At 46.1% G+C, this 56,936-nt stretch overlaps 1 protein-coding gene across 2 annotated transcripts; it reads left to right on the top strand.

The window, feature by feature from the left end:
• The first annotated feature begins 10,309 nt into the window (after nt 1-10,309).
• On the top strand, nt 10,310-53,928 carry Srpk1 (SRSF protein kinase 1). Of its 2 annotated transcripts, XM_041634707.1 has the most exons (16): nt 10,310-10,416; nt 10,782-10,842; nt 28,721-28,839; nt 30,387-30,495; nt 31,138-31,225; nt 32,023-32,110; nt 37,593-37,699; nt 38,755-38,920; nt 40,925-40,950; nt 41,347-41,560; nt 41,931-42,347; nt 42,772-42,872; nt 45,440-45,547; nt 47,179-47,248; nt 50,309-50,401; nt 51,687-53,928. In XM_041634707.1, exons 1-16 carry the CDS (start codon nt 10,404-10,406, stop codon nt 51,869-51,871), a joined length of 1,965 nt encoding a protein of 654 aa, XP_041490641.1. In that variant the 5' UTR covers nt 10,310-10,403; the 3' UTR covers nt 51,872-53,928. The 2 variants fall into 2 exon arrangements, with proteins under 2 accessions (XP_041490641.1, XP_041490640.1); XM_041634706.1 differs by lacking the exons at nt 10,310-10,416; nt 10,782-10,842 and adding an exon at nt 10,857-11,107.
• The last annotated feature ends 3,008 nt before the right edge of the window (nt 53,929-56,936 follow it).

The following is a 56,936-nucleotide window of genomic DNA, read 5'->3' as shown; positions in this document are numbered from 1 at the left end:
TTTCTTGTGGAGATTAAGAAAAGCCACCTGGACCAGGCATTGGTGGCGCGCGCCTTTAATCCCAGCCCAAGGGAGGCAGAGGGACGTGGAGCTCTGTGAATTCAAGGTCAGCCTGCTTTACAAAGTGAGTTCCAGGACAGCCAGAGCTGCACAGTGAAACCCTGTTTCAAACCTGTTTCAAAAAAAATCAAAAGAGAAGAAAGGAAGGAGGGAGGGAGGGAGGGAGGGAGGGAGGGAGGGAGGAGAGAGAGAGAGAGAGAAAGAAAGAAAGAAAGAAAGAAAGAAAGAAAGAAAGTCAAGTCACCTGGGACACGTTCTGGCCCTGCTACACCCACCCCAAGCCCCCTCTGCAGTTCCCAGGTCTGCATGTTTTTCCCACAGTCCTTTCTTCATTAGTGGACTTGAACTACCAGGGATCAGCAGAAACTGTGGCCATCCTCCCCTCACCCTCTCCAGCTTCCTAGGACTCCCCAGTGTACGTCTGCCTTCCTGGCCCAGGGAGGCTGTTCTTGATCAAGCTGTGGTATCAGCCTTGGCCTCCAGACATCTTCACTCAAGGGGTGAGCCAGCGCTTCCGTGTACTGAGCCTTACACTTTCCTGGGAGGTCCCGGGATTAGCCCTTTCTCTGGAGGAGATCCTGATCTGGGGGAGGGGCAGCACACCACACAAGACTAGACTGTGGGATGCCCTGACAAGAATGTTTGACAAGCATCATAGAGAATGGGAGTGAGGGCCAGGGAGGTAGGACAGGACTCTGTCACACCCTCTGCTGGAGAAGTCTCGGATAAAGGACTTACAGGAAATGTGGTTGGAGGACAGATACCTGTGAGGTCCTTAAAGGTTTCATCCACTGAGACGCACCCACTGGTTTTCATTCTTTCTTAGTGGCTGGTCTCTGTGACATCCTCACGCCTCTGCCATAAGGATGCACACTAGTTTACCCTGTGTCCTTCTCCCCCAAGGAACATAATGCCTTCCATAGTGACTTCCAGCAGGCCAAAACAATGAGCCTTATTTGCTGGCCCTTTGCCACATGCCAGCTCTGGTCAAAACACTTTGTAAAACTGAGCACAATGTGCACAAAATTCCCAAGAGTTAGGGTGGCTATTCCCCAGTCTTCCTTCTAAGGAGCAAATAGCCCGGGCTTCTACTGAAGAAGGCCTCTCAGCTCTGCCGTTTGACCCATTGTTTAGTGTTCGCCACAGCGGAGGTCCAAGGTGAGTCCAATATGCAAATTTCTGGTCAGGTAAAAGGGAAGGGTTGTGTTACCAAAGGGGGAGGGTGAAGGGTTGGCACTAGAGACACATCCTGTTTGCATAGGATGGCATAGACTGTACAAACGCTGTGTATGCTCATTGCCCACTGCCTGTCACTGAGATGGGCTGACTGTCCCTTTATCCAGAGGAAGAGTCTCAGACAGGATTGTGCCCACTGTCTCATAGAATCCGTACCCAGCTTGGACTCCAGTTATCAGAGCGTCACTCTTGGTGACCGCTCCCTTTGGTAGTAAAAGATGCCTTTGACAGCTCTGGACACAGTTGGCTGCCACCTTATTTGTTTGAGATGACCTTTGCACTGGCCTGGAACTCATCAAGTAGGTGAGGCTGGTTGACCAGTGAGCCCCAGGAACTGGGATTACAAGTATCCATCCCTTCCAGCCTTTTCTTCCTCCTCCTTCCCTTCTCTCCCTCCCTCCCTTTTTTTTCCTTCTTCTTATGCATATGGGTTTTTTGACTGCATGTATGTCTATGCACCACATGTGTGCCTGGTACCCAGGGAAGTCAGAAGAAGGCATTGGATTCCCTAGAACTGGAGTTACTGATGGTTGTGAGCAGAGGTATGGGTACTCCAGGTCTCCTGGAAGAGCAGACACACACTTATATATTTTCTTTTTATCAAGACAGGCTTTCTCTGTTTAGCTTTGGAGCCTTTCCTGGAACTTACTCTGTAGATCAGACTGGCCTTGAACTCACAGAGATCCACCTGCCTCAGCTTCCCGAGTACTGGCCTCAAAGGCCTGCACTACCACCAGCGGGGGAAAAACCCATTTATGATAATTGGCTTGAATGTGGCTTGGAGCCAGCTAAGGAAATATAGTGCAGAGTCTACCTGTTGTCTGTGGCCTACTCTGAGAGGGATTGTGATTCTGGGACTTGAGTGGAGTCAACCCATCGTTCATGCCATGCTCATGGCACAGTCTAGAACTTCCGAGAGCTGAGGGAACGGGCCATCGGAGTTGCATTCTGCCTGCCTATTAGTACGATTTGCCATCTGCAGCCGGTTTCCGTGGTGCAGCAGTGAAGCTGTTACAGAAGCAAATCCTCCCTGTGGCTAGTCTCCCCTTGGCTATTCTCTGCTCTCCTCCACCCTGCTGGGCCTGGAAGGTTGCCCTGGAGGACTTCAAACTCTAACTTCAGGTGGGTTAGCAGTGGGAGCCACTGTCTGAGAGAATGCAAGGCGAAAGACACTGGGCGTTTATTTTCCAGCTGTGCGGATCAAAGGGCACAGCTGTTATTGTTACTGGAGTTGTCAGAGCAGAGCCTGGGTGCTGGCAGCCCCAGCGAGACAGTCTCAGCCTTCCCATCTCAATAGGCAACCCAAGAATTAAATCAGTGAGCTGCAGAGAAAGATTTCCTCCTGGTGGCCACACTGAGATGAGAAAGAGGCCCCAGGACCCTCCAGTCCACCTTTGGGGTCCTGATGTGAGCTCACGAGGTTTGCACAGATAAGCAGACCTGGTCAAAGTGTCGCCCTGCCCACCACTGACCCGATGCTGTCTGAGCACCAGTTTATCTTCCTGCAAGGTGGCCTGAGAGTTGTCAGAACCGTGAGAAAATGTCTTCCCGGGAGACAGATCCCCCTAGCTGGTGCCAGGCTTCTTCAGCCTTTTATTTCTCTCAGAATTAGATTGCTGGGGGAAATTCCAGTTCCTTAGGGACCATTGTTTCAGTAATGTGATGGCCCAAGGGAGGGGCACAGAGTTCCCCTACCCACCCCCATCTCCACATACACCCACAGCCACTCACAGGATTTCAGGCAGCCCAAGTTGACCTCAAATATGCCGTGTAGCTGATAAGAACCTTAAACTTCTGGTCCTCCCACCTCTACTACCTCCAAGTGCCAGAATTGCTGGCATGCGCCACCACACCAGGTTTGTGGGGATCAAACCCAGGGCTTTGTGCAGACTGGGAAAGTACCGGGCTTCATTCCCACAAGGGTGCATCCCTCCTGGGGCTGCTTTGTTATCAGGGGCCCTTTCTTACTACAACTTTGTTTTAGATTGAGACACGAGGAGAAAATAGTCCCCTATAAGGGAAGGAAAGAGGCAGAGAGAGTCCCCTTCCTAGCACTCAGGAGGAACCAACCTGCACCCCAAGCCTCGAACTTGCAGAATTTCTGCTGCTGATACCATGACAGTGGCTTGTTCTGGTGACTCCAGCAGCTAACACAAACTCTCTCTGGCTCTGGAGATGCGTCCTTCCCTGTCTGGGTCTGGAGTGGAAACTCAGGTTGCTGCTGGGCCTTCGTTACCTCGGCATCTCTTTGGCTCCCCTTAACCCTAGCCACACTTCTATCCCTCCATTAATTTATCCTCTGTTATCCTTGTTCACAAAGATGGGGGCTGGAGAGATGGCTCAGTGGTTAAGACTGCTCTTCCAGAGAGGATCCGAGTTCAATTCCCAGCACCCATGTGGCTGCTCACAAAGGTCTGTAACTCCAGGATCTGACACCCTCACACAGACATGCATGCAGGCAAAACACCAATGCACATAAAATTAAATAAATAAATTAAACATACGCATACAAATACCATCACAAGGGCAAGTAAAGCTTCCTTTAGGGCTGTCTACACAAACAGCAGGACTTTTCTGTCAGCAGAAAGCATCTGGTACAGCTTCGGTTTCTGTTGTTTGTGCTATCCAGTAGGATTAAGGGATGCCAATAGGGGACTTGCCACTTTTGATGTAGCTTGGATAGTGTAATATTTTGTCACCCTCAAGATAAAAGAATGTCTGAGTTCCAGGACAGCCAGGACTACATAGAGAAACCCTGTAACAAACAAAACAAAACAAAAAGATAAAAGAATTTAAGTTGGACGTGGTGGCTCTCACTTTTAATCTCAGCGTTCGGTAGGCAGAAACAGGCAGAGCTCTCCGAGTTCAAGGTCAACCACAGTCACTTATTAAAACCCTGTGTCAAAACAAAATAAAGAGAATGTAGCTGGGTGTGCTGGCACACACTTATAATCTCAAGAAGCAGAGGCAGAAGGATTGCCTGGAATTTAAGGACAGCCTGGATGTCATGGCAGGACCCCATCTCAAAGGACCCATGACAATGACAAGGACAGAGAACTCTGCGCTTGAGGACACCTCAAGTATTCAGGCTTAGGTGATCGGATTTAGATACTGCCTCAGAGGTGTTGGGGGAGATCGCAAGAACAGCCTTTGCAAGTATGTTACTTGGAGAGGAATAGGATGGTTTTCAGAAATTAAATTTTGACACCGCCCATGAGCAGCCAAAAATATGATGGCTTTTACTGTCTGAATAATTCTACTTTAAAAAGACTTGCATAAAAACAGCTGGGGGAGGAGGCATGTGCATCTAAGAGGCGATGCAAGCCAAAAACCAGCCTCTTCTCTTTAGGACAGGGCCTCATATCACACAGACTAGCCTTGAATTGACTTTATGACCAAGGATACTTTGAATGGCTGATCTTCTCACCCCTATCTCCCCAGGGCTGGACATGTACCACCTCAGTTTTATGCAATGCTGGGAATTGAACCCAGGGCATCCTGCTTACAGGTAAACACTTTATCTACTGAGACACAGCCCCAGCCCATAGCTACCCCTATAGAATGATTTCCAGAAGGGCAAAGTCCAGGCAACCTTCCTCAGCTGGTGCTGGGGAGTACAGGAAGGTATGGGGGGCTATGTATATTAAGTAAGAAGCAGAAAGCAGGAGGTGGTGGTGCAACCTTCAATCCCAGCACTCGGGATGTGGGGCAGAGGTGGATGGATCTGTGAGTTCGTTTGAGGCCAGCCTGGTCTACAGAGTGAGTTCCAGGACGGCCACGGCAACACAGAGAGACCCTGCCTGGAAAGATGAGAGAGAGAGACAGAGACAGAGAGAGAGAGACAGAGACAGAGAGAGAGAGAGAGAGAGAGAGAGAGCCTTAGGATTGAAGGTGAAGGTACAAACATATGAACATGCGTAGAGATCTTAGATCTTAGAAATATTGTGGAGAACCGAATTATGCTGAGAAACTAGGGAAATACATGAGGAAAAACACCCCAAAAAAGTGGGGGGTGAGCAGGTGACAAATCTTGGAAAATCAGTCCAGTGAGTTTTTTTTTAAAACATTCTTTTTTTTATTCATTTATTATGTATACAATATCCTGTCTGTGTGTATGCCTGCAGGCCAGAAGAGGGCACCAGACCCCATTACAGATGATTGTGAGCCATCATGTGGTTGCTGGGAATTGAACTCAGGACCTTTAGAAGAGCAGGCAATGCTCTTACCCTCTGAGCCATCTCTCCAGCCCCTCCAGTGAGTTTTTATATGGGCACTAGATGAGATTCTCAATGGAGTTGTTGAACAAGTGTTATCAAGTCATCAAATTCTTAGAAGTGACGGACAGCAGAGGCGACTGAGTCACTGCAAGCTTGCTGATGGATCTGCCATAAACAGTGTTTGTGTTCCTGAGGAGGCCAGAAGGTGTCAGAACTCCTGGACCTGGTTTTGTGAGCTGCTAAGAGCTGCAGCTCTACAGGGTAATAGGAACCAAACTGGTCCTCCGCAACAGCAGCCAGTGCCCTTAACCTCTGAGCCGTTTCTCCAGCCCCTGGTCATCATTTCCCTAAACCACTCTAGGAGTTTGCATGGTCCGGGAAGCACGACCTGGGTGATGTGGGAATGAAGAAATGAAAGACACATAAGGAAAACTGGGAGCAGGTGGGCTGTGCTCACTGCCTCGCTCCAGCAAACTGGAGTGATCGTTTTTGTACTGCACAAGGACTGGGCAGCTAGTCTCATGGGAGGTCTCTGCAGGGGAGCAGTCTCAGGCTATAAACAGCAGGGAAGAGGAAGCTGTGGTTCAAGGTGATACTATCTGTGGCTTTCTGTTGGTGCAGACACGGTCAATCCTTAGTAAACACTGTCCTTGGACCGGGAAGGTTGAGTAATAGCAAGTCCACTGTCAGTAAACACTGGGGGAGTGTGTGTGTGTGTGTGTGTGTGTGTGTGTGTGTTGCCTTTGCCATCCCTATGAGCCCCACCTGGGTTGAAGGCACTGCCATTTCCTCGGAGATGAGGCATCTTCTGTGACTGTGCCCCTGTCAACAACACGGGTTTCCTGCTAGCGCAGTCCTCAGACTCCGAGACCTCAGGTACTTTCTGGCCCTGCTATCTATCCTTTGAGTCTCAGGTTTAATATAGAAAGCAGTTTTCATTGGCCAACAGGTGCCGGCCTCTTTCACAATAAACCCAGAAATGCCATCATTCAGGTTCTGCACAGCCGACATAAGGGATCTGAATTTCCAATTTGGCAAACACAGCTTTCTAGCCCTGCCTATCTCATACCTGCAGTCATCCTCAGCCCCAGGCTCCACCCACAAGTTTCCAGCCTGGGCCTTTTTGCTCAATTGATTCTTCTCATTCAGGAATGCCTGACATCTTCTTCCCCACCTATGAAAATGCTACACCTCTCTCAACACCCACATCAAAAGTTGCCTCCTCCCTGCCTGGACTAATTTACCTGCTTGGCTCAGTGGGTTGTGCCTGGGCCCCCGGGCGTAACCTGTGCTTCTTTGGGCGCTCATCCTCTTTTTCTAACCAGTTGATTACTTGTCTGTTTTTCCTCCTTCCCTCCTCCTTCTGCTTCCCCCTCCTCTCCCTTCTTTATGCATGTAGATGTGTGTGTGTAGATGTGTGTGTGTAGATGTGTGTGTGTAGATGTGTGTGTAGATGTGTGTGTGGATGTGTGTGTAGTTGTGTGTGTGTAGATGTGTGTGTAGATGTGTGTGTAGATGTGTGTGTGTGGATGTGTGTGTAGATGTGCGTGTAGATGTGCGTGTAGATGTGCGTGTAGATGTGCGTGTAGATGTGTGTGTGTAGATGTGTGTGTGTAGATGTGTGTGGATGTGTGTGTGGATGTGTGTGTAGATGTGCGTGTGTAGATGTGCGTGTGTAGATGTGCGTGTGGATGTGCGTGTGGATGTGCATGTGGATGTGCGTGTGGATGTGTGTGTAGATGTGTGTGTGTAGATGTGTGTGTAGATGTGTGTGTAGATATGTGTGTGTAGATGTGTGTGTGTAGATGTGTGTGTGGATGTGTGTGTGGATGTGTGTGTAGATGTGTGTGTAGATGTGCGTGTGTAGATGTGCGTGTGGATGTGCGTGTGGATGTGCGTGTGGATGTGCGTGTGGATGTGCGTGTAGATGTGCGTGTAGATGTGTGTGTGTAGATGTGTGTGTAGATGTGTGTGTAGATGTGTGTGTAGATGTGTGTGTGTAGATGTGTGTGTGTAGATGTGCGTGTAGATGTGCGTGTAGATGTGCGTGTAGATGTGCGTGTAGATGTGTGTGTGTGGATGTGTGTGTAGATGTGTGTGTAGATGTCTGTGTGTAGATGTGCGTGTAGATGTGCGTGTAAATGTGCGTGTGTAGATGTGCGTGTAGATGTGCGTGTAGATGTGCGTGTAGATGTGCGTGTAGATGTGCGTGTAGATGTGCGTGTAGATGTGTGTGTGTAGATGTGCGTGTAGATGTGTGTGTAGATGTGTGTGTGTAGATGTGTGTGTAGATGTGTGTGTGTAGATGTGTGTGTAGATGTGTGTGTGTAGATGTGTGTGTGTAGATGTGTGTGTAGATGTGTGTGTAGATGTGTGTGTAGTTGTGTGTGTAGATGTGTGTGTGTAGATGTGTGTGTGTAGATGTGCGTGTAGATGTGTGTGTAGATGTGTGTGTGTAGATGTGTGTGTAGATGTGTGTGTCTAGATGTGCGTGTAGATGTGTGCGTGTAGATGTGTGTGTAGATTGTGTGTGTAGATGTGTGTGTAGATGTCTGTGTGTAGATGTGTGTGTAGATGTGTGTGTAGATGTGTGTGTGTAGATGTGTGTGTAGATGTGTACGTGTAGATGTGTGTGTAGATGTGTGTGTAGGCATCCATGCATATGTGCTCCCACGTGTGAGCGCAGCTGTGTGTGTTGCACGTGTACGTTGCCTGTGCATTGCATTCAGAGGCCTGAGGTTTTGCTTTCAGTGTCTCCCTCAGTTCTCTGCTTTATTCTCTCGTTGAAGCCAGAGAGTGCCAGCTCATCTAGCTAGACAGCTTGCTCCAAGAGCCTTGTCTCCCACAGGCCACCATACCTACACAGCAGTTACATGAGCCATTTCCCCAGTCTGAGTCCCACTTACCCCTACCCTGTCCAGCTGGAGGACAGACTTATGCCCCAATGGAAAGGCTTCAGTCAACAGTAGAGTTCACAGAGGACGGTAACCCCAAAGGTTATGCTACCTTGTGGCTTCTTGTTGTTTAAGCGTTTGGGGTTCTTTGGTTTTGCTTCCCGAGACAGGGTCTCTCTCTGCAGCCCTGGCTGTCCTGGAACTCACTCCGTTGACCAGGCAGGCCTCGAACTCACAGAGTTCCACCTGCCCCTGCTTCCCAAGTGCTAGGATTGAAGGCATTTGCCACCATGGCCTGCTAGGTGTTTTTTGTTTGTTTCTGTTTTTTTTTTTTGAAGATTTATTTATTTACTTAATATGTATATAGTATTCTGTCTGCAGGCTGGAAGAGAACACCAGATCACATTACAGATGGTTGTGAGCCACCCTGTGGTTGCTGGGAATTGAACTCAAGACTTTTCAAAGAACAATCAGTGCTCTTAACCTCTAAGCCATCTTTCCAGCCCCCCTTCCTTTTTTAATGTGCGTGCATTTGTGGATTTGTGCACCTGAGTGCAGTCACCTGGATAAGCCAGGTGTCAGATACCCTTGCTGGAGTTACAGGTAAGGCACTGGATATGGGTGCTGAGGACCCAACTACAGCCCATCTTTAAAATATGCATGGCTTTACAACAGAGGTTGGAAAGGTAAGGCCTGAGCAAGATTGAAAAACCATGCTCTAAAAAAGAGATCAAAAGGAGACTTTTGGTACATAGAGAAAGTATGTAAAATTCAAATTTCAGTGCCTATAAGTAAATCTTTATAGGAACACACACATCCTATGTTTTAGAATATGGGGTCCAGAGAGCTTCACGACCCGCTCTCCCACCCACTTCAGAAATAACTGCTAATCCTATTTGACCCTAAGGGTTGCAATGACTCAATCACTGGGTTGAGACACCAAGATTCTGAGTATACATTCTTCATGTTTGTGTAATGCAGATAATAACCACCTTGGCCTGAGGTTGACATCCACATCAAATAAGAGCATGCATGCACTTAGCAAAGTATGAAAACATTCCATAAACCCTACCATGTATTGGAAAGGAGAAAATGGCGTTTTCATCTCACCCCTTCCTTTAAAGCTTTCTCCTGAACTTCGAACTTCTTGGGAAAATTTACTTCTTAAGTTTTTGCTTTTATTTCTAAAAGCTATTACTTTCATTTATTTATGGGGGAAGAGGGTTGTTGCTTGTGCCATGGCTCCTGTGTGCAGGCCGGAGGACGACCTGTGGGACTTGGTCCTCTCCTTCCACCCTGAGGGTTCTGGGTTTGAACTCAGGTCGTCAAGCTTGAAGGTAGGCACCTTTATCTGCTGAGCCATCTTGCCCAGTTATATTGATTTGAAACAGGGTCTTATTATACAGCCCTGGCTAGCCTGAAACATGGCTATCTAGATCCAGTGGGGCCTCGAACTCACAAGAGATCCACCTGGGCTGCGGGCCCAGGTTTTCTTAAACCATGATAGCTGCCACACGTTTCCACCCTCCAGACTTTATTCTGTGTGAATCCACGTACAAAGATATTATCCCATTTTCTTTAGTGTCTTAATTGGCCCTTACAAATAGCTCAGGAAGGAACTGGACACGTTTGGTTAATCCTTTCTTGCAGGCTGGGAAGCTGAGGTTATTCCCGACTGACTGCGGGGCTCCGACCTTCCTCAGGAGGCAAGAACTTCTCAACGCCCCGCGCTTTCCAGCCCGGCCACTAAAACCAGACCCATGCACACGAGGTTTCGGCTTAGGACGCCCTCCTCGATCCTCTCTACTCCTCTGCAGCCCTCCCTGGAGCAGGTGGTAGGCTACGTGCCCACTGCGCACGCGCGCGGGGCGTGGCCGGACGGGCCCGGAGGCGGGGCCTGCGCGCGCCAGGAGGAAGAGCTGGGATTTGGGCCGCGGCGGGAGCCCGAGTCGCCGTCACTCGAGTGCGCAGGCGCCTGGCGGTTACCGGTCTCGCCATGGAGCGGAAAGGTGAGCTGCGGAGCGGCCTCCGCCACGAGGAATGACTGCGGCCCCCGAGTGGGCGCCGGGCGCCTCTCCTCGCTGCTTGTCGCGGCCCTCAGAAGCCGCTTCTCCCTAGCCGCTCTCCCCTTGGCCGCGGCGTCCCCGGGCGTCCGCCCGTCCCCGCCCCTCGCTCCGCAGCCCCCAGGCCGGGGTGGCGAGGCCTCATGGCCGGCCCGAGCCCCTGCGGGCGCACCGAGCCGCGCAGTCGCCGTGCACCGCGGGCAGCCGGCCCCGCGCTCGGTCCGCAGCCGCAGGCCCTTCCGCCCCGCGTTCTCGCGCCATCCCCCTCCTCCCTCTTCCATCGGCCCTTCACCCATCCTTCTCTCCCGCAGTGCTCGCGCTCCAGGCCCGAAAGAAAAGGACCAAGGCCAAGAAGGACAAAGCCCAAAGAAAGTGAGTCTGGTACCCCAACATCCCGCCCTTAGCGTCTCCTCGGGGACCTCCTCCCGGTTCGCGCGCCTCGGACGTACACGGTGTCCGGGCGGCTCCCCCAGTTCCATCCCGCCACATGGCTTTTGGGCTGCTGGGTGAATCGCTCTCCGGGAACCATGTGGAAGGGAGCTGGGGCGCCGGGCCTGCTGGAAAGGACCGGAGCCTGCCCGGAACCGCTCCCCAACTCCACCGAGGAAGCCCAAGTGTGGGCCGGCGGCCGAAGCTGGTAATCATTACCTGCTGTTTATGAACTCTGTTCGCACTCCCTTCCTGGATCCGCAGCGTCTTGACTTGCCTCCTGTGTCTGTCTGCACGCTAGGCCGTAGGAAAATTGTTGAATGAATTTTCCCTGTTTACTCTTGGTCCTGCCAACCGCATGCATTCTTGGGTAGAGGAGGGCGGCGGGAAACACCCCCCCTCCCCCGTTTAGTCTTCCTCCTAAGTCTGCTGCATCGCTGTCCTCAGCCTGCAGCGTGTGGGGGATAACCACGTTGTGCACTGTTGGCGGGCGAGTATCAGGTCCTCAATCGAATGGAGTTAGCACAGCAATGTTGGAGTCTAATTACAGCTGCCGTTTGGGTGATTCTGGCTTGGTGGACCGAGTGCCACGCTTGTCCTATCTGATGCGTGATAGTGGTTTAGTGATGGTGCAAAAAAGAGGGCACGCCTGATAGAAACCCGCCGGGTGGAAGGTTTCAGCAAATCTTGGTTTAGCATTGGCTGGCCTGGAACTTAGAGACCTGTCTGGCTCTTCTTCGAGAGGGCTGGGATTAAATGTTTGCAACACCAAGCCAGGCGAGCGAGTTTAGAGTTCAACATTAAGAACGCTCTTGTAACCCGGCGGTGGTGGCACAAGACTTTAATCCCAGCACTCAGGAGTCAGAGGCAGGTGGATCTCTGTGAGTTCGAGGCTATCCCAGTCTACAGAACTAGTTCCAGGACAGCTAGAGCTGTTGCATAACAAGCCGTGTATTGAAAAAGCCCCAAACAAAAACACTCTTGTGCTAACATTTAGTTGCAAAAGCTCCTCGAGGTCGTTTTACAAAGTTCTCTGCCCAGCTCTTGATTTCAGGCACATTATTTTCTGTGGCTTTTCCCTTAATCTGAAGTTTTGTGTCGGGCACCATCCACCATCCAGTTGGGGTTGGGCTGGTGTAACAGAATTAGAGTTCTCTAGGTCACCTTGCTGAATGACAGTTCCAGATTTGGGTGGGTTGGGTGTGTTGTTTTTGGGAATGCAGTGCAATGACTTCTTTGAGTAGGGCCAGAGTAGTGAGTGACTATCACCTCTTGCTCCATTTTCTGTTGTGTGTCTTAGGAAATGTTTTTGTTTTGTAAGCACTTGACCAAGGTGTGGGCAGATGGGAGAGTCCTTAGGTTCTTGTGTTATGATTATGTGTAGGGATTGTCCAGAACTATGTTTCTTTTTTGTTGTTGTTTAAGTTTTGTTTTTTTTGTTTTGTTTTGTTTATTTTTTTTTAGTTTTTTTCATGACAGGATTTCTCAGTGTAACAGTCCTAGCTGTCTTGGATCTCGATTTGTAGACCAGGCTGGCCTCGAATTTACAAAGATCTGCCTGTTCCGTGTCTGTTGGGGAATCTGTGTGAACGTGTTTTATAATGTGTTTTCAGATAGAAGAAGGAAATGATTTTTTTTCTTTTTCCAAAACAGACATTCTTTTCTGTTTTTGTTTTTTTGAGACAGGGTTTCTCTGTGTTGCTTTGGAGCCTGTCCTGGAACTCTCACTCCGTAGACCAGACTGGCCTTGAACTCACAGGGATCCTCCTGCCTCTGCCTCGCTAGTGCTGGGATTAAAGGCGTGCGGCCACGTGCTTGGTTGAAAAGGATCTTGAATCAAGAGTTTCACTATGTAGGCTAAGCTGGTCTTGAACTTGTAGTGATCCTCCTGCCTCAGTCTCCAGAATCATAGGATTACTGATCTTGTGCCATCATACTCTGTTGCCTAATCACCCATTTGGTTTGTTCTTAGAAGTTTTATCTTCCAGGCCACCTGTCCTGTGTAAGACATGGAATTTTGACATTAGGGTGGATCAAACTGTCATTTGGTAGGTGAATGTGTGGATGGTCACATACTTAGATTGTCTAGGTTGGGCATGCAGTGTATGTATATAGACATTTACTTAGTGTCCGTGTGCTGAAGTGTGAATGTGTAGCCCAGAGGCCAACTTTTAGAAGTTGATCCTCCCTTCCCCAGGGGTTGATCTTGGGTCATTAGGCCTGGTGTACCCACTGAGCCATCTCACCTGCCCTGTATGTACCTGCTTTCAAAAGCAGGCATACCGCCGGGCGGTGGTGGCGCACGCCTTTAATCCCAGCACTCGGGAGGCAGAGGCAGGCGGATCTCTGTGAGTTCCAGGCCAGCCTGGTCTACAAGAGCTAGTTCCAGGACAGGAACCAAAAGCTACGGAGAAACCCTGTCTCGAAAAATCAAAAAAAAAAAAAAAAAAAAAAAAAAAAGCAGGCATACCTGCTTTGTACTAAAAAAATATGCTCACTACTGCAGGTGACTTGGAGTTGTCTGTATTCTTACTTATCTCTTTGCAGCCCTTCTGTAGCATCGCAGAATAAAGATCTAGCAGTTATTTTACTGGTGTAACCCGAGAAGTTGAAATGTCTGATTAACTTGTTTAGAGTCCTGTGTCAGAAGCCCGGCCTGGCCCAGGTAACTGGACCCTGTTTCTGACTGCATTCCTGACACCTTGGCTGATCTGTAACAGTAAGCTGTTGGGAAGGCCTGCCATAGTCTGGTCTTCTGAGTAAGACAGATCTGATTTTGAGTTCTGATTGCAGGCTGACCTTGGACAAAGTTAGTCTTAAAAATACCTTTATGACCAGTAGCTCAACCATAGTGAAAGGTGGTCAGGACTGACCAGTACAAAAAGCAAGCATTCACGGGAACAGTCTTAGAATATTCTCAAGTGCACCCTATATATAATAGGGACATGATGTGGTACCGAAGGAATGGATTGTCCAGATGCTATGTGGGTCCTGTGAAACTCAGGCATTTGAAGGAGTACACCATGGCCATGGAGCGTGGCTAGGGCAGGGCTCCTGCCTCCAGAGCACAGTCCCTGCAGATCCTTCGGGTCTTTGTGCGGAAGGGTTATGGGAATAAACTTGTCTTATTGGGACAGTCGCTTCTCCACCTTGCTTCTTTGAACTTTCTTTTTTCTTTTTGTTTAAAGCTTATTTATTTATTATGTATGCAGCCTGCATGTATGCTTTCACGCCAGAAGAGGACACTAGATCTCATGATAGATGGTTGTGAGCCACCATGTGGTTGATGGGAATTGAAGTCAGGACCCTGGAAGAGCAGCCAGTGCTCTTAACCTCTGAGCCATCTCTCCAGCCCTGGACTTTCTTTCGTTCTTTTGTTCTCTCTCTCTTTTTCTCCCCTCCCTTTTCCTTTTTTTTTAAATTCCCTAAGTAGGGTCTGTCAGGGTCTCGGTCTATCTATGTCTCTGTCCTGTCTCTCACGCTCGTTCTCTCGCCCTGGCCGTCTTAGAATTCACTGTATAGATGAGCTCATATAGATTGGCCTGCTTTGTGCTGGGACTAAGGTCATGTGCCACATGCCAGGCTAGACATTCTCTATTTATTGGCATTAACTAGTTGGGTGGTGATGAGTTTTGCTTTGTAGGTGGTTTGCAGATTTACCTCTTTAGAGGTCTGGAGATTTAGGACTGGGTCTGGCATGCTCTGTAGCCAGTGCCTTAGTGTGTTGGGGACAAATAAGGTAGAGCCTGAGGGGAAAAGCTTGTCAGTAAACCTGGAGGGGTTACTCTGAGAAGCATGATGTGCCTTTTCCCTGTATTCCGGTGTGTGCAGCAGGGCTTGTGTGTGTGTGCACACGCGTGCGCCTGTGTGCGTTTGCAGGGCTTGCTCTCACACCTTTCTTTGTTTGCCATAAGCTTTTAGGCCCAGTAGTAGTTCATTGCTTTTCAATGGTTTGGAGCCCAGGAGCGAGAGTGGGTTTCACACCTGTGTCATTACTTGGCTTGGGAGGTGGAGTGGTGACAGTTTTTCCTGTGCTTGCAGTTGAATAGCCTTCTAGGTGTGGTGTGATTGAGCTGGGGAAATGCTTCTGCTCATTCTACTACTCTAAGTTGGGAAGGAGATACTGTTATCTGTTTTCCATAAATGTAAATTGTTACAGTGAAAATTATAAGGGAGACTGTAAGCAGAACCAGTCTGTGTGACCCTTGGAACTTAGTTCTCTGTCACTTCATGCAGTGTGCATGCTCCCATCTGGTATTTTTTAAGGTTGGCTTTCTTCACCACGTTTCCATATTGATACACAAGGAGCAGCCTCTCTGAGTGTTTCAGTAAGTGGGCTACCCTAGTTTACTGCCTGTTAACAGACATACATGGTATTTATTTATTTATTTACTTATTTGTGGTTTTTCTGAGACAAGGTTTCTCTATGTAGTCCTGACTGTCCTGGACTCTGTAGACCATGCTGGCCTCAAACTCAGATCTGCCTGCCTCTGCCTTTCAAGTACTGAGATTAAAGGCGTGTGCCACTACCACCCAGCAACAAACAAAAACTTGTTTGTTTACTTATTATGTATACAATATTCTTTCTGCATGTATGCCTGAAGGCCAGAAGAGGGCACCAGACCTCTTTACAGATGGTTGTGAGCCACCATGTGGTTGCTGGGAATTGAACTCAGGACCTTTGGAAGAGCAGGCAATGCTCTTAACCGCTGAGCCATCTCTCCAGCCCCAACAAACAAAAACTTTTATAAGACCCCCAAATGGACTCTTTGGTCATACTTTACCCCAGTTAATGTCCTGAGTAGTTTTTGTAGCATTAATTGGCCCTTTGTTGGCTCATTTTAGTTTCTGGCTGAACTTGCAGGTTAGGTAAATAAATGATTGGGATGGGTGTGTATCATTGCCATTATTATAGATAGTTCCTTCGGATCATCTTAGATTTTGATTCATATTATCCATGTGTTCTCTCTGCAAAGGTTTTGTTTAACCAGATTAGCTCATGTCACCCCTGGCCACTCCAGAGTCCTTGTTTGCCTCTCTTGGGCTACAGCACTGAAGGAGAATGAGGGCCTCAAGTGAAAGCCTCAGCAGTTAAAACACTGGCTCCTCTCCACCTAGATTCACGGCGCCATCCCCTGACCTCCTGGGATACCAGGCATGCATGTGATACACATACATACATCCAGGCAAAACACCCATACACATAAACAAAATGAAATTTGGAAACAGTAAGAAATTACTAAGTGTGAAAGTTCATAGTGTGCTAGGTGCTCAGGCAGGAAGATAAGGGTTGGGGGTGCAGATAGGAGGTGCGTTAATCGGGTGGTAGAGGTGCATTGAGACAATGGCCTGCAGAACAGCAGGGGACGGTGCTTCTGGAGTCCCAGGCTCAGGGACAGTAGTCCACAGGAGCAGTGCTTGGGTCTTTTCCAGACCTGGCAAGTCTGCAGGGCATCTTGTTTGGCTTTCCTTACCCTGTACTAAAGATTGAGCCCAGGGCTTCTGCATACTAGGCACGTGCTGTACTACTGATGATGGTTTTTTGAGTCAGGATTTCTCTTCAACTTTGGTGCCTGTCCTGGAACTATCTCTTATAGACCAGGCTGGCCTCGAACTCAGATCTGCCTGCCTCTGCCTCCTGAGTGCTGGGATTAAAAGCATGCACCACCACCACCCCACCTGCACTACTGATTTTTATACTGGATTATGGATCCTTTTGTTTTTAAAGATTTTTGTTTGTTTTTTGTTTTTTGAGACATTGTAGCCTTGGCTGTCAATGTGAGGCAGAAACTCAGAGATGGGCCTGCCTCAACCTCCCAATGCTGGGATTGAAGGTGTGTGCCACCATCATCTGGCCAGTTTTGCGTTAAGAGCTGTTTATAAACGGTATGTCCTTTTTTTTTTATTTATTTATTATGTATACAATATTCTGTCTGTATGCCTGAAGGCCAGAAGAGGGCGCCAGACCTCTTTACAGATGGTTGTGAGCCACCATGTGGTTGCTGGGAATTGAACTCAGGACCTTTGGAAGAGCAGGCAATGCTCTTAACCACTGAGCCATCTCTCCAGCCCCAAACGGTATGTCCTTTGTCATGTGGAATATTTGTATTTCTCACCTTCTTACAGGCTTTTTGGACTTGATGTGTTTTAACACAATTTTTTTCCATTTTCCACTTTTCCTAATTTTTTCCCCATTTTTCCACTAATTCTTCTGAAATTCTTAGTGTTAATGTTAAAATTTAAGTTTGTGCTTTTAAAATTGCATCTCTAAAGATTTTTGCCAGAAATATTTTCTCCCTTAGCAGGTTTATATGTTTATTTTGCTCGCACGGGTGTTTCTACAGTATGATTTGGGTTTGCCAACCCAGATTGTGCAAAAATCTAATCCCCAGATTTAGTTAAAATGTTAAAATAACTGTGGGGTGCTTGCAGATTCTCCTGTTAAAAACGAGGTAGAGGGAGGTGGATCTCTGAGTTTGAGGCCAATCTGGTCTACAGAAGAGAGTAATAGGACAGCTGGGGATACATAGAGAAACCCTATCTTAAAACAAACAGGGGAAGCAAAGAAAGGTGATGAGCTAGGATCTAGATTTTGTAGAGGAGCTGGCAGGTTACCACCCACCTGCTTCCGATGCTGTGTTAAATGTGGGTGCTCCTGTCTGTAGATCACAAGGTTCAGAAGATACCAGTGCATGCCGGGCCAGCACTGACCTCTTCTGGTCCTCTTCCTTTCTTTCACTTTTGACTTTTGTGACATTTCTTATTCTTGTTGTATCAAACTAATAGTCATGAATCCCTTTACCTCTGAATCACCTGGCCTGACAATCAGGTTGGTTGTGTTTTACTGTGTAACTCAAAAGGTTGTTCCTTTTGGTTTTATAATACAAGAGCCTCCGGTAAGAGTTTCTCCTTTTTTGCCATTTATTTTATGTGTATGCGTGTTTTGCCTGCATTGTATCTGTGTACCATGTGCAAACGATGCCCTTGGAGTTACAGATGGTTGTGAACAACCATGTGGGTACAGGAAATCAAAACCAGGTCTTCTGCAAAAGCAGCCGGTGTTCTAACCACTGACCCGTCTTTCCAGTTTCTAAGCTTGTAGCTTACTTTTTTTTGAAACTTGAGTGAAATCATTTCTTAACTTCAAAGCATAGCATCTCCAAATCAGCTCCCCTGTCTGAGTGTCAGTTTACTTAGTTTTGTGTTATTCAGGATAAAGTGCGGTGCTTCCTTACTTAAATGTCACGATGCTATTAGAACAGTGAAAGCATACTCCCTTCACCCCTCCGCTTCCTTCTGTAGCCCTTCTCAGCCTCCGTCCCCTGAGAACATGGGTTTCCTGGAGAGTAGGGCCTTGATGGGGCCCTGCAGTTTGCTGGTGGAACTTTTTGTTGCATTCATGGACGATATGTGCAGTGAAGACACTCTTCTCCGCTCCTGGCTGCATTTCCAGCGTCCAGTACATGCCTGGTACACCTGTACACACACACACACTCCCTTTCCTGTTTTCCTACACACATTGCTAGAGGTTGTGTTCGAAAACTGCCTGAGTATGAGAATCTTGTTTTCTCCGAAATTCAGTGAGAGGGGATCATTTCTGCTTGCTTTTGTTTTGTTTTTTTACAGGGGAGGCCACTGTGACAGAACTTTGTTTTAGTTTGTTTGTTGTATTTTGAAATGGCCTCATGTATCCCAGACTGGCCTTGAAAATTACATGTAACTGTCATGCTGTTTTTATGCAGTGTTGGGGATGAAACTCAGCCGGGACTATGAACATGCTAAGTAAGCATGTTAGTGACTGAGCTACATCCTCATCCCAACTAGAACTTCATAAAGTAGGACTTACCAAAGTCATGGAGTTGTGATACACCAGGACCTTATGCGGTGCTCCCCTCCTGCAGCTGCTCTGTAGCTGTGCATTTTAACAAACCCACTCTTTGTAGAGCCATTGTGACTGCTCAACTCCTTTCACACTCAGCCAGCTCTCCTTGGGAAACTGGTTGGGACAAAGGCCCAACGGATGAACTTGGATCAAAGAATGATGGGCCTTATACTTTGGAATGCAGAGGCAGGCAGGCTCTGAGTTTGAGATTATCCTGGTCTACATGGTGAGTTCCAGACCAGCGAGGTCTACCTAGTGAGACTCTGTTTTAATAAAAGTGGCAGAGCAGCTGAAGAGGAAAGAAAAGTGCCTTGGATACAGGATGAAAATGTGAATGCTTAGAAAACAAGACTTAACCCATGATTAAGATTCAAACAGCAGCCGGGCGATGGTGGCGCACGCCTTTAATCCCAGCACTCGGGAGGCAGAGGCAGGCGTATCTCTGTGAGTTCGAGGCCAGCCTGGTCTACAAGAGCTAGTTCCAGGACAGGAACCAAAAGCTACGGAGAAACCCTGTCTCGAAAAATCAAAAAAAAAAAAAAAAAAAAAGATTCAAACAGCATTCTCCATTTATTTAAGAGTTGACGCTCACCTGTATAACCACAATATAATTAAAATGGCAAGTATTAATACAGTATTAATTCGTCTAAATCTTAACATTGCCTCTTGTCTACAAGCCCATTACAGAAAACAATAATGTTGGGGCTGGGGAGATGAGTAACAGGTGGAGGTACTTGCTGTCTTGCCTGCTGGCCTGAGGTCAGTCCCCAGAGTTCACATGGTTGAAGGAAAGAACGTCTGAAAGTTGCCCTCTGACCTCCACACACCTGCCATGGATGTCCCCAATCACACTTGTGTATTGGCATACACAAAAAAAAAATGTTGCTCATTTTCTACATTCTGATATGTGAAAATAGCATTTCAGTACTTTACGTTTCTTTGATTGTAAGTGCCCATAATGTATCATATTCACTAGTTCTCGACATTTTGTTGTATTTGTGTCTATATATGTATGTATGTGGACTGTGCCAGCACATGCACCCTTGAAATTACCAGAAGTTTCCTCGGTCTGTGGAATCCACCTCCTTACCCTCGACTGTGACTGACATCAGGTTCTGTCAGTCCGCAGTGATGTTGGTAGCTTTTCTTGGTGGTTCCCTGTTTTGTATCTTCATGAGTAAAGCTGACTATGTGGTAACTTTTTTAAAGTAATAAAGGTCGTGACATAGCACCTAAGAGCTTGAGCACGAGCCTGAGAATGGCCTTATCCTTTAAGGACCACAATTCCCTAATCACTCTGCAAGAATGGACAAGATTGAGAGCAAAGGCTTGAGTATCTGAGCAGGCACAGCCCTTGAGCATACTCTCATACCCCTACAGCATTCTTGTTTGCATCCAGAATTCAGGCGTGATTCAAGCCTTAAATTTAGTCCTGTTTCTTTTTTCTTTTCTTTTTTTTTTTTTTTTTTTCGAGGCAGAGTATCTCTGTAGCTTTGGAGCATACTCCCTCTGTAGACCAGGCTGGTCTCGAACTCACAGAGATCTGCTAGCCTCTGCCTCCTGAGATTAAAGGCATGTGCCACCACCATCTGGCTAGTCTAGTGTTTAAACTCTGACTAGCTACCCAAGCTCACTGCATGCTTTTCCTGCTCCAAATGGTGATTCCCTGGATCGCCAAAGGACTGTCATTTCCATCAAGTTTCCATTGTCTCTCGGCCCTATCAGCAGACCTGGAGGACAGAGACCTATTGGGTATAGGCCCCATTGCTTTGAAACAGTATCTCTGTAGTATGTGGTATTTCCAATTCAGATTGTCTTTAGCTTCTCCCATTGAGCATTTGAAGGCTTCCTCCATCCTCTTAGTGGATCTTTTATTTATTCTGTTTCTCTCTATAGCACACAAGACAGTTTGAAGGTTAGACATCAGTACCAGCACCAGGTCTCCTGAGGCTTCTTGGTGTCTATAATCCTCAGGTTATAGTTTAAGTGTACAGTTGGAGTCCTATACCCAAGATTAATTCGACTAATACGTTCTTGACTTTTATTTTATCAACATATAGTTGGGCTTATTTTCCATATGCATTTAGTTTTAGGATTTACATTTTAATTTTATTTAGCAACTAAAACACGAACTTCTTTTTTTTTTTTTTTGAGTCTGCCCTGTACCTAGCTCTTGTAAACCAGGCTGGCTTGAACTCAGGTCCCCCTGCCTCTGCGTTTGCCTCCCAAGTGCTGTGATTAAAGGCGTGTACCACCAACGCCCAGCTCATAACTGGTATTTTTAGGAGATGCAGTCTCACAGCAAACTCGCTGTTCCTCTGGCTCTTACGTTTCCTCTTCCTCTTCTGCCGCAGTCCCTGATTCTTAGATATAGGAATTGTGTTGTAGTCTATCACCTGGGGCTGGTCACCGTGTAATCATTAGTTCTCTGCAGCTTAACCGTTTATGGGTTTCTGTAATGGTCCTCATCTGTTGCAAAGAGAAATTGCTTGGACAGAAGCTACATTTATTTGTTTTAGGTAACTATTTCGACTGTAGTTGGGAATTATGCTGGGTTACCAAGTCCTTGACTCTGCCTGTTCCTCCACTGCTGAAAGTCAGCTGCTGTATTCACTCTGGTTGTTGTTTTGAGGTAATAAAGTGGAGTGGATTTTTAAAAGAAAATATTTCATTGTGTGTGTGTGAACTGTGTGCCACAGCAGTTTATCTGTGGAGGGCCAAGAACTAGGCTTCCTTATCACTACTTAGAAAGGCAGGAGGGTCATGACTGAGACCTGTCCCAACAAGGAATGCCTTAAGCACTGTGTTGTTGCTTGTTGCAAGGAAGGGTGTATGTACCCAGATACTCTGTAGGAACAACTGACTTGTGATCCTTTTGGAGAAGAGAAGCTGAGGGCGGGGAAACTGCAGAGAACCCAGTTACAGTTTGTGTCATACAGCCATGCGTAACTCAGTTCCCAGCCCTCGTCTGACCTCCCTGGGTACTGGGCACACATAGTACATGTTGATACGTGCAGGCAAAATGGTCATACACAAATTACAATTTTAAAAATACATGTTTATTTGTTGTATTTTATGTGTGGCTGTATGAGCCTCGGTGTCCATGTGTGTACCAGATGTGTGCAGCAATAGCACAGGTCAGAAGAGAGCAGCAGACCCCTAGAAAGGAGCTGCAGGCAGTTGTGAGCCACCGTGTGGGTGCTGGGAACTGGGCCTGGACTCTGAACTGAAAGTGCTTAACTGCTGAGCCATCTCTGGCCCCGGCTTGACGACTTTGAAAGCTTAGCACTGCCAGTGTTTGCTGTTGACAATGTCAAGGTTTGTTAGGGCTTTTATTGATGTACTAAATTTTTATTATATGCTTTGGGTTCTTAAAGATGGAAGATACTGTTGATTTGAACATAAACATTGTAAACAGGTAAGAGTTTAAAAGTACAGTTTTTCAGCTTTCCTTCCTCGTTCTTGGAAAAGCTTTCTCCAGTGTCTAGTGATTCTGAGCTTGAAAGGTGTACTGTGTCCTCATCCCTGCCCCACGCGAGGAGGGCCTCTTCCACCAACTGTAACTGTCCAGCATAAAAGTCTCTTTGTGCCCATCAGACATCATTGGGTTCTCTAATTTTGAGATTTTATCATTTTATTATTTGTCATTTTATCTTTCTTTGAGGATCTAATGATCTTGAGACTCTACTACTAATTGTTTCCTCTGTTTCTCTTCCTGCTTTGGTTTTGTCTTTTTTTTAATTAATTTATTTCTATTTAAGTGCATTGGTGTTTTGCCATGGGTGTCAGGTTCCCTGGAACTGGACTTACAAACAGGTGCTGGAAATTGAACCTGGGTCCTCTGGAAGAGCAACAGTGCTCTTAACCACTGAGCCATCTCTCTAGCACCTTGGTTTTGTCTTTATAAGAAAAGCTTTTCATAATTGGGTAGTGTTCTTTGGCGTCGTGTGCAAGTATTATTAAAAATCCTGAGTGGTTTTAGAATATAGGGCAGAGCCAGAGTTCCTAGAAATGGAAACAAGAGGAGGCGGGCCATCATGGCAGCAGCGAAGGCGCCTGTGAGGTAGAGTGAGCAGAGCAGTGTGGGTCCCACGAAGCTAGAGAGTGGGATTGGAGCAGGCTGGAAAGCTGCCTGGAAAGACCAGTCTGGAAAGAACCACTACTAAGAGGACCAAATCCTCAACGTGAGCCATTTTCCCAAGCCTCTTAGCCTGTTAGTCAAGCATGATGCTAAAATAAGGATTTCAGACATGACTGAGGAGTGCGGGTGAAACGAGGGAGTGGAGGGGAGCAGACAGGCGTGTGCACGCTGACCCTGGGCAGGTTTAGCATGGAACTTGAAGGTTGACAATAGGAATTTTTTTCCTTATAAACGATCCACTCTGAACATGGAGGCCTTCAGAGTAAGATTCCGTCTCTTATGTGTGTGTGTGTGGGAGGGCAACTTGGACTTGACATTGCTGTGTGATTTTACATTGAGTCTTGAATCATTTCGTTTGTAAAAAATGATTTATTTTTATTTTACGTGAATTGCTGTTTTGCCTGTGTGAGGGTGTCAGATCCCCTGCAACTAGAGTTACAGATAGTTGTGAGCTGACATGTGGGTGCTGGGAATTGAACCTGAGTCCTCTGGGCTTACAGAGCCATCTTTCCAGCCCTGAGTCTTGAGTTCTTGATGGAGGAAGGTCATTGGCTAATAAAGGCACTGCCCTGGCCCATTTTATTGGTTAGAGGATAGGTGGGAGGAGAAAACAGGACAGGATACTGGGAGGAAGAGGAAGTGAGGTCAAGGACTCCACAGCTCTGCTCTCTCGGGAGCAGACGCCTCAGCAGAGACGCCATGCCCCGCTCCCGGCATGAAGCTCCGACCCAGGATGGACTAGGCTAGAATCTTCCCGGTAAGACCGGTTCTCACAGATTATTAGAGATGGGTTGATCGGGATGTGAGAATTAGCCTGTAAGAACTAGAGCTAAAGGGCCAAGCAGTGCTTAAAAGAATACAGTGTCTGTGTAATTATTTTGGGGCATAAGCTAGCTGAGCGGGCGGCTGGGGTGCTGGGGAAGTGGCCCCGCCACCCTTATTACTTCATATGGCGCCCACGTGGACAACTGCTTCCACATAAAGCCTGAGACAGCTTGGGAAGTAATTCTAGAACAAAATGAAAGCATTGTGCCTGGTTTCTTGGTAGCAACAATTTCTCGGTTCTACTCTGCTTGCTAGAGGCAAGCAAGCGCTTCATCTAAGAGAGGCTTCCTGACTCAGCTTTAGCTGCAAAGCCTGCAGCTCATTAAGAGGTCCTGCCACGAAACACTTAAACGGTGTTGATGAAAAGCTAAACGCATGATTTTCGGTTTTCAGCCGTAGCAGGAAAAAAGCTGCGCCGTTTAAAAATGCCGGCTTTCTGGGCTGTCCTGCCAGGACAAACTCTGACTCTTTTACGCAGGCGGTTTGTGCGGTTTGCAAGCAAAGGCTGCTGAAGCTCGCTTGCTGGCTACAGCCAGTACCTCAGTCATGAGGCTGGAAAGCTAAGGAATGGGCTGGATCCAGCCGGCAAAGCCACGCCTTTAATCCTACTGATATTGCTTGGTAAATTAAAGACTCGTGTGGTCAGAAAAAGAGAGATATACAGTAAAGAGAGATTCAAAGACAAAGAAAATTTCTAAATGGTTTGAAGTGTGTTAAAAATATATGCAGACTAAAATTTAAAGTTCTTAAAGTTAAAAAAAAAAGGAAGAGAGTTGTTGTGTGTGGTAGCACACGCCTTTAATCCCAGTGCCTAGAAGGCAGAGACAAACAGATCTCTGTGAGTTCAAGGTGTAGTAGCAAACACCTTTAATCCCACTGCCTGAGAGGCAGAGACAGGCGGATCTCTGAGAGTTCAAAGACAGCCTGGTCTACAGAGATATTCCAGGTCAAAGATATACGCTCAAAAAGCAAAAAGTTAACCTAGGAATGTCACAGCTTAGATTCTTAAGCGCCTAGTGATTTAAAGGCGCAAATCAAAAGTGCCCCTGGATAGTAAAAAATTGCAGATTCACAATAGGACAGATTCAGACCACTAAATGAGTCACACTGTGGATGAATGTACGTAGGCTTGGGAGAGAGAAGAAAAAGAATATAGAGAATAAAGTTAATAGTTTAAAAAAGTAAAAGTAAAGTCTTTAAAGAGACAGAGTACAGATAGTTAAGAGATTAAAAGAAATAAAGAAAAATAAGCCACATAAAAATGGAAAATTCACAGAGAGTCTGGATTATGTACATTGTGTTTTCTTTAAAATTTTTGACTGTGAAGGAGCTAAGTACAGAGAGACATTTCATTATATGGGCTGCCAAGTGGAACCAGAACGGATATCATGAGGGTATGATTTCAGAATTTGGATCTAAGGATATGATACTTTGGAAAAGAGATTCTTCTTTTGTTTTCACAGAGGATCAGACCTTGTGGATTGCATTTATCCCGATATGGTATGATAGACCACGCCCTCCTGAAGGGTTGGTGTGAACACCTTCAGAAAATTGCTTCGCTCAACTGCCAACTGAGATGAAACTAGCACACAGGTTATACTATGAAAGACCTAATTAACGACGCCCCCATTCAGCAGGAAGCAGTTTGGAGAGAAAAAACTGCGCCCATGTTCCCAAATATGGTTTATAAACGTCCTTTTACATTTAAAGGGGGATATGATATAGATATGAATAATTTACATTAGTATAGATTTTGCTTTATTGATAGAGATTTAAGGTCAATTTTGTTATATGTATAAGTGTTTCTGATTTTGATTAAGGTATTGTGATAGTGTAGTTCATTTAAATATGTACTGTATAATTAAGAAGTATAGGTTGTTGATGGATAATCATCGATAATAGTAAAGCTTGTAGTCATGTTAGTTAGATTTTCTAGACATATAGAGATATATTTCAGATAGGCATTCTTCATATCTCTCAAAGGCTGCAGAATATGGCATTTAAAATATTTTAATAACTTAGGACTTTTCATGACAATGAGACACTCTGCTCCTGGCAGCACCAATCTACTTCAAGAGGAAGATGGGCATCGAAGAGGATCCTTATGGAGTTTGATAGCCATTTGTGCAAGAAACTGTTCTTGCCTGGACTATTGCATAAACTGGAAACAGAGAACCCGCAGAGAGAGGACTACTGAACTTGCCTAAATGTGAGATGATCTTTCTGGGTTCCTGATTCATGAGAGAGTCTGCGAGACATTCTTCAGGACAAGCAGATAGTGACTGCCTTTGGAATTTCCTGCTTGATGGATATGTCTGCTGGATACTATGGGCCTGAAGGCTGAAGATGGATGCCCCAACGGTACAAAAGAACTTTGGGTGACTGTCCAGACAGTGAGATGTCTTTGTCATTTCTAGAGTTTGAAGTTTCTTAGTTCTTGTTTACTTAGGTAATATATCTTTCTGGAGTCTTTGATGGAGTTAAGAATAGTTAGTTATAGTTATAGTTTTCCTTAGTTATGATAAAGATTATTGTAACTTTTACTTGATAACTGTTTTGTTATATGTAATTTTGCTATGTTAAAGCCTTTTTTTTTGTTTAAACCGAAAAAGGGGAAATGATGGAGGAAGGTCATTGGCTAATAAAGGCACTGCCCTGGCCCATTTTATTGGTTAGAGGATAGGTGGGAGGAGAAAACAGGACAGGATACTGGGAGGAAGAGGAAGTGAGGTCAAGGACTCCACAGCTCTGCTCTCTCGGGAGCAGACGCCTCAGCAGAGACGCCATGCCCCGCTCCCGGCATGAAGCTCCGACCCAGGATGGACTAGGCTAGAATCTTCCCGGTAAGACCGGTTCTCACAGATTATTAGAGATGGGTTGATCGGGATGTGAGAATTAGCCTGTAAGAACTAGAGCTAAAGGGCCAAGCAGTGCTTAAAAGAATACAGTGTCTGTGTAATTATTTTGGGGCATAAGCTAGCTGAGCGGGCGGCTGGGGTGCTGGGGAAGTGGCCCCGCCACCCTTATTACTTCAAGTTCTTTAACCGACAGTAGAACTTTGCTTAATTTTGTAAGTCAAAGCCTTCCGTGGGAGATGTTTTGATCATTTGGAAATAATTTTGGTCATTTCCATGGTACTTGTAGGACTCAACATTCTACTCTTTTTAGGTCTGCTTTTCTGAACTGATCTTTCACTAATTTTTAAAAATTACAATTTTAGTTACTGTTATCTGAGTTGTAGGAGGTAGCAATGTGTGGTATCCACTTTATTCTGGATTCTTGTGTGCGAAACCACAGACAGCCCTGGAACTCAGTCTGTAGACCAGGCTGGCCCCAAACTCAGAGATCTACCTGCCTCTTCCTCCGAGTACTGAGATTAAAGGTGTGCGCAGCCACCACCCAGCATTTAAATCTTTTTTTTTTTTTTTGAGATTTATTTATTATGCATGTAGTGTTCTATCTTGTGTGAATGTCTGCCCGCCAGAAGAGGATGCCAGATCTCATGGATGGTTGTGAGCCACCATGTTACTGTTGGGAATTGAACTCAGGACCTCTGGAGGAGCAGCCAGTGCTCTTAACCTCTGAGCCATCTCTCCCGCCCCTATAAGTTATTACAGTTTACTTCTTCCAGTTATGCCAGCAAGTTTAGAGTTGCTTGTCGTCTAGCCTGACCTGAGTTTAATCCCTGCATCCGTATGCCTACTGCTGCATGTTGTCTTTTGACACACATAGGCATGTGTGTGCATGCCTGAGCCCTTCTGTACAAAGTAAATGTAAAATTTAAAAAGTGAGTCAGTTCGTTACTTGAAAGACATTTTTCACTAACAATGAACATTGATGAGTTTTATATCTATGTGCCCTGGAGGACAGAAACATACCAGGAAGTATGTTTGGACTGACCATCAGAACCTGAATTACTAGTGATGCCCACCAGGGCATTTGTGTCTCAATACCATGTGGGTGGTTTTGTAGTAAATTTTATTTCCTGTTAGCATCTTTTAAGGGGGAAAAAAAGAAACCCCAGTGTAATCAAAACAGTTTATTGAGCAGCAAGCAAGTAAATATTTTTTAAAAGATAATTAACTTTTTTCCTGCAGCTATTAAAAGTAATGCTAAGTTGGTATAGTATTTTAATATAGTTGTTACAGGCGCTCAGGATACTGGCACAGGAAGATGGCTTGATCCCAGAAGTTTGAAGCCAGCCTAGGCAGTACAGTGAGACTCCCAGCAAAAGGACAGTGTTTTCCTTGCTGTCTGGCTGGAAGCCTTCTGTAGCAAGCAGCTGGAGGTGTAAGGTCCTGTACACAGGGAAATGTGGTCTCTTCTCTAGCCCATCATATAAATCACACATTTTGAACCTTTTAGAAAATGATCTGCTGTGTGATACTAAGTTACGTAGAGTAAGGGGCATCACAGCACAGAGTCAGTACATTTCTGTTTCGTGTATTTTTGCAAAGACAGAAAGTTTTGACTCTTTTCTAGTATAACTTTAGAAAATAATTCTCATAAAATATTCAAAAGACAAAATATTTTTCTGTTCAGTAGTGTAGTTCAGAAGCAAGCTAAATAGAATGCCAAAATAAGTAGTGTTCTATCTAAGGGAAACCCAGTGGTGACCCGGGAGACTACATAGAAATGGGCAAAGAAAAGCAGGAAACAAATTTGTTTCTGGAGTGTGTAAAATATTTATAGGTAAAAAAAGCCACAGAGTGAGGCTGCCTTTGATATGTGGTGGAGTGGGGTGGGTGGTGACGCCTCTTAAGGTCCTCTCTGCTGTCTAATAGGATTTTTTTTTTCTTTTTTGGTTTTTCAAGGCAGGATTTCTCTGTATAGCCCTAGCTGTCCTGGAACCAGCTCTTGTAGATCAGGCTGGCTGCGAACTCACAGAATTCCCTTGCCTACTGAGTGCTGGGATTAAAGGTGTGTGCCACTACTGCCCGACTTCGGAGTTAATATGTTATGTCATTTCTCAGGCCTGAAACTCAGCACCGAGGCTCTGCACCCCACTCCGAGAGCGACATCCCCGAGCAGGAGGAGGAGATCCTGGGGTCTGACGATGATGAGCAGGAGGACCCCAATGACTACTGTAAAGGTGTGCGTGTAAGGTGTTGGGCTGTGCTCCTCATGGTGCCTGCTTGTCACTGTCAGTGCAGTTCTGATGCTGCCTGCTTGCTCTGTCTCTTTCTTTGAAAGATGCAGAAAATAGTGTTGGCTCTTAGTTTTATATGTAATTTAAATAATTACTTTTATGTGCATTAATGTTCTGCCTGCATTTGGGTTGTGAATGCCATAGCTCCTGGAACTGGAGTTGCAGATAGTTGTGAGCTTCCACGTGGGTGTTGGGAATTGAATCCAGGTCTTCTGGAAGGATAGCCTGTGCTCTTTAACTGCTAAGCCATCTCTCCATCCCCTAGTTATGTTAAGTTTTTAAACTTGTTGGCAGTGCTAGGGTCACACTAGGGCCAGAATTAATAGTCAGGTGCCCCCTGCACTCAGCCCTTTTAAAAATTTTCCAGGCCAGGCAGTGGTGGTGCACTCTCTTAATCCCAGCATTTGGGAAGCAGAGACAGGCAGACCTCTTCTGTGAGTTCCAGGGCAGCCAGGGCTATGTAGAGAGATCCTGTCTCTAAAAGATGGATGAATGGATAGATGATAGATAGATAGATAGATAGATTGATTTAGAAAAGGAGAACTCTTTTCCTCTGAGAGTGACAGTCCATGCTTCCCTCTGATGGTTTCAGAGAGTGGCGCACCAGTACTAGAGCTGGCTCTGGAACCAGTCTGGCCTGTGTGTGCTGTGATTGTAGGTGTACACCCCTGCACTGGGCTGGCATATAGAGTTTTGAAAAATACCATAATATAATCCTTTTTCTCATGGTGATGGTGGCTGAGTGCAGCTGGGCAATCAGATCCAGCTGTGCTCTTATTCCTGGTGCAGCTTCCTAGGATCCTTAGAGTAGATGCGGTAGAGGATCTGCTTTGCTGGCTGCGAGAGCTTGGACCTTTTCCCAAAAAGCAAAGAAGTGTTAACACGTGCATCTAAGGAATCTTTTCTGTTTTCTTTCTTTCTTTCTTTCTGTTTTGTTTGTTTTGTTTTACGGAATAAGAGGGTGGAGCTGGGTCTCATTGTGTGGCTGGCCTGGAACTCACCATGTTGGCCTATATTTAGAAGAACAGATCTTACTGTTTTCTGGTTTATGTGTGGGTATTTTCAGTTAAATTAATAGTGGTGATTGGAACTCACTTTGTAGACCAGTCTGTCCTCAAACTCACAGAGATCCGTCTATCTCTGCTTCCCAAGTGCTGGGATTAAAGGTGTATGAATGCCATCACTGCTTGACTTATTCTTTCTTTTAAAAATTTTTGAGGTGACCAGTATAGTAGATTGGTTTGGTTTGTTTTACAGTAGAGCTTTGGGCTTTTGAGGGACCAGCAGTATTGTAGACTGTGAGCACAGGCTGAGGTAATGCAGATCATCAGGGTCAGTTTCCTCACAGCTAGGTAGTGACACTGGTGGGTTTGACTGAAGAGTCTCATAGGTGGATCATGGTAGACTTCAGTAAATGGTGCGTGGTACTGACAGGATGCAAGGTACGAGGGTTCCTCTGCTAAAACTCCCCCCCCCCTCGTTTCTTTCAGGAGGTTATCACCTTGTGAAAATTGGAGATCTGTTTAACGGGAGATACCATGTGATCCGGAAGCTGGGCTGGGGACACTTTTCAACAGTGTGGTTATCATGGGATATTCTGTAAGTTTGCATGACTCTGGGAAGGATTGAGATAAACCTCATGTTTTGTCTGACATCCCAGAGGTGATCTAGGTCTGTCTCTAGGTTGTCTCCCTTTTTTATAGATGAATAATTAGCATCCGTATGCTGATTACACATAGTGGGTTTCATTGTGGCACAGGTTGTCAGTGGCCAGCCCTCTGCCTTCCCATTATGAAGAGTCAGTCACACTGCCTCTCCATCCCAGGGGCGAGAGACTGACTAAATGTGCGAGCAAAGCGGGTGGCACTGCCAGGTTCAAGGCTGCACACATAGTTAATGCTGTATAATAGAAATTCATCGTTGTCTTCTCACTGGAGTAGAGTTAAAAATCCAGGTAATTAGGCCAACCAGTGCAAAATTATTTTACTATAACGTCTTAACTGTGATGAAGAATTTTAGCTGTCTGCATAATCAGGTGGACGTTAACTAGAGAAGATACTCGGTGTCTGAGATTACCTGGCATGCCTTCTATTAGCTCAATCTGACCAGTTTATGCCACTCCTAGGTGCACGAAAATCTTCATTTTATCAGTCACCACTAAATCTTAGCTATAAAGATAAAAGATGGATAATCTAATAATTTAGTCTGAATTGTTTTCATTGTTCTTTTTCTTTTTTTTAGGGGAAAGAAGTTTGTGGCAATGAAAGTAGTTAAAAGTGCCGAACATTACACAGAAACAGCACTAGATGAAATCCGACTGCTGAAATCAGTAAGTGTGAGGTCACCGTGTGGCATGGAGTCTGCCCGCTCTCAGCGTCACATAGACAAGGGCTACTGCAAACTCAGTGCTCCTTGGAGCCACAGGAAGATGAAGGGTTTGTTCCCTGCGTGTTGTAGGGATTGATAGATTCCATGGTTAGTTTCGTCATACAAGCACTTACCCCATCGTTTCCAGTAAGCAGAACTTTACACACAGCCCTGCCATGAGTGGCTTTCATACCCCTGGTCAAAGGAAAAGTTACTTAAGTTTGTAATGCCTACTATATATCATAAAGACATGGCTGCCTGATGTGGTACGTGCCTTTAGACCCAGCGTTTGGGAGGCAGAAACATGCTGATGTCTGAGTTCACAGCCAGCTGAGGATGCATAGTAAGACTGTCAAAAGAGACACTGCCTAGAGCAGTGGTCTCGGCCTGCTGACACTGCCATCCTTTAGTCCTCATGCTGTGGTGACCCCAGACATACAGTTGTTTCTATCGCTACTTCACAGCTGTAATTGTGCTACTATTAGGAATCATAATGCAAATACTGTTAGAGATAGAAATTTGACAAAGGGGCCACAACCCACAGCTCAATAACCCCTGACCAACCCAGAACAAATACAGTATCTTTGATTGGGTTTATACCTGGAAACACACGTTTATCTAACCAGAAGCCTTTCTTGTCCTTTTTATGGTGAACTGGGGTAACAGCAGTGTGTAGTGAGGCTCGGCCAGCCTTCTCCTTCTTGTTGACTGACCACTGTATTGCTTCACTTGTGCTGATACGGCTTCTTTCCAATCCAGGTTCGCAATTCAGACCCGAACGATCCAAATGGAGAAATGGTTGTTCAACTACTAGATGACTTTAAAATATCAGGTGTTAATGGAACACGTATCCTTTAAGAACTCAATTAGTTTTTTCTTTCTTTTCAATTTTATTATCTTTTAAACTATGTGTATGGGTGTGTTGCCTGTATGTATGTATATGCACCACATGTGTTCAGTGCCTGCAGAGATCAGAAGGAGGGTATCAGATAACGTGGAACTTGAGTTACAGACAGTTGTAAGTTGCCATGTGGGTGACGGACATTGAACCCAGGTCCTCTGCAAGAGCTTCAAGTGCTCCTAATCACTGAGCCACCTCTCTAGCCCTCAGTTTTTGTTTTTGAAATATATTTATTATGTATACAGTGCACTGCCTGTACAGTGTCTGCTTGCACGACAGAAGAGGGCACCAGGTCTCATTACAGATGGTTATGCGCCACCATGTGGTTGCTTGGAAATGAACTTGTGATCTCTGGAAGAGCAGCCAGTGCTCTTACCCTCTGAGGCATCTCTCCAGCCAGCCCTCAGTTTATCTTTAATCCCCAGTTCCCTGTGGTGGAAAGAACTGATTCCTCCGAGTTCTCTTCTGACCTCATATGTATGTTTGTGTCGGAAAATATGCTCAGAAGTCAGTTCTTTTTCCTGTGTCTGTGTGGGTGTGTATACCAGAAAATAACATTCAGAAGTTGGTTCTCTTTCAAGCATGAGTTCTGGGGATGGAACTCAAGATAATCAGGCTAATTAATCATGAAATAATTCATTACCAAAGAAAGATGCTAGCTGTGTGCACTCAGCATCTGTGTTTAAGGTAAACAATAATAACATCCTTTTTTTTATTGTGGGCATCAAGGCATACATATGGGTTATGTCTATTTGTTCTGCGTCTTCTTTAGAATATTAGTCATTCCCCTTTGCAAAGAACATCAAGATCTAAAAATGGTAAGTAGCTTTGTGGCTTAAGGGAAGTACTTTTTAAAAATAAATAAAAGACAAGGACTTACCATGTAGCCCAGGCTGACTTTGATCTCACTATGTAGTCTAGGCTAGTCTCAAATGAAAATTCTTCTGCCTCCCAAGGGTTGGGGAGTCACAGACTATTATGCCTGGCCATCTTGTAAATTTTTTCATGAAAAATTTTCTTATGTATTTCAACAGGCCTTAGTAGTAAAGAGAGTGTGAACTGTTGTGTCTGTTATGTTTAGAACTTAAATGGGGGCTGGAGAAGGCCCAGGGGCTAAGACCTCTTTTTATTGTTCTCCAGGAAGATTAGGTTCAATCCCTAGCACCCACGTGGCAGCTCACTAACATCTGTAACTTCAGCTCTAGGGCATGATAGCCTCTTCTGGTCTCTTGGGCACTGTAGCCATGTGAAACAAACATACATAGATACAGTCTCACACACACACTTAGGGAAAACAACATACATAAAGTAAGATAAATACTTAAAATTTAAGTGGAGCGATTACATCCTATAATAAGGGGCTCAACGTGTCTTAAGTTTAGACTTATGGGTAGCTAGCTACACGGGATGTGCAATGAGCCACAGCCAGCTGTGCTCACAGTGGGAGTAACTACTGAGATAAAAATCTGAAACTGCTCTCTCAGCAGTTCTCACTGGGCCCTCCATATCTGTGCCCTGCCCTGCTCCCCAATGTGTGTGAGTATTTCACTTGCTTATATGGAGACCAGAAGAGGGTTAGAAAGGGCTATTAACCACTTTGAGGGAGCTAGGAATAAATCCCAGTCCTTGAAAAACAGCCAGTGCTCTTAACTATTGAGCGGTCTCTCCAACCACCTCAGGCCTGTTTTGTTTGTCTGCATTTCTTCCTTTGAGACAGGGTTTCTCTTTGTACCTCTGGTTGTCCTGGAACTCGCTTTGTAGACCAGACTGGCCTAAACCCACAGAGATCCGCCTGCCTCTGACTCCCTGAGTGCTGGGAGCCACCACCGCCCAGCTTCAGGCCTATTTCTTTTTTTTTTTCTTTCTTTTTTTTTTTTTTGATTTTTCGAGACAGGGTTTCTCTGTAGCTTTTGGTTCCTGTCCTGGAACTAGCTCTTGTAGACCAGGCTGGCCTCGAACTCACAGAGATCCGCCTGCCTCTGCCTCCCGAGTGCTGGGATTAAAGGCGTGCGCCACCGCCGCCCGGCTCAGGCCTATTTCTTAATCTCAAGCAATATCATAGCAGCGTGCACCCCACATAAAGCTGTCTGTGCAAAATTGCCTGTTACTTAATGTCATAGTAGCATGTACCCCACATATACCTATCTACCTGAAATTAGCAGGTAGCTGTTACTGGTATCGTGCTGCCCACAGAACTCAACCTAGGAACTTTTAAGTTTCATTATTGCACATGCAAACATGTCAATATCATGACAAACTGGAGGTCAGAAGAGAACTCGGAGTCAGTTCTTTCTGGAACTGAGGATTGAACTCATCATGAAGCTTTAGTGGCAAGTATCTCTACAGCCCTAAGCCAGTGAGCCATTTGGAAGGTCCAAAGTAAAATTTTTTGCGGGGGGGGGGGGGGGGGGGTGGTGGTGGTGGTAGTGTCATGACAAGGTTTCGCTGTGTAGCCCTGGCTATCCTGAAACTCTCTTTGTAAACCAGGCTGGCCTTGAAATCACAGAGAACTGCCTGCCTCTGCCTTCTGAGTGCTGGAACTAAAGGTTTCCACCACCCCTGGCTCCAAAGTAATATTTTTAGTACACAATTCAAACTCCCGTAACTTGACATAATTAAAACTTTCAACCGGCTGGGCGATGGTGGCGCACGCCTTTAATCCCAGCACTCGGGAGGCAGAGGCAGGCGGATCTCTGTGAGTTTGAGACCAGCCTGGTCTACAGAGCTAGTTCCAGGACAGGCTCCAAAGCCACAGAGAAACCCCGTCTCGAAAAACAAAACAAAAAAAAAAGCCAACTAAAACTTTCAACCTTTTAGGGAGGTCCCCGTGTCCCTCCCCTGTCCCCACCCCACCCCGCTATTACTGATGCTTACCGCCAAAAAAACTAACAATTAGTAATTATAGCTTTAATAGCTTTAAATCTTTTAAATTTAACCCGATTAGAAGACATAGTTTGACCAAGCATGGTGGCACATTGCTTTAATCCCAGCGCTTGGGAGGCAAAGGCAGGCAGATCTCTGAGAGTTTGAGGCCAACCTGGTATATAGAGTGAGTTTCAGAGCAACTCTGTCTCAAAAAAAAAGAAAGAAAAAGAAATTAGAAAAGGATAGTTTGTAAAACTGTTTCTAACATTTAGTTATCTGCTTCAGTTATAACAAAATTGAAAGGAAATATTGGAGCTCTGGCCTCATGACGTGGCCCTGGCTGGCCTGAGTCTGCATTGAGGTGAGCCTCAGTCAGTGGAAGGCGTGTGTCGCTCCGTGCTGCTTTCTCTGCCTTTTGGCTTAGTCACAGTCCCTTTTACTGGGTTCTCTTGTCATTTTCCGAAGTGCTAACAAATAGCCGTGTGCTGGCCAGCACCCTGTCACCTACTGTCCTGAGCGAGAGCACAGCATCTCATCTCATGAATGGCTTAGTCATTCGCTGTGCATAGTTACAACCCATTCCATCAGAAACCCAGCATTGACCTGCCGTGGGTCATTCAGTGTGGTCCTCGTGTCTCAGAATAGTCTTGCAGTGTCGTCGACATGGTTTAGTTGAGTGGCTCGACTGTCTGCCCAAACACAAAAGCAACTCTGAGAAACTAGCACCAAAATCTCAGTCTCAACACCAGTCACATCTGTCTCAGCCCGCCGTACCCTGATGAAGAAAGATGAAACAAAACCTACAAACGATGCATGACTCACTGAGGAAATTATATGATGTAATTTTTATGTAGAACACAACCATGACCAGTGACCTAAACAGTCATCTTCAGATGTCTTTGACCCCCTAGTAACTGTCATCCAAACACAACCCCTCATTTGCTTATTGGCGGCAGCGTGATATCCGCTACACTACAGAAACACCCCACCAGCCAGTGTTTGTGTGTGGTGAAATTTCAGCTCCCTGTCGGGGTGTGTTTGGTGTTTCAAACAATTCCAGGCCTTTGTAGCAATACCCTTGCCTTAGGTGTCTGCCTATCTGTTACTATTTTCCAGGGTGTCAATGTCTTAGTGTTCTGCCTCTCTGAAGAGACTTGTGTCCGAGGCAGCTCTTATAAAGAAAAGCATTTCATAATTTGCTTGCTTGTAGTTTCAGAGCTTAGTCTATTTTCATCATGGTGGGGAGCATGGTGGCACACGGGCAGTCATGATGCTGGAGAAATAGTTGAGAGAGCTTTGCCTCCCTGTTTGCTCACTCGGGTGCTGGGGGAGGAAGTGCCAGCAAATCACCATGGCCTAGCTTTGCCTTTGGTGCCTAATTCAGTGAGTTGTTCTGCCTGGGACTGCCTGGATTTGCAACCCACGGTCTATCGGGAGTCTCAGTACTCCCCCTTAAATAAAGTCTGCTTGTTTTGTGCCTGAATTTAGGTCTGTCTAGTTATTTCCTCAGGCTGGATTGCCCTGAGAGGTGTGTGCTCTTTGTTATATGGCATCAGCACGTGGTGTGAGGCGTGCCCTGTTGTGAGCGAGCCTATATTCCTTATATAACCAATTGTCTGTGTTTACCTGCAGGTTTTACAGGTGGTTTTAGTCTTCATCGCTGTGATTGGAAGCAGGAATTTTTTCCGCTGCTTCTGTCTATTCTTTGGCTCTGGATTCTCTAGGAAACTTTTCTTCTGCCCCTCCTCAAACCCTGTGTTTGCATTAATTTTCATTTTCAACTGCTATATTAACTTACAATGTACCTCTGACTGGTGCTTCTTCCACGCCCCAGATCAGGGCAGCCTGGACTGCATAGTAGTAGGTGCCAGTCGAACACTAAGGGCTTCTTGTTCCTCCACTGTTGCACAGCCACCCTGTAAGGAGCCTGGGATTTGGCCGTTTCTTGGGAACCTAGGCTTCCTTTTGTTGCGGGCTTTCCAGGCTGTAATGAAGATGGGGTTGGCAGTATAAGCATGGCTGCCAAGTCTCCACTGCCTCAGGGCTTGTGCAGCATGCTTGCTGCATGTGGTATACTGGCATGAAGAGCGCTACAGAAGTATCGGGCTGAACGTAGTCAGAGTCCTGTTCTTAGAAATGTTGGTGGAGAGGGGTAGCCCAGTGCTGGGGCACTTGTCTTCTCACAGAACACTAGGTATGCTCCACACTAGGAGACACACAGAAGAACACGTTGGCATTTCCTTCTTTTCAGTTAAGTTCTGTGCTAAAGAAGAGCGTGTTCTTGACTTTTGAGCCTGTGAGGGTGGGAGTGTAGCCTGTCATTCCAGAAGAGGCCTGAGGCCACCCTGAGCCTGCTGTTTTGTCTGTTTCACATCAGATTCTCCTTTGCTTCCTTCCGCCCAAGTGTGCACTCGTCCCAGACGGCCTTCCTCACGGTTGTTTGTTGGTGGTATCGCGTCATTGTCGGCAGCTTTGTGTTTTCAAGGTAGTTCTGTACCGAAAGTTCAGGACTTGGGAATTGAATCCACATCTCGCCTACCTTTTCTTCCTTAATGAGCCCCAGACATCTGCATGGTGTTTGAAGTTTTGGGACACCATCTACTCAAGTGGATCATCAAGTCCAACTACCAGGGGCTTCCGCTGCCTTGTGTCAAAAAGATTATTCAGCAAGTATGTTTGTTGGTCCTTGCTGTGTGGGATTCCTCCATTCCCCTCTCTGTCTCTCTAGGGGATCTCACTGTGTGAACCCTGCTGCCCAGGAACTCTGCCTGCCTGTCTCCTAGGTGCTGGGTTTAAATCATAAACCACCACACCTGGCTTATTGTATCTTTTTATATAAAAATATCAGGTGTTTCCTGTTTCTAACAAAATTTCTTTTTTTTTAAATATTTATTTATTATGTATACAATATTATGTCTGTGTGTATGTCTGCAGGCCAGAAGAAGGCACCAGACCCCATTACAGATGGTTGTGAGCCACCATGTGGTTGCTGGGAATTGAACTCAGGACCTTTGGAAGAGCAGGCAATGCTCTTAACCTCTGAGCCATCTCTCCAGCCCTCTAACAAAATTTCTTATTTTAGAAACAAGGATTGAGGCTGGGAAATGACTCCCTTGAAAACTGTCTGCCGCGTGTGTGCACACACCCAAGTTTGTCCCTGATTCATGCCAGATGCAAAAACTGGGCATTGTGCTTCTGTTTTTTTATTTTATTTTATTTAAATGTGTGTGAGTGTTTTGCTTACATGTCTGTGTATCGTGTATGCCTGGTGTAAGTGGAGGCCAGAAGAGGGCACTGCATTCCCTGAAACTGAGTTTTAGGGGTGGTTGTGATCTGCCCTTTGGGTGTTTGGAATCAGACCTGGGTCCTCTGGAAGAGCTGCTGAGCCATTTTTTTTTTTTCTTTCTTTTTTTGGATTTTTTCGAGACAGGGTTTCTCTGTAGCTTTGGTGCCTGTCCTGGAGCTACCTCTTGTAGACCAGGCTGGCCTCGAATTCACAGAGATCCGCCTGCCTCTACCTCCCGAGTGCTGGGATTAAAGGCGTGCGCCACCACCGCCCGGCTGAGCCATTTCTTCATCTCTCTGTTTTAAGTGGGTTGTGATTTCTTCCCACTCCCCCAGGAAAACTTGTTTATTTGTTTATTTGTTTTTAGTTTTATTTATTTATTTATTTATTTATTTATTTATTTATTTATTTGTGAGGCTTCTGTTTTATTCCCAATCAGGTGCTACAGGGTCTGGATTACTTACACACCAAGTGCCGGATCATCCACACTGATATCAAACCAGAAAACATCTTGTTGTCAGTGAATGACCAGTACATTCGGAGACTGGCTGCTGAAGCTACAGAATGGCAACGATCTGGAGCCCCACCTCCTTCTGGGTCTGCAGGTGTGTGGGGAGCTTGGCTCACTCAGAACTGCAGGAGGAATTTCTGTTTGTATTTGGTCGCAAGACAGTGGAATGAACACTGCTCACTTACCTATAAATATTTTAGAAATATAGCAGCATTCAAAAGACTTCAGTATTTCTTCCAGATGGGAAGAAAGTGAGGGGTTGTTTTTAGATAAAAATATGCTTTATAGTAAAACAGCTGTCTTACATTATAGTTTTAAAGTGTTTTATTTGGTAGACTTTATATTTTTATTGACCTTCTTTACTTTGTAGGGGCAGCTTTTTTGTGTGTGAACGTTAGAACAACTTGAAGGGGTCGGTTCTCTTCACCATGTGGGCCTGGGGATCAGATCCAGGTTGTTAGGATCAGCAGCATCGTTACCTGCCAAACCAACCATCTTTCTGACCCTAATTTTAATTTAGGAGTTTTGTTATACAATAGCCCAAGCTAAATTTGAACTCCTGATCCTGCCTGGATTGTAGCAGTTGTGTGTGATACCGGCTGCTCCTTGGGTAGCTCGCATTGCTCACACGTGCTCAGTCACCCCATGGCTAGGAGAGCTGCTGGTTTGTCTCCATATATGAGACTGGGACCGAGTCACTTGGTTTCATTTTCCCTTAAACAGGAATTGTGGGTTTTAAATTTCTCATTGAGGGGCTGGAGAGATGGCTCAGCGGTTAAGAGCATTGCCTGCTCTTCCAAAGGTCCTGAGTTCAATTCCCGGCAACCACATAGTGGCTCACAGCCATCTGTAATGAGGTCTGGTACCCTCTTCTGGCCTGTAGGAATACACGCAGACAGAATATTGTATACATAATAAATAAATAAATAAATATTTAAAAAAAATAAATTTCCCATTGAAGCAGTTGGTAACTCCCCACAGCACTGTGCTCAGTGGGAGGTGATTGCAGTTTTTCCACGTGAGGGCAGGTTCCAGTTTTAGTAGTGTAATTGTGTTGGACAATGTTTCTTGACACTCGTGTTCACACCACTTGGCAAGGAAGAATGGATGAGATGAAAGCTGATGAGAGGGGTTCAGTGTTAAAAGATGGAAAGAATGGATTTTATGTCATACCTAAACCACAGCCAGGAAAGGAAGATGGACACCATGCCTAAGCTGGTCTATTGGCTGTACCTAATGGTGGTTATTTAGCTGTCCATGTCACCTAGATTACCCTTAGTGACCCAGTAGGTAAAGGGGTCTGCAGTGCAAGCCTGGTGACAGGATCCCATAGAAGGGTGAGATTGAGAACTGACTCCATAGAGTTCTTTGACTCCCACACATGTGCATTGTGGCACGAAGCACCTCACCCCCACCCCCGCCATGTGTGTTAACACAATGGCTATACTTTTTTTCTTTTTAAATAGAACTGACAAGTACAGAAGGGAGCCTTGAAGAGACGGGAATCCTGGGTGCTTGTGCATGGGGAGCAGTTCTGAGCAGCACCACTTGTGGAATTAAATAGGAAGCTGGCTCTGGGTAGATGGGTACTGGTGGAGAAGCACTTTACAGTCTTTAAAGGTTGCTCCACTGGACACGATGATGGCACCTTTAGTTTCAGCAGACAGGCACGTGGAAAGGTTCAGGTCAGCCAGGTCTGCATGATGAGGCCCTGTCTTGAAGACACTTCTTTAGTCAGGTAATCATGGCACTTGCCTTTAATTCTAGCCCTTGGGAGGCAGAGGCAGGTGAATCTCTGTGTTTGAGGCCAGCCTGGTCTATAAGAGCTAGTTTCTGGACAGGCTCCAAAAGCTACAGAGAAACCCTGTCTCGAACCCCCCCCCCCAAAAAAAAAAAAAAAAACAACCAAACTTCGTAGACAAAATTTGGCCTCTTTATATGTATGTTTGTTTTCCTTTAAAAAATGCAGCTTGCTCAGCATCACATAGAGAAAGTAGGCTGCGGGAGGGATAGCCTCCTCCTGGCAGTGTCTTTTCCCAGTCTGCATTCTGCCTGTCTGTGCCAGGGCTCTTACCTGCTTTTTCTCTTTTCTTTTCAGTCAGTACTGCTCCGCAGCCTAAGCCAGTAAGTATAAGCATACAGTGCTTCTGTGTTTAACTCCTGGGTGCTGGGCATGGTCATGGTATGGATGGGCATAGTTTACTTAGAGTGGAGACCAGGGAAAAGGACCATTCCTGCCCTCCTTGCTTTTATCCAGCACTCATTGCGCCATCAGCGAGTTGGTTCTGGTGAGGGTTCTGTGAATAGAGGTGCCTGAGAGACCCAGTCCCCAGACTGCACAGAAGATGGAAACTTACTAGTGCCATTTGTTCAATTTCATAAGTTCTGCACATTTACATTAATGGAATGCTAGGGAAAGAGTGGAATTTAATTAGGAAATAATTAAAGTTAACAGTTGTCTCCAACCAGGGGTAATGGATTAGCCACCTGAAGACTTTATCTGTTTGTGATCTCCGCCAGGCTGACAAAATGTCAAAGAATAAGAAGAAGAAATTGAAGAAGAAGCAGAAGCGCCAGGCAGAATTACTAGAGAAACGAATGCAGGAAATTGAGGAAATGGAGAAAAAGTCGGGCCCTGGGCAAAAAAGACCTAACAAGCAAGAAGCATCAGAGAGTCCTGTTGAAAGACCCTTGACAGAGAACCCACCTAATAAAATGACCCAAGAGAAACTTGGTATAAATAGAGCGTTGAACAATGACTTGATGGCATACCTGAGCATCGGTTTATCACTGTTCTGTAATGTGTGGTTTCGTGTCTGCAGCTCATCTCTGGGGGTGTCCTGTAAGAGCTGAGATCTATGATAATGCCAGGCAGATGGCAGGAAAGCGTAACTTGTTGCTCTCTTCTCCAGAGGTAGAGAGAGACTTTGTAGCCATTGGGTGAGGATGAGATCTTTGTCCTCCCATCAGTAGGTGTCAGAGGGCTGTTAATCTTGTATTTGTGGCACTTAGTAAGAGCTCTAGAAGCTAGTTTAGCCTTGTGAGAATTGTTCTGTTGTTCACTGGCACATACACACATGCGTCCTTTTCTGTTTGTTCCTTAGAAGAGTCAAGTTCCATTGGCCAGGATCAGACACTCACGGAACGTGGTGTAGAGGGTGGTACAACAGAAATTAATTGCAATGGAGTAATTGGAATCGTTAATTACACTGAAAACAGTAATAATGAAACATTGAGGCTTAACGAGGATCTCCATAATGCTAATGACTGTGATGCCCACACTTTGAAGCAGGAACCTAGTTTCCTAAACTCCTCAAATGGAGACAGCAGTGCATCTCAAGAAACAGACTCTTGCATAGCCGTGACCTCTGAGGTGTCAGAGACCATGGTGTGCCAGTCCTCCTCTGTAGACCAGTCACTCAGTGAACAGGACATCAGCCAACTTCAAGAGAGCATTCGGGCAGAGATACCTTCTGGGGATGAGCAGGAGCAGGAACATAATGGACCACTGGACAACAAAGGTACCACACAGACACCCCACCGACCTGCCCTGCGCAGTGCGCTCTTGAATTTGTAGGCAAACTGCATTTTCACAGCAGGCATCTAGTTTGGATTTTTCATGGGGAAGGGGGTGTTTGTTACAGTGGTGGGGGTGGAGTGGACCAGACTTTGTGTACTCTGGGCAAAAACTACCCCTGAGCTCCATTTCCAGGAAGCAGTTGTCCAAGTTACTTGTAAATCTGTGGCTAACTTGAGATGGATGTAGAGCATTGCAGTCATAGCTTTACAGGGGCCTTGTGGGTGCTTTAGAAACTTAGCAAGTCATAGGAAGTTTCATTAGAGGCTGGAGGAGAGGCCTCTAAGTGGTAACTTGTAGACCTTTGTTTCCCTTAGGCTATCTTGTGTTCATTAAACCCTTTTACTGATAATAGCTGTTGTCTGTAGGAAAATTCACTGCTGGAAATTTTCTTATTAATCCCCTTGAGCCAAAAAATGCAGAAAAACTCAAAGTGAAGATCGCAGATCTTGGGAATGCCTGCTGGGTGGTAAGTCACGCCTGTTTTATTGCTGTATTTAAAATGATTGGGTGAGGACACTTGACTTAGTTACACTAAGACATCTGTGTTTATGGACTGGATTTTACTAAGTATTTCATTTTTCCTTTATTTTGGGAAAGTTCAATATATTTATGAACATATGGAATGGAAGATGATATTTGAAACAAATGAGTGTCAAGTCCCCTAAGTCCCCCGTTGCTCAGCTGCAGTCACGTCCATTTACATCCATTTGTTCGACCTTACCCTTGCTCACTAAGACACTTGGTACCATGTTCCTTCCCCTCCCCAACCACAGCTCCATTCTCAAAGTGGGCATTTACCCCCCCCTTTTTTTTGTTGTTGTTGTTGTTGTTTTTCAAGACGGTTTCTCTGTAGCTTTGGAGCCTGTCCTGGAACTAGCTCTTGTAGACCAGGTTGGCCTCAAACTCACAGAGATTCACCTGCTTCTGCCTCTCGAGTGCTGGGATTAAAGGCGTGCGCCGCCACTGCCTGGCCACTTTCAGTGATGTGTTTAAATTCATTTCATATTTTGTTCACCAGTATTGGTGTGAGATTCAGTGGCTGTGTAGTATGACTGTAGTGCTGTGAGTGCCCTAGTCACTGTACCCGGAGCTCTTAGGACAGTGTCTGTGCAGTGTCCTGAGCAGCTGCCCCAGGTCAGGTCGCACATGTGGGGCTGCTGCATCAGTAGCAGTGTGCTGCTTTATGTTGTTTCAAAGGCTTATGATGAACAGTGCTGTAAGGCTTACCTTCAGAATATATGTAATTATGGATTTTTATTTGCTCTATGGTATCTTTTATATCTAGTTAAGCAAGGTTTTTTATTGATTGTAGTTGTGGTTATGTGCTATATAGTATCTTTTATATCTTGTTAAACAAGTTTTTTTTGGGGGGGGTGATTTTTTTTGAGACAAGGTTTCTCTGTAGTCTTGGCTGTTCTGGAACTTGCTCTGTGGACCAAGCTGTCCTCAGATACACAGAGATCCGCCTGCTTCTGCTTCCCAAATGCTGGGACTACTTGGCTTGTTTAGGACTTTGTTTTGTTTTGTTTCCTTCTTTTGAGACAAAGTTTCTCTGTATAGCTCTGTCTGTGGTGGAAATAGCTCTATAGACCCTGCTGGCCCTGAACTTAAAAGAGATCCATCCAACTCCCTCTCCCTCCCAAGTGTTGGGATTAAAGGCCTGTGCCATCATCACCCAGCTCTGAACAGCCCTTCTTTAACTCAGGTCTCTGACTGAACCTGGGCCTAGCCATTTTTAAGCTGGCTGACCCTGTCTGCGTTCCCGAGCTCCTCCTGTGTAGTATCCTGCCTGTCTCTTATGTGCTGGGGGTCACACTCAGGCTCTAAAATAGATGTGCTAGGACACATCCTAACAGTAGAGACGGATCAACTGGAATAATTTTATCTATCACAACAAAACTAGAAATCAGTAGCCAGAGAAAGCACGGGGATTGGAGAGAGAATTTGGTATGCATGTGGAGGTCAGAGGACAACCTGTGGGAGTCGGGTCTCCCGTTGTGGGAGTACGGGGGTCGGGGGGGACACGACTAGGATTGGCAGGTAGTGAGCAGCAGACATTTCGTCCCATTTCTAAATCTGTGTTCTTTCAGTAAGTGTCCCTGCAGGCCCAGCTCCTCGTCCCCTGCTTGTGTAAGTGTCCGTTAGCTGGTTTATCTTCAGGCTGGGATGCTGGAGTCCTTGTGCTCTTTGCTCCCTTAGTGCAGCGCCTCAGAGCCTGGGCCGTGCTGCCAGGATTCACTTTCTGTGCCGTTTCCTATACAGGACTCACCTTAAGTCTTTTATTATTAAGCCTTTTTATTATTTCTTTAACCTTTATTGTATTGTATGGAAGCCTGCATGTGTTTACCTGTGTGGAAGTCAGAACAGTTTGCAAGAGACACCTTCCTCTCTCCTTCCTTCCCTTCCCCCCTCCCTGGTGGGCCTGAGAGGTCCATCTTAGAGCTTCATGCTTGCTGGCAGGCTACCCCACCTGCCGAGCCTTCTTGCTGACCCCTTTTCTGTGTGCTTTTATTATTTGTTTGTTTGCTTGTTTGGTTTGGATTTCTTTGTTTTGCTTTTTGAAACAGTCTTGTTGTAGTCCTGGCTGTTCTGGAACTCACCACATAGACCAGGCTAGCTTTAAACTCACAAAGATCTGCCAGCCTTTGCCTCCCAAGAGCTAGGATTAAAGGTGTACATTACCACACTGGTTCTAATTTTTGATTTCTTGATAAAGCTATTGTTATTTCTAAATCTATATGATTAAACTAAGGGTCATCTTTAGCTGGGTTAATATGGCACATGCTTTTAATCCCAGCACTCAGAGTCAGAGGCATGCAGATCTCTGAGTTCGCATACAGGTCAAAGAGAGAGAGAAGTTAAGGTTCATTAGTTGTTTAAAGTTATTTGGAGTAGCAGTGAGGCAGAGCTGTTTCAGGGCTAGCAGCATGAAGATGATACTTTCCGAGAACAGTCTCCATTATTAAGTAGTCCTGAGTTGTTCGTTTGTCAGATGTATGGCCTTTAAAGTTCTGCGCTCTTTGAATTACTCAGCACAAGCATTTCACTGAAGATATCCAGACAAGGCAGTATCGGTCTTTGGAAGTTCTGATCGGATCTGGCTACAACACGCCTGCTGATATCTGGAGCACTGCCTGCATGGTAAGCCCTGCTGCCCTCCCTGTGTGCTGTCGGCAGTACAGTAGGAACTGCAGAGGAACACGCAGTGGTCACCAGTGTGTCTGAACTGAGCATTGTTCTTTTATACTGGTGGATGACTAGCGTCCTTGAGCTCTTACCTTGTTTGCACGCTAGGGACACCCCTGGAAAGGCTGGGGTTCTCTGCATTCAGCAGCTCCTCAGACATCTGTGTCACTTAGTCACCCACAGGTCTGTGAATCACTGCTTTCGCTGGGTGTGCTGTTTCCTGACTGGGCTCCTGTACCACAGTCGGTCATTGCCCTGAGGGCACGCATTTGGAACTTGAGCCAAAGCTCTCTACGCCCAGAAAGACCCTGACTACCTTGAGTGCCTTTGCTTTACAAGGCTTCTGACTTAGTGGCTACAAGATGAATTTGGAGGTCACCACAGCCCCTAAGTCAGGAGTACTAACATAGTATTTTGTTACTAAGGTACAGATCAAGGCCAGACTTAGAAAGAGTCTGGGAGGCCACTCTCCTGTTGGAGTGTCACCACCAGGGAAGGTGCCTGACGTCAGGTGTGCACAGCTTAATTGTGATTTCATTTTGTCACATGGGATCAGAGTGTGGGCACATCAGTCCTCAGCAGTAAATAAAGAGAATGGAGACTTAGAGAGGGGAGGATTTGCTGTGTCTTGTGAGGCAGGAGGATTGGCAAGAATCCAGGACCATCCTGGGCTACATAGTCAAGATTGTCTTAAAAAATACATACATACATACACACACACACACACACTTTGTTAATTTAGACATGAAATTAGGAAAATCTCAGTGTTCAGTGTAATCTGGAGTGTAGATTCTATTTCTAGACGGTTTCACATTCTAACACAGGAGGGAGCTGCTCTTCTGATTTGTACACGGACTCCCTAACACCTACTTGTACCCTTTGCTGGCCAGAGGGAAACTTGGCCTGGAGGACAGTGTCATATTAAAGGGTCATATCTCTGGGGCACAGAATGTCATGGTGAGATTTGAAGCATTGGGGTACCTGTCATTTCAGATGGTTTCTTGGTGACTAGAATATTGAGAACTTTAGACCCACGGGCTGGCTCAGTTGGTGAAGGCACATGTATTCATGCTGACTACCTGAGCTCAAACTAGGAGACATGCATGCTGGGAAAGAGCACCAAATCCTGAGGATACACCCACACACACACACACTGAATTAATGAGAAAAATGCAATTTAGACATTGGCTTTATTTGTTTTTTTCTCTCTCTTAAGACATGGTTTCTTTGTAGCCCTGGCTGTGCTTGAACTCACTTTGTAGACCAGGCTGGCCTCAAACTCACAGAGATCCACCTGTCTGTCTCTGCCTCCCAGGTGCTCCAAGTGCATCACCACTGCCCTGCTTAAACATTGTTTGAAGGAGCATTCAGAACCTCTTCTGTCTGTTCAAATGCAAACTATTATTATATATATAATATATTGTATAGCTACCATTATTCTGGTGTTGTGTTCTGTGTTTTCTTTTTTCTGTATTGTAATTTTTTTAGACATTTTTCAAATGGTCATCTAGTTTTGAAAACATAGCAGAAGGCTTTGCAAAGGCATTCTGTTTCTTTGATACTGTCGTGTGCTGTCTCTTTCTTAGGCCTTTGAACTAGCCACAGGTGACTATTTGTTTGAGCCTCATTCAGGGGAGGATTACACACGAGATGAAGGTGAGTTCCTTTCCCCTCTTTCTACTGGTCACTAGTGTCATTTCCTGGCACAGAGGTCTTCGTTACTGTGGGAGGAGTGTGCCAGACACTGAAACGGGAGAAATGAGCTGACGGGGTAGTGATGTCATCCCAGCACTAAGGAAACATGCAGGAAGACAAGAATGATAGCAAAGACTGACAGCTCAGTAGCTGAAGTGCATGGTTGGTATGCAAAAGCCTGGAGCCCAGTCTCCAGCACCGCTCAAACTAAGGGAGATGGCGCTTGCTGTAAGCCTAGCACTGGAGAGATGGCAGAAGGCTTGAAACTTGAAGGTCATCCTCATGTACAGCAAGTGTGAGGTCAGCGTGTGCTGTATGAGATCACCTTGTTTGTTTCTTTTTTTTCAACACAGTGTTTTTCTGTGCAACCCTTACTGTCTTGGAACCCGCTCTATAGACCAAGCTATCCCTGAATAAGATCCTCCTGCCAAAAGGATCTTCATAGAGATCCTCCTGTCTCTGCCACCGGGTGCTGGGATTAAAGGTGTGCACCACCATGCCCAGCTAAAGATCATCCTTTTTTATAGAAAGAAATACTAAAGAGCTCTGACATCCACAATTGGTTGGCTTACAACTTACTTGCCAGTTTGGGGTGGGTAGGTTGCTTAGTTTTAACATCTGCTCGTCGTCCTTTGAAGATCAATGACTTTAGCTGGGTGTGCACGCCTTTAATTCGAGCACTCAGGAGGCAGGAGCAGGCGGATCTCTGAGTTCAAGACCAGCCTGCTCTACAGAGCTAGTGTCCTGACAGCCAGGAATACACAGAAAAATCCTGTCTTTAAAAAGCCACGAAAAAAAAAAAAATCAAAACAAAATCCAAAATACAGTGACTTTCCCCACAGTTCAAGTCTGACTCACCCATTTATGCCTCCATGTTGATTTGGAAGTCAGTAATTTTAATCTAATCTGCAGCACTGTGGCACTTGGAGGCAGACACTCTCCTTCATATATAATATTTAGCATTTCCCTTTTCTAGAAATTAAAGTTTTATTTCCTTTTAAGTTGTATAGAATTTCATTTTAAAATAAAATATAGTGGATTTAAATTTTGTGGCCCGTAGGAAAAGCCCATACTGTCAGTTGCTCTGTCCTGAGGGCATGGGAAAGATAGCTAGGTATATCTGATTTTGCCAGCCACTATCCAGATTCCTAGGTGATTGAAAAAGATGATGACGGAAATGCCTGGCCTCTTGGTTTCTGCAGTAGTTTGCAGGGTAAGGCACTGGCAGATGGCACCTGGGTGAAGAATGTGCCTTCCACTGCCACGCTTTGCTCGTGGCTTTGTGTTCTATGGGACCGGGGATGCCCTGTGGCGTGGCTCCCTTTGGATATTAATAGGCGGCGCAGCTTGCTGAGATTCATAAGAACTGTGGGAAATGGCTGGCGATGTGCTAGCAGTTGAATGGTTACGAGTCTGTTTGCCCAGTGCAGGGAGGGTGTGTTTCCTGGGTACCCGTCACACCACACGGTGTCCATGCTGACTTTCCTGTCCTTTGCTTGCTTTTGTTCTCTTAGAACAGTTTTCAACCTGTGGGTTTCAACCCCTTCGGGGGTCAAATGACCCTTTCAACTGAGGTCACAGCAGATATCCTGCATATCAGATATTGACCTTCTGGTTCATAAAAGTAGCAAGATTAGTTACGAAGTAACAATGGAAATAATATGCCCAGGGTGGTGGGGGGATGGTTGTGGTGGTGCCCTCCTTTTATCCCAGCGCTCAGGAAGCAGACAGGTAGATCACTTATGATCTCAAGGCCAGCTTGGTCTAGAGTGAGTTCTAGAATTGCCAGAGCTACACTGAGAAACCGCCTCAAAAAACAAACAGAAATAGGTAAAAGTATAAATAAATAAAGATAATGGTGATTATAATAATTTTATTGTTGAGATCACCACAACATGAGGAACTGTAGTAAAGGGTCACTGCGTTAAGGAAGGTTGTCTTAGAAGTTAAGAGCTGTAGGTTTATGGAGCTTTTAGACGCCCCATCACATGTCTTCAGTAGAGAGCGTGTGCTACAGAATATGCATGCTGGCTAGAGCTGCATGGAGTAGGGCCTTGCACCACCAAACTGAAAACTAAAACATGTGAAAGGGCCCGAGCCAGGGAGAACACCTGCCCTTGGTATTCCACCCCCAGTCAGAACTCAGTCAGGTCAGCCCTCGGCGTCTGCTCATGTGCTGCCATTTGGCAAATGTGCGTGTCATTATTTAGCTATGGTGTGTGGGATGTTGGCATGCTCTCTCCCCTGCTTGAAGAACCCACTGGGCTAGGTTTGTTACCTAAAGTAAAGCTGTGTATGTGTGTGTCATTCTCCAGCCCAGGAGGCCTGTAGTGAGGCCAGCAGGGCCCAAGGTCATTCGGTCTTCTGAGTCTCCCCTGCACGCACACCTGGGTTTTATCCGTTGTCACTTTAACCTGCTCACCCTTGGGAAAGCTCTCCACGGAAAGCCTTGTTCACCGCTTCACCTTGATCCTGTTGGTCTTAGTCTATCTTGGCCCACCTGGCGCGGGCTGGAGCTGATAGGCCGGATTCCAAGGCCCTTTGGCCACAGTTGGAAATAGTCTCAGGACTTCTCAGTCTCAGGGTGACAAGCTCAGGGACACAACTTGAAGGCGCAGAGCCTCTTCTACCAAGGTTGACTCTGGTTCTCACTGCCTGAGCAGTGCTGAGGTATTTGTCATTGGAGTGGACCCTGCATTAGATAGAGTCCATTTCTTCTTTGGGACAGGAAGCAAGTGTGCAGTGCACTAACAGTGATGTGTGTGCTGTGTCCAGAGCCACGTGTGTCATCCCTGCTCTGGTCTTTTTTTTTTAATTTATTTATTATGTATACAATATTCTGTCTGTGTGTATGCCTTCAGACCAGAAGAGGGCACCAGATCCCATTACAGATGGTTGTGAGCCACCATGTGGTTGCTGGGAATTGAACTTAGGACCTTTGGAAGAGCAGGCAATGCTCTTAACCTCTGAGCCATCTCTCCAGCCCCCCCCCCCGCCCTGCTCTCTTCTTTGCCCATACAGATCACATCGCCCTGATCATAGAACTTCTGGGGAAGGTGCCTCGCAAGCTCATTGTGGCGGGAAAATATTCCAAGGAATTTTTCACCAAAAAAGGTAAAACAAAGTGTTTGTTCCCAGTCAGTAAGGGGTAAAAGTGTCTAAAATGAGACACTTGTTCTGCAGAAAAGTGAGTGTGTGCCTTGGGTATACCCAGTGTGGCTTAGCAAGCACTGGATGGTATGGGCAGGAGCTCAGCACATTGGCATTGTTGGGTTTGGGTGGTGTCTTCCTATGTATTCCAGGTAGGATTCATAGTGCATCCTCCAGCCCTGCTTAAAAACAACACCCTAGGGGGCTGGAGAGATGGCCCAGTGCTTAAGAGCGCGTACTTGCAATAATTTGAAGACTCCTACAGGCAAGGACACTGTCCTTCTCTAGCCTTTGCAGCCCTGAGAGTGTCTGAGTACATTCTCCATAGAGACAACACTTGAGTTTCATGATTGTGCTGTTAGGAGCTTGGGCTTGGTGTGCGCATCTCTAATCCCAGCCCCAGGAGGCTGAGGCAGGAGTTGTTCCCATCCCCAGTAAAAACAAAAGAAAGACTAAGGGGATACTACCTACCTTAGTCGGAAGAGGCAGCTTGAGAATGGCTCCACTTTCTAGACAGTGTAGTTCTCTAGCCTACGGCTGTGCTTGCCTCAGCCGCAGGCAGTCTTCCTGCCAGCCTCCTCAGTTCTGGGATTGTAGGCATGAGCCTTGAGTCTGTTTCTTTATACATCAAAGATGGAACTGAAATGGGAAACTGAACCAGGAAGGGTCTGGGGATCCGGTCTGTTGTCTCTCTGGGGCCACATGCCATTTTCCCCAGCGGCCTGTAACAAGTGCTGAGGGACCTAAGCAGGACACGTCCTTTGAAAAAGATCCCCAATCTCATTACCTGAGAAGGGTTTTAAGTAGCATTTACCCAAGGAAGCTGTTGAGTGACCACCTATGAAGTTCCTCACTTAAGGCAGGGGCTGAGCCCTGTAATTCTCAGCTGCCCGAGAGGCTGAAGCCCACAGATTCAAGGTTAGGACAAGACAGGTACTTCCAAAAACATGAGAAGAATGGATACAGCTCGGCAGCTTCCAAGGATTGGGTGGGATCCGAGCACCATTTGTTGAAGGAAAGAGGTCAGTTCCAAGGAGCCGATAACCTGAGCCTTCAGAGGGGTGCCCCTGAGGACAGTCTCCAGATTTGTTGGCATTTTGTCTGTCTGTCATGTTTTGGAAATCATTGCCTCCTGTAGAAGCAACATTTGCTAGACTGTTGTGCTGTAGAAAGACTGTCAGTTGTTTATGCCATGACGTTTGAGCATACCATGAGATCAGACTGTGAGCCTTGTACCGTCTTCCCACAGGTGACCTGAAACACATCACCAAGCTGAAGCCTTGGGGCCTTCTGGAGGTTTTGGTGGAGAAGTATGAGTGGCCCCAGGAAGAGGCCGCCGGCTTCACAGATTTCCTGCTCCCCATGTTGGAGCTTATTCCTGAGAAGAGAGCCACCGCCGCTGAGTGTCTCCGGCACCCTTGGCTGAACTCCTAAGCCCTCGTGCACTGCAGCAGAGCTCCTCAGGCTGACCCTCCGGCCCTCCCCTCTGACATGCTCCCTCTTCCCTTTTCAGGGTGAAGCTCTTTCTTCAAGGGTTTCTTAAAAACAAAACAATTTTTCTTTTTTTAATCCAACATGTTCATTTGGGTTTGCTTCCTTGACCCTGTGGAAATCCCACAGCCACTGGGCATCCTAGGTGAATTTGGCCTTATTTGGGCTCTGCCAAAGACTAAAAGTATGAACAGCCTCACCCTCTGCCCTGCCCTTCTAATTAGGTTGTCAGCCCTTTCCAGCAGAGCTGTGGAGATGTGAGTCCATCCTTTTTTGCTGACTCTGAGAGTCAACTTTGTGATGCATATCGTGCTGCCAGCACCAGGTTGAGGGGGGAGGGGGTGAGTTCTGTGAGCAGCAGAGACATTAAACGTGCTATATCCAGGCTGCGCCATCTCCCTGGATTCTTTATGCCTTTTCTATGTTGACATTTTTTCCTGCGAATTTTATGCTACATTTTTTGATGTGCAACAAATTTGGGTACCAGTTTATCGCCGCTGAAAGCACTGTCAGATCTCTCTCATCCTGTCATAACTACGTTCCTAGAATTTTGCTTCTGATTTTTAATGGCAGACAGAACAGAACCAGTTGAAAGTTCCCCAAGAGCCTCAGGTCTTGTGCAGATAGTCCTTTCCACGTCTTCTGCCCTAAGGCAGCCTCTGCTCCGCACTTCCTCCTTTGAACGCCCGCTGGCTTTACTATTTTGTAGCTAGAACATGGGGGGTGATCCAGACTGGAGTTGTGGGCTTCAGAGCTGCCCTGTCTGGGGTGTGTCTCGCATTCCAAGTCCTTCCCAGGCAGCTCCGGAATCCTGGCCTTGATGCATTTTCTCCAGGTGGCTTTGCTGTTCTCAGTTCTCAGAGGCTCGGTGTCTTTAATGAACCCTGGGAGAAGAACCGAGGGGAGACGGTGGCTCTTTTCTTTTTCCCATGTTGGTTTTGACATCAGCCATCCTATGCTGCTATTTCCTTGTATAATGTCAGTTTCTAACTACAATTTTGAGATGATTGAAATGTACTTGAGGCTTTTACTTAATGGAAAAAGGCTTTGTGAATTGTTTTTAGGTTCCGCCTCATAAACTTGATTACCTAAACATTATGTGTTCCTCAGGTGAAGTGAATATCAGAAGGGGGGCAGGATCGGGGTCACAGAAAGGCTGCTTGCTAGTTTAGCAAGGACCAAGTGGGTCTTGGTGATAGCACTCTCGGAAACAGCTCACTTTCTAACATGCAGAAAGCCACAGGAGTACAAGCCAAGTCTCTCCTAGCAAGCTGAGTGAATCCTGCCACAGACTGGAGAGAGTCGCCTTGTGATTGATTGGCTTTACACTTAGAGGCTCTCGTAACTCACGGACTTCACCTGAGGAACTGGCCAGCCATTCATTGGCTCGTGATTGGTTACTCCTGGAACCAGACGTGTTCTGTAGAAAGTTTTAAGTCAGGCTATCTATGCACCTATCAAGAATAAAGGGAGCAGATGACGTCACATAACGGCAGGGAAACCCTACGTCCGTTCTAATCCACTCTGGGTTGTCAACTGTATTGACATCTAAAGCAATAGCAGACCTACCTGAAACTGCTTCTTGGCAAACCCCAGTTGCAGGATTACAGGACTCCTAGTGACATTAAGGTGACATAACCAAGAAACACAAGCCAACAGCAGGCCTGTTTTAATCATTGATACCACAGGAAATTTCAATGGGAGAACCTGGAACTTCATTTTGGAAATGAGTCCCACAAAATAAGGGCTTTCCTTTTATCGCTTAAGGAGCCAGAGGACCCAGGAGGAGCTGGAGGAGGCAAGGCAGCTGCAGGAGCTGTGTGCCCATCCACAGCCTCCCTGAGCTTGGCTGAGCACAGTGGACACAGCAAAGGCCAGGTCTCACTCACAGGAGGACTGCTGTTGGCTCTTGGTTAAGAATAAAGCCCTGATATGTTTTATATTCTTTCTACTGAATCCATTGTTTGTCCTCACAAATGCAGATCAATAAAGAGTATTTAATAACCTGCTTGTCTTACCGAAGTTTTGTCTTTGTTGCCCAAGCAGTTAATGAAGTATTGCATATTTGAGGGGGTGGGAACAGGATCCCTGGGGCTTGCTGGCCAGCTGAGTCTGTGGAACTCCAGGTTCAGTGAGACCCTGTCCACCAAAAGAGCACCAGGAAGACATAGAATGCCAGTCTGGCAGCCTCACGCATGTATGTGTGTGGGCGCGCTGTTCTTTCCTATCCTTGTGTGAAGGGTTTTTACTGCTGCTCTAAGCTTTTAAAATGGCTAGCGCACACATTTCTGATGGAGCCACTTTTGTAGGGTCCAGTGTAGCTTCTGAATTTACTCCCTGTGGTAAGTTCCTAGAGACAACACCCCTGGCCAGAAGAAGCACTAAGGCCTGGTAGCCTAACCAGAGAAGGGCTAGGCAGTTTTTTGGGACAGCCTGTTGGACCCTCTGTAGAGTCCATTTGCTGTGGTGAGTCGTAGTCATCGTCCGTCCGTCCCCCCAAGGGCCCTGGCTCATGCTAGGCCAGTGCTCATTCTAAGCCATGCTGTGCTGGGTTGCAAACCTATGCCTGGTTTCTCCCAGAAAAGGGTGTGTCCTGCTCTGGTTACTTGTTGAGTACTGATGAGATTGTAAACTTAAGAGTTTTGACCATTTATATGTGTAGGTATGTCAGGAGCCGTTTCCTTCTAGGATTATCGCAGGAACCATCGCCCTGGGGAGTCTGCAGAGAACCCCACACCCAAATTGGAGAGCTATCTGTTAGCGGAACCCGCCCCACATTCCAAACTATCTAGAGAACTAGGTGTGTCATCTCCTAGTTGTGACTTCCTGGCCTACGTGAACCATGTGACCAACGTGAACCACGCGGCAAGATCCCAGGCTCCTGTGCCCACCCCCCAACTCCTTACCCTATATAAGCTGTACCCCATCTCTAATAAACGGAGGCTCTGACAAACCTAGCATAGCCTTCTTCTCTCTTAGCCCATTTATCTTCCAGATAGTGCCTCTCCGTGACCCTGGAATAACTGACTGCAGGGTGGGTTACAACCCCTAGACTAAGTAACCCACCCAAAAGCGGTTTACATAGGTGTAAATTTCTGTCCCTCCCAATCCCACAGTCATTCAGTCACAAAGAAACAGAGGTTTATGTTAATTATAAATTGTTTGGCCTATTAGCTCAGGTTTATTATTAACTAACTTAATATTTTAAATTAATGTATAGTTCTTGTCTATGTTTAGCCATGTTGCTCGGTACCTCTTCACAGTTAAGATATTCTCATCTTGCTTCCTCTATGTTTGGCTGGTATGTACCTGCCTTTCTTCCCAGAATTTTCCTAATTTTCCTAGTCTGGTTGTCTCATCTATTTACCTCCTGCCTGGCTACTGGTCAATCAGCTTTTTATTGAACCAATATGAGTGACAAATCTTTCCAGTGTACAAGAGCGTTCTCCCACAGCAGATGTGTTTATTACAGCAGCCAGGCAGGAGGTAAATAGCGGGGACGGCCAGACGAGGCTGCACAGTTTTGACTAGAAAGCGACCCTGTGTGGTGCCGCAGACCAATAGATTACCGGACTGCTCCCAGGGCTCTCCCTCTAAGCCTCTGGTAAGTATAGAGACTGGACGTCCAAGGTTAGTGGGCAAGCACTTTGCCATTTCGGGACAGATGTCCGCAGAGACACCCTTTGGCTGATGGAGCTCAACCCAGCCCATCAGATTTGTCTGTTTTGAAATTTTGTTTTGAGTTAAGGATTTTTTTTATTTGGGGGGGGGGTGGTTTGATTTTTTTTTTTTTTTCAAGATAGGGCTTATCTGTGTAGCCCTGATTGTCCTGGAATTTACTATATAGGCCAGGCTGGCCTTGAACTCAAGAGATCCACCTGCCTCTGCCTCCCAAGTGCTGGGAATAGAGGCATGCACTGCCAACCCCACCCCCAACTTTGTGTTGTGTTTTTAACTTCTGAGCCCTTGCAAGTCTTCAGCTTGATGAGGATGCTGAAGTTAGTGCCTGGACTTACATGAGCTCTGAAATAAGACCTGTGACACCAGAGAAGCTTGGTGACCACATTCTGCAGAGCAAAGTGATGGAAGCCAAAGGCCTGGTGGAGAGGCGTGCTCTGTAGCCGCTGAGATTTCCTAAACTGGAGATGTTTACATATAGTTTCCTACAGAAGCCTGGAAATAGTTAAACTGATTGGTTTGTTTTCGTCTTTTAGGGTTTTGTTGTTGCTTATTGAATCAGGGTCTTGCTGGCTGTCCTGAAACTCAGTTATGTAGACCAGGCTGTTTCTGCCTCCCAAGTGATGTGATTAGAGGTGTGTGGCCACCGTGCCCACTTTGTGACAAGTTCTGAAATTCTAGGCAAGGAAGTGTTTGCTTCAGTATCAGTTCTGTGTGGACAGACGTGACTGCTTCTTACAAGTGGCAGAGAGGGCTTCTAAGACTACACAGCCCATCAGATTTCTCGTCCTCAGTTTCCCCTTTGGTCTAACTGGGTCTAGTCTGCCATTTTTATGCAGTAAGCTGCTCTCCTGTGCTGCCGAGACACAGATATAGAGGAGGGTGGCTGGGTTGGAAACGGGCAAGGTACACCCTGCTCTGGTGTTCTGAGGTTAGCAAGAATAAGTTTTCAGGAATGGAGTCCCATCCTCTGCTGCAAAACCAGTGTGTGCTGCTCACAGCAGTAGCGCTGGACTGTTGTGGAGATCGGCTCTTAGGCCGGGATGACAAACATGTTTGTAACAAAGTGTTTCCTATCTCAGAAACGACTGCCAGTGGTTCTGGAATGTAACCTGTGCTCCAGCAGAGTGTTCTAATAGATACCCATTTCAGCAGAAAATTGAGGAACTGCAAAAAGTAACATTTTTTTTGAGACAGGGTTTTTCGAACTCAGGCTAGCTTTGAACCCAGAGATCCCTCTGCCACCTTATCTACCTCTGCTTCCCTAGTGTGGGGTTTAAAGGCTTGTGCCACCACAGCCCAGTGTAAAAAGGTAGCTTTTAAAGGACCC

Source organism: Microtus oregoni, unplaced genomic scaffold (assembly GCF_018167655.1).
Source record: "Microtus oregoni isolate MIOR12 unplaced genomic scaffold, Mior012 000046F_ref0000063, whole genome shotgun sequence".
NCBI classification, from domain to species: Eukaryota; Metazoa; Chordata; class Mammalia; order Rodentia; family Cricetidae; genus Microtus; species Microtus oregoni.
Note: the sequence above shows the minus strand (reverse complement) of the source record. Positions and strands in the feature narration are given on the sequence as shown.

Coding starts and splice junctions, on each gene's coding strand:
- Srpk1 (XM_041634706.1), top strand. CDS start 10,998: ATGTGGAAGGGAGCTGGGGCGCCGGGCCTGCTGGAAAGGACCGGAGCC. Junction 42,348..42,771: donor TGGACCACTGGACAACAAAG/GTACCACACAGA, acceptor TGTTGTCTGTAG/GAAAATTCACTGCTGGAAAT. Junction 42,873..45,439: donor TTGGGAATGCCTGCTGGGTG/GTAAGTCACGCC, acceptor TGAATTACTCAG/CACAAGCATTTCACTGAAGA.